General features: G+C 40.7%; 6 protein-coding genes and 1 long non-coding RNA gene across 16 annotated transcripts; 3 read left to right on the forward strand and 4 right to left on the reverse strand.

The window, feature by feature from the left end:
* Nucleotides 1–4,826: 4,826 nt before the first annotated feature.
* Nucleotides 4,827–13,351, reverse strand: LOC139773073 (endoplasmic reticulum junction formation protein lunapark-A-like). The gene is given in 13 exon segments (XM_071707297.1): nt 4,827–5,072; nt 5,396–5,554; nt 5,660–5,755; nt 5,971–6,090; nt 6,474–6,762; nt 9,395–9,494; nt 9,613–9,795; nt 9,883–10,044; nt 10,167–10,404; nt 10,784–10,970; nt 11,721–11,908; nt 11,987–12,028; nt 12,923–13,351. Coding segments are annotated over 13 exon segments (1,806 nt in total). The 5' UTR covers nt 12,950–13,351; the 3' UTR covers nt 4,827–5,057.
* A 1,685-nt stretch (nt 13,352–15,036) lies between these two features.
* On the reverse strand, nt 15,037–15,557 carry LOC139773074 (uncharacterized). The gene is made up of 2 exons (XR_011718254.1): nt 15,405–15,557; nt 15,037–15,337 (listed from the first exon to the last, which is right to left on the reverse strand). It is a non-coding gene; the product is annotated as an uncharacterized lncRNA (long non-coding RNA).
* An 89-nt stretch (nt 15,558–15,646) lies between these two features.
* Nucleotides 15,647–22,870, forward strand: Pfrx (6-phosphofructo-2-kinase/fructose-2,6-biphosphatase). Its single transcript, XM_071707287.1, has 7 exons — nt 15,647–16,023; nt 18,249–18,676; nt 18,957–19,328; nt 19,686–19,787; nt 19,859–20,093; nt 20,551–20,678; nt 21,848–22,870. The coding sequence occupies exons 1-7, from the start codon at nt 15,840–15,842 to the stop codon at nt 21,902–21,904; spliced, it is 1,506 nt and encodes a 501-aa protein (XP_071563388.1). The 5' UTR covers nt 15,647–15,839; the 3' UTR covers nt 21,905–22,870.
* Nucleotides 22,871–23,540: 670 nt separating this feature from the next.
* Gas41 (YEATS domain-containing protein 4 Gas41) lies at nt 23,541–25,117 on the forward strand. Its single transcript, XM_071707295.1, has 4 exons — nt 23,541–23,754; nt 24,104–24,385; nt 24,479–24,659; nt 24,739–25,117. The coding sequence occupies exons 1-4, from the start codon at nt 23,707–23,709 to the stop codon at nt 24,909–24,911; spliced, it is 684 nt and encodes a 227-aa protein (XP_071563396.1). The 5' UTR covers nt 23,541–23,706; the 3' UTR covers nt 24,912–25,117.
* Nucleotides 25,118–25,567: 450 nt separating this feature from the next.
* LOC139773069 (solute carrier family 25 member 35) lies at nt 25,568–29,903 on the forward strand. 7 transcript variants are annotated; one of them, XM_071707294.1, is made up of 5 exons: nt 25,568–25,874; nt 27,312–27,693; nt 28,151–28,369; nt 28,893–29,007; nt 29,568–29,903. In XM_071707294.1, exons 2-5 carry the CDS (start codon nt 27,376–27,378, stop codon nt 29,768–29,770), a joined length of 855 nt encoding a protein of 284 aa, XP_071563395.1. In that variant the 5' UTR covers nt 25,568–25,874; nt 27,312–27,375; the 3' UTR covers nt 29,771–29,903. The 7 variants fall into 7 exon arrangements, with proteins under 7 accessions (XP_071563395.1, XP_071563390.1, XP_071563389.1 ...); XM_071707289.1 differs by lacking the exon at nt 25,568–25,874 and adding an exon at nt 25,882–26,018; XM_071707288.1 differs by lacking the exon at nt 25,568–25,874 and adding an exon at nt 26,040–26,548.
* LOC139773067 (solute carrier family 2, facilitated glucose transporter member 1) lies at nt 28,019–38,474 on the reverse strand. 4 transcript variants are annotated; one of them, XM_071707283.1, is made up of 10 exons: nt 38,314–38,426; nt 37,933–38,058; nt 35,207–37,836; nt 34,751–34,821; nt 32,223–32,354; nt 31,870–32,143; nt 31,386–31,676; nt 30,856–31,262; nt 30,452–30,723; nt 28,019–30,367 (listed from the first exon to the last, which is right to left on the reverse strand). In XM_071707283.1, the coding sequence occupies exons 3-10, from the start codon at nt 35,214–35,216 to the stop codon at nt 30,268–30,270; spliced, it is 1,557 nt and encodes a 518-aa protein (XP_071563384.1). In that variant the 5' UTR covers nt 35,217–37,836; nt 37,933–38,058; nt 38,314–38,426; the 3' UTR covers nt 28,019–30,267. The 4 variants fall into 4 exon arrangements, with proteins under 4 accessions (XP_071563384.1, XP_071563385.1, XP_071563386.1 ...); XM_071707284.1 differs by having other exon boundaries at nt 35,207–35,591; nt 36,089–38,058; XM_071707285.1 differs by lacking the exons at nt 35,207–37,836; nt 37,933–38,058 and adding an exon at nt 33,177–33,356 and having other exon boundaries at nt 38,314–38,329.
* A 375-nt stretch (nt 38,475–38,849) lies between these two features.
* On the reverse strand, nt 38,850–56,124 carry LOC139773072 (probable chitinase 10). Its single transcript, XM_071707296.1, has 23 exons — nt 56,058–56,124; nt 53,897–54,210; nt 52,865–53,121; nt 52,738–52,788; nt 51,986–52,608; nt 51,728–51,913; nt 51,333–51,477; nt 50,871–51,221; nt 50,156–50,646; nt 49,865–50,093; nt 49,581–49,769; nt 49,083–49,410; nt 48,652–48,881; nt 47,523–47,917; nt 46,523–47,287; nt 44,719–46,248; nt 44,447–44,632; nt 43,932–44,220; nt 43,391–43,749; nt 42,864–43,297; nt 42,115–42,604; nt 41,902–42,027; nt 38,850–41,632 (listed from the first exon to the last, which is right to left on the reverse strand). Exons 2-23 carry the CDS (start codon nt 54,202–54,204, stop codon nt 41,474–41,476), a joined length of 8,121 nt encoding a protein of 2,706 aa, XP_071563397.1. The 5' UTR covers nt 54,205–54,210; nt 56,058–56,124; the 3' UTR covers nt 38,850–41,473.
* Nucleotides 56,125–60,566: the final 4,442 nt, after the last annotated feature.

Consider the following 60,566-nt stretch of genomic DNA (forward strand, 5'->3'; position numbering starts at 1 on the left):
ACCGTGCGATGCAATTTACGATTAACGCAACATTTTTCGCGACGCGGTCGCCGCGCGCGAATTCACCGACCGATCGTCTTCATCACCGTAACACGCGCCCGAGATAAGAGGGAAGGCATTATATCTTCTTCACGGACATCGGCGAGGCTGCACTTTCGGTATAATTTTGTCATTAAACCTCCTCCCTGCCTTCTCGCTCTTTGCGCACCCCCTTCCCTTCCCTGCGCTCGCTGAAAAGTCGAAGGTAGGGAAGGTGATATGTATAAGGACGGATAATAATTTTTTACTGCATGAAGCAGTGAAAAGTTTTAATTTTTGAAGAATCTTAACGAGATTTATGACTAAACAAAGAGACAACCAAGGAAATCTCTCTTTTTCTTACTTTATATGATAATGTGATACATAAAGTAGATAAGATATCAATATTGTGTTTTTAATGCGTTATAATAATTGTTTAATTACGTCCACTATGTCCGCGTTTTGAATTTTATGTGCATGCATTTTTGTGAATTGAAAATTTAGTGAATACACAAATTATATAGGGACCGTTACGCGTCCAAAATTTTTACATCATTCTCAACAATCTCAACGAAATCACAGCTCCAGATTTTAATCTTGAGTCATTCTCGGAGTATTATCTAGAACTCTTCAAAAAAATTGACAAATACATTTCGCGAAAACAAGATTATTCCTTGACGGCTTGAGAGCTGAAGCTTAAGTCTCATTAAAATCTCCGTGTAGATCCACCCCTGATGTGGCGTAGAGACGAAAGACGAGAAGCTGGCCGGGCGCGCAGGAGAAGAACGAGGACCGCGGATCCGGCGATGATAATGATTCCGACGATGATAGACGGCTCGTTATTACTATACGCGTTCGCGCGAGGGTAGGGAGGGGGACAGGCGGCCGGCGGCCGGCGAGTTCGTGTTTTAGAGCTGGGAGCGATTGGTCGACGCCATTACTCACACCGTTTGCGCCTGCCACATGGTCCGATAGGTCTCTTCTCATTCTTGCCTTCTTCTCTCCTTCCCACCTCCCTTTTCCTCTCTCCATCTCCGCACTCTCGCTTCTGTCTCCACTTCTCCTTTCAACCCTTTCGCCGTCTCTCTCCATGTCTTCCTTTTTCTCTCTCCCGCGTTTGCTCCCCCTTTCCCTCCGGTTACCTTCTTCTCTTCGGCTTTCGCTCCTTCTCACACGATCTTCCCGATCGCTTCCTCCGTCCTCTTCTCCTTGTTCCTCACCCCTTTTTCCCCTCCGGTTCTGACTTTCAAGCGCGAGATCTGACGGCTGTATCGTACCTCCTTAGGGCGCGTATTTTATTTGGCGCGCCCTTCAATTACCTCGTACGCAATTCGAATGAAGAAGAACAATTGCTATATTAGATGCTCGCCGGGTGGGTGTGTTAATACATTTTACTCGTGGCGCGCGATCGCAGCCGCTTGATTCAACGATTTATTATTTTCTTCGAGGCATACGTGGAGAGACGCAAGCCTGCACCGCGCCGATGGGCGCATGTGTTGTTCCTCCATTCGTGAGAAATCGGTTTGTCAAAGTCAAAATTTACAATAAAGATTTTTTATTTGACCTAACTGGCCATCTTTATTAATTATAATCGTCACAACGTTCGATTGGTTTTGGTCAATTATAATCGTCACGATTTTAACCATTGATTTTGATTCTCCTCAATCGACGTAACTTTTGATCAAAAGGATTAAAAAGGATATGCTAATAAGTATTCTTTTTAAAATCACTGTAAAGAATTTACTGTGAAAAATATCACTGGTCGAAACGTCGTAACGATTATAATTATAATAAAGATGGCCAGTTAGAGAGATCGAATAAAAAATCTTTATTGTTAATTATTTACCGACGAAATAAAAGTTTCTGATTTGGTTTAATGTCAAAATTTATCTATTTACATCTGTCTATGAATAAAAAAAATTGTATAAAAAAATCACAAACAAGTAGCACGCAAGTAAGGAATAAATTGCGACGTGCTCGAATTTCCGCAATTTCGAATCACGTAATTTCCTTTTGGACGAAAATGAAAAACCGAGAAGTGGTGACACTCCCGCGAGTACCAGTCCAAAAATTACGTAATCGCGAAACTTTCTTCTCTCGACAAGAAATGAGACCCGAGGAAATTAGTCGTTAATTGCACGATCCAGTTTGAAGAGAGTTAAGGTCAAAGGCAGAACGCAAATCGATTGGCAAGTTTGGCCTCGATATCATGCGTGCGACTGATAGGCATCAATCGCGAATGTCTTTCTTCGCCTCGTCGGTCGGCTCCATCGTCGTCGCCGACATTCGTGAGGCATGATACGACATGACAGTCGGTTTGTGCGCGACGTTATGAAGATGTCCCCGACGTCCTGTGAAACGACGACGACGACGACGACGACGATGGTGGCGGAGCATTCACGAATATTTCTACCCTCGTCCGTGTATGTGCACGCGCGCGTATGCGTGCACATCGACGTTACACGCATTATCTGATGGCACCGACATACGTCTTCGCTGTCAACTGATCGTTAAGGGAGCAATCAGAGTCGCTCGGATATATCGGCCAGGTTGGCCCTCTTCTCGTCTTTCTTCTCCTGCCTCCTGTTTTCTTCTCTTTCTCGTTGTCTCCCTTACGCCGCTTGCGCACGAATGCGCTAAGATGATCGATAGCTGTTGTCAATGCCTCGATATCGACAGCATTATTCAATAAGCGACATTTCTTGGTATCCTACTTAAGAAAAAAACATCTCGTAAGATAATGAATTATTAATAAGTTGAGTTGTATGATCTACACTATAATTTTCTCATTGCCTCTCACCCTCTCCTCCCGTCCACTCCTAAAGAAATATATGTATAAAAAATTAATTGTAATTAATCGTAATACTACACTGTTAAATATTACTACAATGTTAAATAAAAGATAATATTTAAACCAATATCTTATGTTAAATAACATTTTGTTATTTTTAACCACCATACGAGTCGAAATTGATTATTTTAACACAAAAGAGTATTATTTTAACTCCATTTTAGTTAAATTAACGACATGTTGAGTAGGAGCAGTGGCGACTTATAGGAATGATTAAAAATGACTCAAATTGAGCTGATATAATTTGACACTACGAATTTAATAGCGTATCGATATTGGGATACGTGGAAGTCGAATAAAGGGAACGGACAAAATTCAAAACGAGGTCAGCGACCAACTTGCAAGCTGCGAATCTCGCGGATCGGCAAAACTTTCAGTTATATTCAATATGTCTCAATGATTTTGGGATTTGAGGATTTCAATGATTTTCCGATACGATACCCAACGCGACCCCTCCGCGGTACGTACGTAGGGCTTATACATTCCCCAGGTGATCTCCCGGGCAGCCGCGCTCTCCTTTATTACGTGACAATATTGCGAACGCTTCTTGCGGGCAATAATGCGCCTTAAGATCCGTGCCAGATGTCACCGGCGCGCGGATAGCGGGTCATATACGAGACCGAAATCTCAAATATTAGCGCGAAATCGTAGATGGGAAAGCGCACATCCTCTACGTGGCAATATCGCGCTGCTCATCGTCCGCACATCGTTCTCCTCGCGCTCGCTCTTTCATCTTCTGGGATATTCGACGACGACACGTGCGCGAAACGGCTTATAAAACTTCTCGTGGAACGTCGTGGCGTCACGTTGCGGCGAGGGATCGCCCCAACCGCGGTTTTTTATTCATAGTTAGCGATATATATATATATATATATATCCGTAGGATACATTTTCTGATTCGATATCTGTGATTCCTAAACTTCAACAGATATTTGTAAAGTAACCGGAAACACGCAGAGTAACAAAGAAAGTTTCGTTCCTTTAAAAAAATCTATATTATACATGCGATCTCTTGTTCCGAAAATTTAATAAAGAGAATACTAGAGCGTATTATAAATATTTCTTAAGTGAATTAAAGAAAAATGTCCGAATAATGTAAAATAACGGTATAGAGATCTAAGTAAAATTACAATATTAAGGTAAAAATTCGGTATCAATAATTTTAATTAAAATATACTCATTTTAATAAATATATTTATCATACTTCTTCTAAATATGTTCATTTTTTAATCACTTTACATGTGCCATACGTGGAAAATAGCACGATGGCAATTTCTCAAGTAGAGATCCTGTAATAAGAGACTGGTCATAAGACCAGTTTTATCAAAATCGTGTGAGAGAAAAGGATATATATTCATATCGTTTTCTCTTTCTCTTTTATATCTCTTCCTCTTTCTGTTCTCTTGCTTTTGACAAAACTGGCAGACCAATCAAAACTGTCTTATAGCCAGTCTCTTATTATAGGGTCTCTATTCTCAACCACCGACGAGGTACTGTTAAAGCCATCTCGTGTCAGTTTCGTATACCAATTCGCACAGAATTATATAAATGTGAGAAAATCTTCATAAATTTCTTAAATATTTCGTATAAACAATACGCATATCGTATTGATTCAATTAATCCTGCAATTAAAATTATTAAATAGGATTGATTTTATCATCAGTTATTTTTATATTCTTATCATCTTTTAATATATCGATTATCGATATGCTGTTCTATGATTGAATTTCAGAGAGTCAGTTGAATACCGACGGATGATTATCCATTGTATTGTATAAATTATCCACCGTATTTTTTAACCATAGATGGTCAACCAACTCTTTTTTTCTTTTTTCCATCTTATAAATATCATCTGTTTGTAATTGCAGTTGTCGAAGCTTTTCACGACTAAGAAAACTCAAAAATACCAATATCGATTTAATACGCTTTTTAAATACGCAATAAAAAACCAAAAATATATAGTGATCTTAATGTATTTACCTTTTCTTTTACACGAATTTTGTATATACATGTGGATTCAATTTTTCGAGACAATTACAGATTATCCAGCTCCTGTCACAATGTATCGTAGGGCTTGTTCTTTCAATTCACTGAAATAAAAAAAACGACGCTTTCTGGTACATATAATGAAATTATGATCTCGGAACGCCAGCTATCACGTAGCACATCCTACTTCTAAGCAGCTCTATCACATTGTCAATTCCTGAAATAAAAATATATCCAGATTAATCAACAACTCCTACATCTGTCGAGTATAGTTTACTGATGGAAAATGAGTCAGCCTGCCAAGATGTATTCAACATAATTTTTATTCTGATAGTAAAAATATAAGCGAAACCCTTGAAACGATCATCATGTAGTTATGTAAAAATACTTAAATGTGTATAGTCGCGGACAGAAAGGTTGTCCGAAAGGTTGTCCGACTTTGAGCCGTATTCATAGTATGAATACGGGTGTATAAGTCGGACAACCTTTCTGTCCACGAGTGTACAGTATGAATGTACGAATATATATTTTGAAACTCACCATGATAGCATTGACGATGTCATTTTGATTATTCTTAAGAGCTTTAATAGCTTTCCCTCGCGATACGTTAGCTTGACACATGACCAAATCAACGTCTTTCTCCTCCACGCCAGTCTCATCTACCTCTTCTTCTGATTCTTCTTGTATAGGAGCAACAACCTAGCATAACAAAGTAAAAAAAGTAACGATAAATGATATTACACAATAATATTTCAGTTCCAAATGGACATATTTTGTTCTATAACTACAAATATATAATCTTACCGTAGTGCTACCGCCAGCTTCAGTAGCTGGTATAACTGGTGGCTCCTTGAACTTCTCAGCCGCTGCTACCTGAGCTTGTTGACTGAGATCTTCAATCTATATAGAAAATTATTAATACATTTAAAACATTAAAAATATATATTTAATAATTTAAATTTATGTAACAAATAAAAATTGTTGAATGTCAGTCTGCCAAGGTTTTGTCAACATTCGATTTCTGTTATAATTAGCGAAACCTGGTAAATCATCATAGGAGTTCAACAAATATGCAATATTTATTGTTAGACTACAGTCATAGTTACATTTCTTACCTTTGCTTCGCCAAATACTATATATGTGTCCGAAGCTGGATTCTTCAAAACGTCCGGCTTGTTTATAACGAATAGAATGTTCTTTGATTTACGAATGGTCACTCTGTTGACTCCTTGAACCTGTAAGCAGACAAAATTGGCTTGAATATAAAATAAAAGGTGATATGTGGCTCAACACAATAGACTTAGGGCCACTTCGATCAAACTCCAATTAACTTCATTATTGATTAGCTCATTGGAAATGACCAATCGCATTTGTTCATTAAGCAGATTGACAAATGCGATTGGTCATTTCTAGTGGACTAATTAACGATTAAATTAATCAGAGCTTGATCAAAGTGGCACTTATAATCAGCAAATCTTAAATTTGATCCCATATATGTCCCAGTTTAGAAAAGGTAAAAAGTTAAAAGTTTGGACTGAAAGATTACGAGATTGCAACCCATTTCGAGGACAACAAAATGAATTTATTAGAATATTAAAATATTCAATAGTTCATATACCGGCTTCAATCCTAACTTGCTCATGAGCTTCCTGGCCTTCTTTTCACCGCGGCTCTGCTTGGCCTTGGACACCATATCAATGGGAAGTCCAGTGACCGTTGTGCCGGGAAAACCGACGGTACCGGGAGTGCCAGCATCTTCCAATTCCGGAATGGTATCGTCTGAGTCGGAGTCAGTTGCGGAGCCGATACCCACCAGCTCCACCTTGGTAGGCTCCGAGCTCGCCGCCTTGTCAAGCTCCGTCAATTCCGGCATGTTTACTGGCCTGCAAAAGACGCATTATTAAGTACTTTAGATTATTACCCTCTTTGTAGAGAAACGAAATCATCGCCAACGTCGAAATGGAATAACATTAGGGAACTACCACGTGCTGGAGTCGATAGATCGACTCCACCCAAGGTGAAGCCTAAAGCACGTTTAGATGATCATTCTCAACAAGGCGGTCAGGTTCGCGCAAAATGTAATACACATTCGACGTTTCGCAATAAAGCGTCAGATCGTCGTGTGATCGGCGCGACCGCGACCGCGACTATCATCGTACGTGAATGGACATGGCGTCCGCCAGAGCAGCCCGAGAAACGGCTCACCAAGGACGATTCGTTTCGACTTTTCGTGACTTTTACCTAATAGCGTGATTCGTTACGGCGCACGGTAAACACGGATACCACGTCTCGTCAGCGTTAAATCGTAATTAGAACGTTCCGTCAGGACGTTTCACGTCATTATGCGCAGGCACGGGTGAAAATTGGCGGAAACGAGGCTCTCGTCGGGGGCCCGACACGCTCGCGTCGATATCAATGACGATAAGGTGTATCACGCAATACTATTAACGCGGACATCGCGGCCGATGTCCGATCTCGCGATATACGCGCGTCCCTCGACGAATTAAACAGCGATGCCGGAAAAATCGGTAGATTTACCTCAAACGATTATGGTCCGCCGACGAATGGGCACTATTATTTTTTTATCGCGTAAGTTAAGGCCAATTTACACGTGGATCTTTGCGCGCGCGCGCGCCCACGCGAGCGCAGCCTGATGTTTTTGAGAACGTCGGCGTCGGGCGTCGCCGAGGATCTCGAGGATCGAGGATCTTGTGAGAACCGTACCGAATTTTTCACGCGTGCGCAGTAACGAATATAATGCAATGACGCGTTGCAAAACGCGGGAGTTTCAACGGGTGGACAAGAGATCAGGGTCAGGCTAATTAAAATTGTATATATAAGTGAATAAATTAATGTGGCGATCGTGGCGCAGAGCTAGAGACATGCGTTGCTCTAATAAATCGAAGATCCGCTTTCAAATCCGACCAGAAATCGTTGATTTTTATTCGATCGCCACTTCTCGATAGGGGGTAGCAAACCCTATCATTGCCATGAGCATTTCTCCATAGAAAACCAATCGAAATCGGCGTTAAATTATAAATCCTTTATATCCGACACTCAGATATATGCAGAGGGATTTGCGATACTCGAAATTAAGCAAAAACGAAATAAATTAATATTAATAGCACTTGAATGGAATAAAAAATTGTTATTACGTCTAATATTACTGGCAGGATGTAACAACTACGTAGATAAGGCGAGGAAAGAAAACTAGTTGAATTCTGTCTAAAATTTGTATTATATCAAGAATTTTGCAAATCGCTCAAGTAGCTCTTCTACATACAAATTTATCACACTAAAATGACAGTACAATTCCTTATTGAGGAAGCAAAAAAGTACAATATAATGAGAAACAATCACACATTCATAGTTTTTACAATTCACAGTTACATTAAGGTCGAATACGAGCCGATATACATTAATCATGAGTTTCATTAGCTTATCTAGAATCACAGTAGAGTGTAATCATAAGTAACACAATATAGAGCGCATTCTCAGATTTCCTGTTTATCATGATACTATTTAATCTAGAAGCTATCAACGTGTTAAATAATTTTTCATGCAAAAAGGCAATACCTGTTGTAAAATGCATATTTTTTCTTTGTTCCTTCTTTTCAAAAAACCATATGTTCACATAACAAAACTCATGTTTCACAATAGCCTTATATCTAAACTATTTGTTAAATAATTAATACGCGAGAACGCAAAGTTCGTTTTTCGTTCAGTAAAGCAACGTATGCAACTATTGCAGTATTCAGATAAAAGGCATGATTGGTTGAGCTTAAAATATACGAAGAAAAGATCAACGTAGCTTCTCAAAAAAATTTGTAGCCTAAATGAATAATGATCTGCAGATAAGATAGGCAGTCTTATAAAAAATACATTATTAATTGATATGCAACACGAACTTTTCGCATGCAATGTTCAAGTATTTTGTTGCATTTGATTAAATTGTGCCTCAAAAACTACGTAAAAATGAAACGTAATTTCATATAAATATTGTGGCGTATAAATATTTCTATGAAATCTACGAGATATTTAAAAGAAATTAGACTAATGATTTTCTTGCTTTTATTTCAGCCTTTTTGCATTCGGTAACAACCTTAATGCCAGGCAAATCAAGATTTGGAATGATAGTAATCGTTTATAATCATAAGTATAGAATCCTCATACGTTTTCCACAAATTGTCTTGCAACTGCTATATAATCAAAACTTAGATAAGAAAAGTCTATAGGTTTCTTGTAGGTTACGTATATTACCAACAATCATATATTTGTTATTTTTAAATTATAGCAACGATTTCTATTAATAGCAATGTTTCAATTGACAATTACATCTATGATCTAAAAAGATATTTTACACTTCTAGCTCTCATTATGTGTTAAGAAAAAGTCAAGATACTTTATAATTTACGTTTCCGCGCGCGCGCGCGCGTTTGTGTGCTTACTTCTTTATTTTTATCAAACTTACTTGAAATTCTGATTTATAAATATCCTTTTTCGCCTTCAGGCTATTTATTCAAAAAGTTATGCTACGACTGTACTTTATCAGATTCATTCTCATCTAATAACTCCTTAGTTTCTGATTCAGGAGTGTCAGATGTTTCGCCTGGTCTTTCAACCACTTCAATATCTGAATCTAAAGAATAAAAAATTGCACAAATATACTTTTATTATTTATGCTACAAACTAAAAACATTGGCAGTAATTAAAATAAAATTACTAGAGAAATCGATATAAATGAAGAAAAATCGTACCTGTATCTGATTGTGTGCATGTTTCCAACTCAGTAAGTTTTATTGTCTCTTCGTCTGTATTAGGAGGTAAATTAACTTCGGGTGTGTTCGAAGCTGTAGCGGAGTTATCAAACTCTAATTTTGGAGCAAAAGGCTTTTGCTTTCTTGCAGGATTCCAGAAACCGCAGTAACAACATCTGAAAGCTGCACAAAAAATATATATATTAGGTAATATTGTCTGTTTAAATATATTTTGGGGGAAACTCTTTAAAAGACAAGCATCTTACTCACCAAAATATTCAAACTCTTCTTTCAGAGCCATTCCATTGTGCGACTCGCATTGTCGACAAATTAAAGCATAGCGATTTGAAGGACCATCACCTACTAAATAATCAACCAAACGATCGATCACTGTTCTTTGATGCGGCAATACAGGTCGTGGTAATGGTGATCCTAGTCATATATGCGATCGTCAATTATTTCTATATGACTAATGAACTTATATGCAATATACCATAGAATATGTATAAGTACAATATTTTTGTAAATCATTACAGTATTATATATTTACTTACGAAAACCTATGGCTGCAGGATTAATTATTCTAGACTGGAAAGGAGTATTTGAAGGTTGATTAATCGGTCTAATGATAGGTGTAGGTTGACCAGAAGCAGATGCACCAATCTGCATATTTTGTGGGTGATTTTGAGTCGGTATAATTCTTCTTCTTAACTCACTAGGCAGAGGAGATATTATAGCCTGTGGCGTAGGACGCCGAGGTGTTTCAGATGGTGCTGACACTCTTTGGGTAATCTAGAAACAGAATCATTAATTTTGTATGTTCATTTTATATCATATATCTTCAAAAAAATATATTTTTTAATATAGCTTGTAATTTATTTCCTCAAAATTAAATTGCATATATGTGTTATGTATATTTTACTCTTATTATACTTTCGAACATATTCATAAGTATTACGAATTCTGAAGCCGACAAACCTTTGGAGTTAACTGTAAAGAAAGAAATAAAACCTAATAAGTATAAAATCAAACTTAGAAGAAAAAATAAGTACAACATAAGATAACACAAATTATATATTTTTAGCTTTAAGCTTTGTTCATTTGACATTATTATGTTCGAAATATTTAACTGACATTTAAATAATAATAAGAACAACATTAGTTTACTCACAGGTGACATGGTTAATTCATCTGGTGCAAATTTTAATAATATCTCTTTAGCTTTCTTGTACGTCTCCGTTTCAGTAACTTCGTTTAATATCTTCTTTTTCTCTGCTATAATCGTAGACAATTTTTCTCGATTATGAGTAATTTTACGATTGTAATACCATGAAACCATTTTCTTTGTTAAAAGTATTCTGAAAGAGAAATATGTATATTTGATTACATTTTTTATCCAAAAAGTTTATGTGCTGCAATGTAAGAAATAATGGGCCAACAATATGAGTAAAAGAAGGTGTTATATTAATTTATTCTCAAATAGTAAGGAAATCGTGTAAACGTTTCGACTATACTAACAATAAATCTTCTTCAGTACATAAAGTGATAAGTTAAAGGAGTGCATAAGTTAATGACTTTAAGTTAAAATTACTACGAAACTTACATACTTCAAGAATTTAAAATAAAACAAATATAAAAACATTAGGTCAATAAGAAGCTATGATAAAGGATAGAAACACTAAGCGATAAAAACACAAAATTTCTATCTTTTGGCATAGCCTCTTATTGGCCTCATGTTCACATATGTATGTTTTATTTAAAATTTTTAATATAATATAAGTTTTGTACGTAAATTTCGTGGTAATTTTAACTTAATTTTATTGTTAACTTATTTATTCCGTTATGGCTATCTTTTAATTTCAATCTTATTCTTTAGAATCACTTTATCTGAAGAAGACTTACAATTAGTATAGTCGAAATATTTACATAATTTCTCCTTATACTATTTCAGAATAAATTATAAATCAATATAACACCTTTTTGCTCATATTGTTGGCCCATCAATTTCTTTACATTGCATGCACTGCATACAACAAGCTTAATTTTTTCCATTATTTCCATATGTTATACAACTATAATCAGAAAGTGGCTCGTACTTGTGTACTTACAAAATCGGGAAAAACAGTAACGGTGTTATATAAAAGAGCTGATCGTACAACGAAGCTGGGAAGAAGCAAAAGTAAAAGATGAATGCTATCATAATATAAAGGATAACTCCATAGATGATGATGGTTCCAACTATCTTCTTGTGTCTCTGCTCCGTAGTCTGCCCATACTGTTGGATGTCTTTGATTTGCTGTTAAAACAGAAAGTTATGTAATGCCATTTTATAATATCTACCGCAATGTGGTACAACGAACAAAATAATACTTACTGCATCTAGACTCTCCAAAATTTCAATGGTCGTCTTCTTTTTCTGGAAATCATAAATTTTACATTATAACGCGTGTACTCATAAATACATGTCTTTATTAAAGAGATGTTTAGTAAATCACGATAACGGCAGAAATTATCTTAAAAAAATAAAAATAAAATTGGGATAAATTTTTCTGTAATATTTGATAAAATACTAAACTAAGCATGAATAAAATTGGGGGAATAAAACTTGTAAAATATATTTCCTTCATATTCTATATTTATAGAGCAGGCTTTGTACAGACTCCAGTATGACTGCAGACGAGGAAATAAATTACACAGCTAGCTGACCAAATATGTAGTAAAAAAAATAATTCGATTTCAGTTTACGAAGCAACACATATCGCGCATCGTTCGCGCATCCGTAATATAATTCCTTCGGTGACGCGTCTAAATTAGAACAAAGTTCGTCATTGAATGTTAATTTGGGTCTTTCACAATATCCTGCGGAATAAATTTATCGGCCGTTTTTGTTTACTCATGACAATGGTGGGCACCTGAGGCGAGAAATCGCCTCACACGACGAACCCAAGGTTACATACACACAATATATACGTATACGTACACATGACTTTATAAAAAAGATACCAGAAAAAGATAATACAATTATATACGATTATACGGCTACGTGCATCTCGTTTAGAAAAAAAGAACCCAAAGTTATTGTTTCGCGCCAAGGTTATAACCGTCTATACACGATTCCGGGTCTGTCGTCATCCAAACGGATTCACGGCTATAAATAGGTGATAGAATGACATTTGGAAATATTGCTTGGCGATCGTTCGGCGAACGGATAGATAAGTGCGGGGGGACGCTGGCGTACGTTGGCCACGTTAACCTCAACGGAAGCGTCAGAAGGATACCTCGACACGCTCGGCCGCTCTCGGGTACTCACCTGAAATCTGGACAGTATTATTCCCATATTAACGACAGTTTACGACGAAGACGGAGACTACGCGAAGAAGAGCCTAATGTTGATGTCGATCGCGGATGCGTGTCGCATCGAAACCGACATAAAAGCGCCGCCTCCCAATCGTTTTAAAATAGCCCTCGTCCTACCCCTCAGCACTCAGCAGGCCGGTTGTGCCGCGCCGCTCGATATACGATCCAAATTTAAATCCCCGTCGCGCCTCGTGTTCCTTCCGATATTTATAGTCCGATTCGTCTACGTCTAGGGGATTGTCCGGCGCGTCGTCGCCCGTCGAACGACGGTTATCATGTTCGGCGCGGCGGAAAAAGATGAAGGAAGAAATACGAGGTCCGCTCCAGCTGTCAGCCCGTTGCCCGTCAACACAACGTGTTCGCGCTCTAATCTCCCGGACCGGACGGCACGCACAAACAGACAACAGACGCGATCGCGCTCCGCTCCGCGCACTCGTTCGCGACTCGGCGCTGCTCGGCGTTGCTCGGCGCTGCTCGGCGCAGCCGGCAGCCGGGACGGAACTCACGGAACACGGAACTGACGGAACTGGGCGTTCGGAAACTCACGAAGCGGGTGCACAGCGGAGCAGCCGTCAAATAGAATCCTACTTGTTTTTAAAATGTCGTATTTCTGACTCAATTCTGAGACGATTTTTCCTTTTCCGAAATTTTTTCCGAAGCTTAGTTTTTGAATTATGAAAAGAAATAGTTATAACTTGTCAGTTGGATGTAGTCGTGGTCAAAAAGGTTTTCCAACTTTTTGCGATAAGTTTCGGAACTCTATCATGTGAGAGATGATAGCCCCTGCTCAGTGCTCACGGGCTTGCGCAGTGACGCATTATTAGAGCAGGGGGTCAATCATGTATTAATGTGGAACGTGGAAAGTGAAAACTTTTATGACTATCTCTTTCAATTTAAGGGTCGACAGGAGTAACACTACCGACCTCTGTCGGGTTGCTTAGCTGCGAGTCCGTATTTTATTTATTATAAATTTTTTAAGAGCCAAAATGGAAAATCCGGCTATGTACCGGGTTGCGAAAAGCTGCTTAGAAACGGTTTTTCCCAAATTTTAGCCAAATTAATTAACGAATCTCATTAAACTTATGCTCGTTTTAATAAGTAAGATCAGCCGCAACCCGGTACATAGCCGGATTTTCCATTTTGGCTCTTAAAAAATTTATAATAAATAAAATACGGACTCGCAGCTAAGCAACCCGACAGAGGTCGGTAGTGTTACTCCTGTCGACCCTTAACATCAATAGAAAGAGAGATTTTTCATTTTTCACGTTTCCACCCTAGGGGAAAAGATTTATGATTGACCCCCAGAATAGCAGATGAATCATGTATACGAGGTGTTAATAATTTAATAAATAAGTGCCTGACAAATAGACATCATACACCTGGTGTATTGACTATCATTGACTAAAAGCTTTTAATCATCTTATATGTATGTCTCTAGTTACCATCCCCTTGTAATATTCATTCATATTATATTTTTAATTGTGATAAAATTATATTTCAATTAATTTCTTTTTTATAGATAATGCCTATTTACCTTCTTATGGATGTATTAATATTTTACATTTTTTTATAGCATTGCTCACTAATCAATCATTTTACTTACCGTTCTCTGCTCACATTCCTTCCCGTGCCCTATAGTCTGTGTATTGTATAGAACACAGGGGGAAATAGGAGAAAGAAAGGAGAAGGATATTCAACAATGCAAAGGAAATCTTCTTTGAAATCTTCTTTCGGTAATTTTCCTTTAATCCATCCTCGAGCCCGGCTATTTTGCCCTTTTAGTTGAACTAATAATACGATTAATTCAGGTACTATTAACAATATATATGCATATAAGTACTATTCCGTTAATGTAAACAAATTATTAATTTTTTGTTATTCAATGCAGGAAGAGGAAATTATATGATTGAAAACTGTTGCTATACACAGTGTCACACTACACTGCATTCTTGAATTGATCTCAGGAGATGCTTCAGGAAGTACATTTTGCTTGAATCTGGATGATCGTACGACAGATCATGGAGACTTGGACTCGAGTTCAACATAAAATATAACAAATTTTTCGGGTTTGTTTTTTATATATATATTATAGAGCAGTAGCAGATTCTTGTGTTTCTTATCTTTGCTCCATTTCTTCCTCTCCAGTGTCTACATTATATATTATTTCATTCTAAATGCAAAGAGCGTAACAATGCAGCTTATAAAAACGTATCTCTAACTACGACTTGGACAGAGCGACCAGGAACGTCATTCCAACCGGCACGTGAATGTGTGTGAATGCGAATGGCGACCGGCTGTGACAATTCACATTGCACGTCGCAGTAGCCTGAGTCTGCACGTGACGTGTATATGTACATACCTGTTTGGGCTAGAAATTTTTGAAAGTTTCTATGGAAACAAATCATATATCTGATTATCTTTCTCAGTTTTCTCACTTGGATTTGGATATTGGCCACATAGGCTCCCTGCATTGTGAACAAGGTTGCCTAGTAACAGACCCTTCTATCCCTTTTATCAGGGAGGAATCCTCAAGACACCTCAAGAAGAGGGCTGTGACAATCCGGAAATGTGAATCACGCGCGCGTGCGCGCGCGCGCAAGAGAAAGAGAGAGACAGAATGCGAAATGCGACAGCTCCGATTATCGCAGACCTAACTCACCTAACCCGGCCCGGAGCTGGCTGAGGTTCTCTCCCTGCCACCGCGCCGCTCTGATAGGTGACGTATGATACCCGACGGCGGCGGCGGCGGCGGCCGTCTCCCGAGTCCCGACCGTCCGTCGTTCGTGCTCGTTCTTGGTCGGTCAGTACCAGTCAGTACGCGTAGTCGGTACGGTGCGCGTGGTTCTCGGGGTTGGCTCGCGCGCGCATGAATGCACGCAAACCGTTTCCACGGTTCGCTCTCCGTCACTCTCCCCATCTCGCGTCGTCACCCTCCTTCGCGGCGAGACGGATCAGCTCTGCATAGTATGACTGACTCCCAAATCGAGATGAATTACACGGATTACACCCCGCCGACGTCGGACACCATCCAGACGAAGCCGTTCCCGATACGAGGTAATATTTTGAGAGTCCTCTCCTGCTCTCTCTCTTTCTCTCTTTCTCTCGCGCACGTACGACATATACCCCAACTATATATCTCTCTGTCTCTCCCTCCCTCCCTCTCCTCTCGCCCTTCGTCACCCCTCCCCCACGCACTCGTAAGATCGAACACGTGCGAGGAACGTGAGCTCGCGGTTGCGATTCGGAGGAAGTTCAAGGTCTCCGATCTCGCGGTCAATGTACCGGGTGTCTTCTCCCCCGTATATGCGATCGACCACACCGGTTTGCCGTCTCGGTGATCGGCGCGATTCCCCCCCGCCCCCCGCCCCCCGTCGGCGGAAAGCGCAAGAGCGGAAAACGCGATTGGGAAAACGTGCGCGTTCAACCCGCTCGAGGAGAAAGCACGCGGTTTGATTTTCTAGTTCAAGAATTGACTGTGTATTTTTTTTAGGAACGACAGAAGATGAAATCCTATTTGTTTACCTGATATCTTTATCTCCAATGTAAAGACGATAAAAGAATTTAACGATCGTCGCGTCTACTTGAGATCTTTTTAACTACATTGTTTTGTGTATCTTTCTAATTATCCTGCGTTATTATGCAGCTTTTTTCTCGTCGTAGCGACTTATTTGAACAGGAAAGGAAACAATGAGATAAAAGAAGAAATATTTATCTCTTCTTGTGTTCGTTCCTATCATTTTTTATCTTTTTCTGGTCTTAAGAATTAAAAAAAGATAAAAAAAATAAGCATCGATAAAACATTATTGTCTTCCCGAAGGAAAATTTTGACAAGCGGAACGTATACTTGACGCATGTGGCATATCGCGTTGGGACTGCAAGATTAAAATCATCGATTTTTATTCCACTAACAACCTTGAGCAACTCAACCCGAGGAACTCAACGCCAAAAAGCGAAAAGAATCTCTCTTTTCCGAGTGTGCTGACGGAACTGGCTACGTTTCATTTTTTTCGCGCGCGCGAGGACAAATAATTTGATACGGCGATATGCATATTATCGCCTTTCAAGGAAGCAGGCTCGTTAGATAAATATCGTTCCGAAGAAGAGATAACGCGCCAAGCGCATCAAATATATCCGAGGAAAAAAGGATAATGTCAATCAAGATATTAAAAAAAATTATAATAATTCTGTATGTATCCGCGTATGAAAAAGCGATTATAATATATCTTCAACTCCAAGTCGATAAGACTGGCCACTTGAGATTATTATGACTCATTTTGACTGAAGATACGCAAATGCAAAACCGGGCACGCACTACAGACTTTACTCTTCAGGCAGGCAGGCTTACTTATCGACGGATTATGATTAACAACAGCGATACGATTGATTATAATAATAATTATATTTTATAAAGAGTTAAAAGGACCTCGGGTAAATTCCCTAAAGTATCTTATCTTTCTTCAAATATATGTATCTCAGACATACCTTGACTCTCAAGTGTATCTGTATGTTATATTATATCTTGATATCTCAGACATTCTTTAGAGAAATTCGAGATTTGCGATTAGAATGATAGAACTGCGCGCGTATTATACATTCTACTTATCGCGCAAGAGGTGTCAGATTTAGACGAAAAACAATTTTCCAAGTGTCTCGTATTGGTATATGATTAGACCTAGTTTCGTAAGAGAGTTAAAAGACGTCGCACATTTAAGACATCTTGTATTACTTACAAGATGATGTAACGACGAAGGTCTTATATAAAATTTGACATGTTTTTTAAATATTATATATATATATATATATATATATATATATATATATATATATATATATATATGTGTATATATGTATATATGTATATGACACAAATTTTATGTGTTATAATTTTAATTGCGCGCGCGCGCGCGCGCGTGTGTGTGTGTGTGTGTGTGTGTGTGTGTGTGTGTGTGTACATACATGCATAAAACTGTAAACCACAGTTCTAGCGAAATTACAGCTGATAATATATTAATTGCGAAATCAGAACGAACATCTGTCGCGCGGAAACGGAATTTAGCATATCTCGATACTGTAATATTGAAGCGGATTTTCGGTTATCGTATAACTGGCGTTGAAATCAATATGACATAACATATTCAATTCAAACAGATGAAACAGAAATAACTCGGTCAGTTAAGGGATTAACGATCTCTCATATATTTAATTTCCTGGAATTTATTTCTCGTCCAATATCAATTTCTATTAGATACGTAATTTTCATATTTTCATCTTCTCCATAGGTGAACGTGCGAATTTCGTGAACAAGCCTCATGTGATTGCGATGGTCGGACTGCCGGCTCGCGGCAAGACCTACATATCCAAGAAGCTGTGCCGATATCTCAATTGGATCGGCATCAACACGAAGGTCTTCAACCTGGGCGAGTACAGGCGGCACGCCACCACGGCCTATCAGTGCCACGAGTTCTTCCGTCCCGACAACATAAAGGCCATGGCGATACGCACGCAGTGCGCAAAGGACGCCCTGAACGACGTCTGCCAGTGGCTGGAGAGCGGCGACGGCGAGGTGGCCGTCTTCGACGCCACCAACTCGACGGTCGAGAGACGCCAGCTCATACACGACATCGTCGTATGCAAGATGGGCTTCAAGCTCTTCTTCGTCGAGTCGGTGTGCAATGATCCGGAGATCGTCGAGCAGAATATTATGGAAGTATGTACTTGAGAAACAGAAGGTAGCCAGCTGGACAATGTTATACTTTACACTACATATATGAGAATAATTAATTAATATCAACTCTCTCCAGTTTAACTTTTGCGATTAATAAGATTAATATTGTAAAAATGGTTTTGAAGAATGTCGAGCAGAATATTATGGAAGTACCGGTTTGTTACTACGTCACAGTCTTTCGTATATTAACAATTAATGATTTATATTAATAAATATAGGATTCACAAATTATATGTTCCATAAGGATGATTTCTATTGCAAGGTAAAAGTCAGCAGTCCGGATTACGCGAATATGAAGAAGGAGGATGTGCTCGCGGATTTCATGCTGCGAATCGAGCACTATCAGGAGAAATATCAGCCGTTGGACGAGGAGCGCGAAAGCGACCTGTCGTTCATGAAAATATACAACACCGGCGAGAAGGTGCTGGTCCATAAGCACGAAGGCCATATACAAAGTAGAATAGTTTACTATCTTATGAACATTCATATTGTGCCACGCACGATTTACTTGACTAGACACGGTGAGAGCCTGATGAACATCGATGGCAGGATAGGCGGCGATTCGGACTTGAGCGAGCGGGGACATGAATATGCCAAGGCATTAGCAGACTATATCAGTAATCAGAACATACAGGTAGCTTTCCTTGACCTTTTCAACATATAATTTATCGATTTAATTATTATATGCTTTTACATATACAATATATATATCTCGCAATAAAAATTGTTATTTAATTTTGATTCTGATCATTATAGTTCCGTTTTTTAATAATATGAAGATAAATAGATACGACCATTTAAGAAAATTATAATTGAGGATAAATACTACATATTCAAAGATTAAAATGTGCATACTTTACATGAATTATGTAAAGCGTTGTTGTTCTCCGCATGTTACTTTGATCGCGATCACTTGACTCTTGAAGCAATCTCATCCCGTGTTATGTTAAACAGACAGTGTTATGTTAAACGATATTGTATCTGCATATAGGGTTTGAGAGTTTGGACTAGCTGGCTGAAGAGAACCATTCAGAGCGCGGCTGACGTAAAGGCACCGCAGGAAAGGTGGAAGGCTCTCAACGAAATTGACGCCGTAAGTTAAAGCGTTGGATAGACTAGCTAATTAATCAATTTCTCATCTTTGCCTCTCTTTGTGAATCACAGGGTATTTGTGAAGAGATGACTTATGAAGAAATCGCCTCGAAATATCCTACGGACTTTGCCGCGAGAGATCAAAACAAATTCTCGTATCGTTATCCAAGAGGGGAGAGTTACGAAGATCTCGTTGCACGACTGGAGCCCGTGATAATGGAGCTGGAACGTCAGGGTAACGTTTTAGTCGTCAGTCATCAAGCGGTCATACGGTGTTTACTCGCGTACTTCTTGGACAAAAATGCAGGTCAGTATATATCTCATAATTTATTTTGATTTATTATTATTTAATATCTCATAGAATATTGAAATATGTTCTCGATTACTTGCATGTGCAAATAAAATGATTCGAGTCGTCAGTGCTCGATACGTAACACGCCTGAGCACGTGATGACGCCCAAGAATGGAGAGATTGGAGTATCGAGACGCTAAGCGCAACTTTTAACCTTCGACGTATTAAAATGTATCGAGAAAATAAATGATAAATGGTCGTGCACGCAAAAACGGATTATAGTGACGTAATTGTCTGCTCGATCGTTTGGCGGAGTAGCTATTCTTATTCAGTATTCTCTTTGTGTAAATTCTTCTTTAATACGACCATTAACACGCAGAAACAAATATCTCTCTCCGAGCTGTCCGCTTTTTTATTTCTATATGGTTGGCCCAAATTGTTCCTATTTCAGATCAAGGTCTTCCTATTTCAGATGAATTGCCGTACTTAGAAGTACCTTTGCATACCATTGTGAAATTAACACCGGTCGCCTACGGCTGCAAGATGGAAAAGATTCGCCTGCCGATAGACGCCGTGGACACTCATCGGCCGAAACCAAAGGTAGAAATTATCATAATAAAGTCGTAACAACTGTGTTTTCCTCCCTCGAGCGTGCTTTATTTGCTGAGAATGGAGATGGCGAGAGCAAGTACCTTCCTGCTTGCTTGCTAATTTTCCGACACCGAAACTCTACACCGATAAAATATTTAATTCCTGTGCGTCGCTTATGTTTTAATGTTCCCAGAGTACCTGACACTGTTAGCTATAGTGGAAAAACGAATTATTTTCTTGTATCTAATCAAAACCTCATCCTAAAATCATTTGCATCCGTCAAAAAACAAACCACTTTTATGAACTTTCATACAAATTTCGTCGCATGCATTTTTCCTATGGATCTGGGACACAAACGTGTTACCTGTGTGCTTTACTATAAATTTTATATGTTTACGTTATATAAAATCATGTTATATAACGTCACATAATGTTAGCCTTATTTGAATTGTTAAAATATTGTTGTTTTTACAATCATATTCTTGCTGGGCAATTATTAATCTGTATTTATATTTATATGTGCTATTTTTTCAGAAAGTATAAGTATAAGCATCGATATTGCGAAATTGTTATGGTACTAAACACTAATATGTATTCATATATTAAGCTTATTCACAGCGATGACAACAGTTTTTAGAATTTATATTTATTAATGTAATGGTTGTCGATAATTATGTAGAAAATTAAACATATATTCCGATCGATTAGGAAAAGTAACGAATTCAGTTACGATAGAATTAAATAATATATTTTTGAAGATTGTATCTTTTAGTTAAAAAACTTATGAGATTAATTATATTCGGGCAATATATCTATAGAGGATTAACAGAATGCAAGTGTAGACGACATACGTAAATGGATTGTATCCCCTTACACAAGGCAAATTATACTTATACATGTGCAATATTATATATTCTTGCGTAAGATAACGATAGCACCGCGAGGGCAAAGTTATCCATTAAAGGCTCAAAGGTCGGAGCTGTAGCATAGCAGCTGATCTCAATTGTTTCAATGCTAATAAAGTCTCTTTGTGGCAAATCTGGTAGAGCATGTATCCTCGATAGAGAAACATATCCTTCTCAGTCTGCGTTTATCATGTAGATTGCTCTTTTTCTCTCCGCAGCGCACGTATTTCGGTAAACGCTAAAATGCCCGTTGTGGAACTTTTCAATTTTCAGATCCCGGGATATCTAGACGAGCAATTCCGAGGGAAGGGGAAGCTACTACGCACGTGATAACAACGAATTTCGTAAAGCACGACGCAGCTATTCCCTACCATTGATATACCGAGACACTGAAGCAGCATAGATTCGGCAGCTGGCTGCCGCCCGCCCCTTCTCGCGTACGTGAATCAGCGCGCATCCGAGCCCTTTTCTTCCTACACGTGTCAAAAAGCGAGCTAGAGACGAAGCGCGATCGACGGTGTGCCCTATGAAAAAAGCCCATAGGGCACGAGTGGAAGATCCTCCACGACGACGCAGGTTCCGTGCGACGATCGCATACACGCTGCGGCGCGTGTGTTTTGTGATTTTTATATTTTTTGATTGGGGTCTAGGTAGGTAGCGAGAAGAACATATGTGATACAGGGATGATCGTCGACGAGAAGAGCCTGATGAACGTGTGTATAACGCGTCTTTTAGACGACAAGATTGATTTTTCTAGACAAGCGTATGGACTCGCGCGTGTGTCCTCCGACCAGTGCGCGCCTTGAAGTATTTGCTTCTTGCCGGAGAAAAGTATATATCCTGACAGACAATACTTACACGATGTTTACATGTGGTTCCACAACAGAATCCTATGTATCCCTTTCTCGTTCGGCAGATACTTCGAAGCGCTCTCTCGCGAATTTGAAAGCAGATTTTTCTTCTCTCTTTTTTTTTACATCCATATTTCAAACATTATCTTGAAAATTGTCGGATGCTTCTTAGAGACTTCCAGGAGGCGGATCCAAGTATCGTAAAATTGTGACGTTGATAATAATACACTCGACTACGTAAAGGTATTCGAGACATAGTACAATACCTTAGATTGTGCGATAAATACTTCCGATTCAAGCTAACGAACACATTACAATTCAGTCCGTTGTCTAACATATACGTTGCGATCTTGTATATATTAAGTAGCTGAATTACGGATTTCGATTATGGATATGTATCTCGATCGATGAGAAACATATATAATAAATAACACATGCAATTTTATGAGTTCACCTACTGATTTAGATATTCCTGTTTGACGAGTTATGTAGGAGAGATTTATTCTGCGAACTGCATTATTTATTCAGAACACGAATGAGTTTTTATTCGGTATACATGACGAATATTAATGCAAGATATTAATCAGGATGTAAGAAGCATCTTTAATATTTTTCTACAGAATGCAGGAGGGAAAATAAAAGGTAAGCGTGTTTATAAAAATTATACAAAAAGTTATACAGGATATATTTCTGGCGAAGAAGCGAAGATGTATAGAATAAAATTTTATTTTTAATTACTAAGAGATATTGGTTTTCTCACAAAAATTTATTCTACATTTTCTAATATATCCCGATGAACGATGTATTGAATTTATATTTAAAGTACGCGGTGATGCGCCGCCATATTGATTTCTAGTATTTCCGGCGTCCGTTACGTAGCGCTGAAAAATTGCAGTAAATTCGTCTGTTTCTTTTAGCTGGGCTGAACTGGTGCAATAAGTTAGAGTGAGACAAGTATATTATAGGTCTGTTCTTTGCAGCTGAACTGGCTGCACTAGTTCAGAGTTTATCTTTTTTACACCACATTGGAAGGAAAAGGATGAACTCTGAACTAGTGCAGCCAGTTCAGCTGTAAAGAACAGACCATATTTCACTCTACCTTACTGCACTAGTGTGCACCAGTTCAGCCAGTGCAGCTAAAAGAAACAGACTTAATATTTTTATAATTTACATGAGAAAAAACTTGGAAGCATAGTTGAAAAAGAGAATGTTGTTTGAATAATTTTTCAGAATCGCGACTTTATTAAAGATATGTGATTTTTCAAGCTTATCACGTACGTAATGGCATCTACGAACGAGTTTGGTCCAGATTCTGGTGGTAGAGTGAAGGTAACCTAAAAAATAATAATGAACAACTGTATTGATAGGTTTGTTTTTTATTGCTGCATTGGACCGCGCTATAACTTCCCTTTTCGCTTTCGCTAAATTTCAAAAATATACCCATTTCACTTAAAGTACAGAAAATGTATACTAGTTCAGTTAAATAAAAAACATACATAATATCGATTACATAACTTACAATATTTTGGCGCCATAAGATTTGCATGATAAAAATTGACAACCAATGTTCATTAAATAACTTAACACGAACATCTCGGTACGGCTTTGTGCCCTGTTTTTATTCGTTTAATTTTTAAAAGTTGACATGTTACTTTATTGAATGGTTTGCTCGTGACAGGGAGTTACCATAATCAAGCCTATAGTTTACGGAAATGTAGCACGTTACTTTGGCAAGAAGAGGGAGGAGGATGGACACACGCATCAATGGACCGTGTACGTCAAGCCGTACCACAACGAGGATATGTCCACCTACGTGAAGAAGGTGCATTTCAAGTTGCACGAGAGTTACAACAATCCTAATCGTATTGTGACGAAGCCGCCGTACGAGTTGACGGAAACGGGCTGGGGAGAATTCGAGATAGTCATTAAGATCTACTTTCACGATCCGAACGAACGTCCCGTAAGTGAACGAGTTCACCTTTAAGAGATAGAAAGATACTTGCCGAATCCAAGTGTTATTTTATCAGCCGTAAAGAAAGTGAATTAATTTCAGGTAACAATATATCACATACTGAAATTGTTTCAATCGACGCCTGAGATACAGTTGGGGAAGAAAAGTCTAGTGTCCGAATTTTACGAGGAGATAGTTTTTCAAGATCCAACCGCGTTGATGCAACATCTACTAAGTTCCAGTAGACCTATAACGCTCGGGGTTTGGCGACACAATACAGACTGTTCGTATAATTGCGCTGTAATTGTCTCGTCTTGGATTAATTCGATGATAATTTAACAAATTTATATCTATTCCTGCAGTTGAGGCATTGAAGGAATCTACGATGAAGGACATCATGGAGGCACGCAACAAGATAAGACTCGAAGTGATAGATTTGAAAGAGAAATTGACCCTGGCGAAAGAGACTATCGCAAAATTCAAGGAGGAGATCGCAAAGATTTCCAAAGCTGGTGGAAGTTTATCCGTCGCCTAGTAATTACATTATTTCAAGATGGATATCGAAGAAATCGACTATTTGTTGGCTTGGGCTAACGAATATAGGACCTGTTTCCATGTATAAAGTGTACATAATTTCGTAATTATAACTAAATTTTATTCCAATTAATTTTAAGAATTTTTATTACATTGTATATCTAACGTGATTACCGTTAAGAAAATAAAATTTCCTCTATTCTGCAACGTGGACGGCGTTTAGGTATTAGTTATAAGCACTCACAATAAAGTTTATCTCTAATTTAAAATGCTTTATGTAGCTTTTTTTAGTTCAAGAAGGCTATATTGGGATATATGCAAAAGAAATCTATCGTCCTGAAATGAAAAAAATTGTGTCGAGACTCTTCGTTGTTTGATAGCAGTGATTTTGATGGATCGGTAAGATGTTTCTATTCGATTAAGCCTATGACGATAAGATGGTAATATGTTCTATTAAAATTGATGATAACGTAACCCGATTTCTCAACTCGCGAAAACAAAGTATTAAAATAATCATCAAAAGCGCGACTAATACCAAGTATAGCAATTCTCTAGAAAAAGAAACTCTAGAATTACTAGAAAAGATAAAAACAGGGTAAAGGTCAGCATATGCGAAGAACGGGATCCATTTAGAATAGAAATACGTTCTTTGTGTCTGTGTCGAAAGTGTTTCAGATAAAGTTCCTGAAACTTTTGTAACATAAATGGTTGTAATACAAATTGCAAGATAAACGATTTATATTATATTAGATAGTCTATTAAGGATAGTCTGTTACTTTGTTCGAGAGAACGAGGTTTTTGAAATGTTTTGAGATATTAGAAATTCATATATCCCCTAAGCTAAAAGTTGCAGCATGCAATACAGTCCGATAATTAAGTAGCTGTTATCGCGGGTGTAAACGCTGTCGACGCGGGAGATGTGATGTAAACATACGTCAGGATTGCTACATACACGTATACGAACGTAAGTACGCACGCGACGCCGCCGGCGCAGCGCTCCGATATAAACCGCTGTTGCTCCCCGGCGGGATCGGAGCAGCTTGAAAAAAATCAGCTCTCTCTCTTTATCTCTTCCCATCCGAGAGATGAGCGCGGTCGCCGAGAAAACGTGAGCATTGTGTTACGGGTTTTCATTCATCGCGTCGGATCGTCGCGCACCGTCCCGTTTCATCGTCCTCGTTCATCGACTATTCTTGACCCAATCTCGCCTAGTTGTGTGCCGCTTTAGCCGGCGGCGCGTGATTCACGAGTGTTACGTAACAATCGACCGGCCAGTCACTCTGACGCGGCTACGCGAAGTGCGAGGTGTTTAAAGAGTCACTTTTCTTTCCTGCTTTCGATTTGTGTTGGAACTCACGTTCTCTCAATGAAGACAAGAGACTTTTCAAGGGTCCTCGAGTCCTAAGCTCCGATTCAAAATGAATTAAAATAAGATCTTTAAGTCTTTCGGAGTTTGTTTTGATGAATTTGAAGACTGACAAATGCACGATGGTCTTCTACTTTTTCATTAATAAAATATCTGACGAAAAAGTTTATGAAAAGTGACTCTCTAAGTGGGACACCCTATATAGCGCGTTTATGCTCGATAACTTCCGGGGACGCGAGTGATATGGTGAATCAAAAGGAATTCGTAGTTCAGTTTGTAAAATTGATAATCGAAATCACTTTACTAAATCAATGAATTAAGAATAATCGATAGTGACTTTTTGTTAAAAAGAGTAATATTAAGAATTTCCCAATTTAAAGATTCTTATTTAATTATTCTTTATATATAATATATATTAAATTTAATTTTATAATTTATGTAATATAGGAAGACAAATCTTTTAATACTTTTCATACGAATCTTATTTTACTATTGCACGTGACGACTATTTATTTACAAATACAAACGCTATACTATTTGCGCAAATATTGATAAAAATTGATAAAATTAAAATAGAAAATATTAGATCGATTGAAAGATTTATTTTCTTTCCCTTTCCTTTTGCACTAACGAACAGAGTAACGAATAAACTGTCCAACATTCGTAGATTAGGATAAGGAAGGAAAAGAAGATAATTTTAAATACATATCGCGTTTTCGACCTATCTCTAAACGTTCCAACATTTACGTAGATTAGAATAAGGAAAGAAAAGAAGATAATTTTTCAGTGTATCCGACAATATTATCGCGTTTGATTTTCGACTATTTCTAAATAAACTTTCCAACATTCATAAATTAGGATAAGGAAAGGAAGATAAGATAATTTTTCAGTGTATCCGACAATATTATCGCGTTTGATTTTCGACTATTTCTAAATAAACTTTCCAACATTCGTAAATTAGGATTAGGAAAGGAAATAAGAAAATTTTTTTTTACTTTCGACTATCTCTAACTCCTCAACTTCTATTTTCCTCAGACCGGGCGTGGAGTTCGCGATCGGCGCCCTGGCGGCGGTGGGCGCCGGCTTCTTCACGAACCCCATGGACGTGGTGAAGGTGCGGCTGCAGTTACAGGGTGAGCTGGAGGCCCGGGGCTCGTACACGAAGATCTACAAGAACACCCTGCACGCCGCGTATCTCATAGCCAAGCACGAGGGCGTGCTGGCCCTGCAGGCGGGGCTCGTGCCCGCGCTCGCCTTCCAGGTGGTGCTCAACGGCATCCGCCTGGGCGTGTACAAGTCCGCCCAGAGGTACGAGCTGATCGTCGACAAGCGAGGCAACACCGATATCCTGCGGACCACCCTGGTGTCCGGCACGGCCGGCTGCCTCGGCGCCGTCCTCGGCAGTCCGTTGTACCTGGTAATCATCTACTCGATCGCCCTTGAGTCTCTTTATTCATCAAGATATATACACTATAACTCCAAATTGATTCTTCCGTTGACTGTTCCTTCTCTCTAATACATACAAAATTGTACACATATATGCTCCACCTGTTACAATAAGGACTTTTAAAATTTTCAAGATTTAATGGCATCTGCCCGTTCGAGAACTTGAAGGATACTTTACATCAGATTTGCCACGAAGTGATCTTGAATAAAATTAATTACGAAATAGATTTACAAGAAACGGAATAAAATAAAATAAAAGTATAGTTGCTCGCAACTAGTGAACACGTACAAATATCTCTGGCCAAAAGTTGATTTAATAAAGGTATAAGATATAAATATATTTGCCTAGAAATGTAGGTAATAAGTTTCGGGTCGGCGCGCTACACTTCGCACGTGGATTAATCGGATCGTATGTACAATTATTCCAGGTCAAGACGCAGTTACAGGCGCAATCCGCGAAATCCATCGCCGTAGGCTACCAGCACAATCACTCGGGTTCGTGGGACGCCTTCAGGTTCCTGTGGATGGAGGGTGGCGTCACGGCTCTATATCGAGGATGGAACGCCAACATGCCGCGCGTATTCGTTGGCTCGGCGACGCAGCTGACTACCTTCGGATTAGCGTCGGACTGGCTGCGCTCGTTAAATGTAAATAACACTTGATCATCTCCACGCTCGTTTCCAGATACCTCCCTCCTCGCATTGAGGTCTCGAGTTTCCTTTGCTCTCGTCGAAGCCAGCAATTTTCCAAAGGAATTTGGCCGGCGAGCAACCAAAGGAATGCCGGTCACGCGCGCCATGACTTTAAAATATAAAAGAAATCTTATCTTAATCTCCCTTTGGTGAGAAAATTTCTTATATTTTCTTAGAAATTTTCTAAGAATTTCTCATGTCTTAGATTGTCTTGTGAAAAGATGTGTTGGATACAGGAAAAATCTAAAATATTTCATTATTGAGATATTTCATTTTATCTGATGTGAGTTGTTCTGAAAAACGTCCCAATTTGTATAAAAAAATCTAAGACATTTTTCCACCAAGGCTGCAATTTAGATTTCCTAAATCGAGGAATCGTGTATGAAAGCGCCGATCGGTAGTCCGGTAGACCTCAGTGCGAGATTCGAGGATCACTCGTCGCTGTACGGCGCAACGGAGCGTTCTTAATTTCTTTCAGATATTTCCAGATCGCCCGATACTGCTGACCTTCTTGGCCTCCGTGATCGGAGGTAGTTGCGTAGCCATCACCATGCAGCCGTTCGACGTCCTGGCCACGCGATTGTACAATCAACGTAAGTATACTGCGCAAGAAATTGCGTAGTATCTGCTACGTTAAATGCGCGATTTATTAAAGGCCACGATTGTGTCGTGTGTTAACTTACAACAATGAACGACATTTGCACAAAATTGAAATTTTGTATAAACTCTCGTCGAAGAGAGTCGGATTCGTTCGGCAAAATGTAGAACGTACTCATTCTTATCTGATAAAATATCACTTCCTGTCGCGTTCGCTCGACTCAGAATCGCATCTCACGGTAATATATTAACTTGGCATACGCGACTATAAATACAATGCGACGTAATGCGCAACTATAAATACGATCCTAACGCGCGTGACTATAAATATGCTTTGCGTAAAGGACTCGTCATAAAGTTTCTTGACCGTAATGTGAAACGCTCGATTAGAGAGAACATTTGGAAAATCGAGGAATTGGTGTATCGCCCTTAACGCCAGACCGTTTAATAGCGTCGCAAATTTCGTAAAGAAAGCGAACTTTATGCGTTTTTATTGCTGTCTTTGAAAGTCATCAGCTTGTATTAAATGTGTGATTTTAAACGTATGCAAATGCAGAGACAGACGCCAACGGAAAAGGTACCCTGTACAAAGGACTCGGGGACGCGCTCATCAAGATATTCCGTACTGAGGGTCTGACCGGCCTGTACAAAGGAACGTTCCCAACGTGGTTGAGGATAGCGCCGCATACGGTTCTGTGCCTGGTATTTTACGAGCAGCTAGATCAACTATACAGCAATTTTAGAACACGACCCAATTGATGCTAGTTGCAAATTTGTATAAATTATATGTATTTACTCTAGGTATATATGTGCGCAGCGAAAATTTTGTAAGATTTTTCAAGAACGTTGAACATTAAATATTGCAACTCTTCGAATAAATTGATGTTACGTATTGGCAGTGATCATTCGATTGCGTATAGAAATTTTATAATTACGGACGTACGTTAAAGATATTGTATAAAATGTAAAAATCCTAGTGCTACTTTAATCATCTTCGCGTGTACGAGATACCATTCTACGCCATTGCTTTCGATATTTACGGGATGGAATATATACAAATAGACGATAGTGTATAAAACTCGCTCGCATGGTGTACCTGAATCTCGCTCGAATAAATTACTCGTGCATTCGATCGTATGAAACCGGTTGTGAGCAACGCGCGAAATGTCACTCGCGTACGAGTGTAACAACAATTTGTTGATTTTGTTAAAAAACCGTATAAAAAGTACTTAATCGAGTTACGTTAAGCAATTGATCTACGCAGAGAGTGTTGCATTCGGTCTTGACTTGAAACCTTGAGTCATGGCTGCCGCTATATCCGTCGTACTTCGACCTCGCGTTTCAGGCAAGTAGATTCTGTAACAAATAACAACAGTTTCACGTTACGCTGCGAACAGAGTATCGCGCGTTGACTAACAACAATAAAACTGTGTTACGTACTGATTGATCTGCACCAAGATCAGTATGGCCCCAGCGAAGATTAGGAAGACGTACGAGCCGATCGCAGCCTGTAACAAGGGGAACATCATCCCGACGAGGAAGTTCCCTCCCCAATTGAACACGCTACCTAACGACATAGCGGCAGGTCTAGGACCGACGTCGAATAGCTCGGAGCCGATGAAAAACGGTATAGGACCGAGACCGATGCCGTAAAATATAACGTACGCTAGCACCGAGACAGTGCAAAGCCATGGCATGAACGAGGCTTTGTGCTGTAAAGATTAATTTTAACATTATTTATTCTATATATATATAAAATCCATCATCTACATATATTACTGAAATTGTAACATGATAAAATCGTAAAATTTTAATATACAATGCTACTACAACTGTTTACTTACGAGTAGTGCGATAGAGATGCGCAGGACGATAAGGCATCCTATGCATAAGTAACAGCTCAGGAAGAATACTTTTCTTCTGCTGAATAACGACATTATCGGCACGGAGATAACTGCCATCCCGATGTTTGCGACACCAGTGCCTAGGGTCGCATATTGAGCACCGGTAATTCCCAGGCCAGCCCCGAGAAATATCGTGTTCGAATAGTAAAAAACTGCGTTAATGCCACTGAGTTGCTGACCAAATTGCATGAGGCACACCAAGAATAGAGGTAGTCTCACGGTCGGCTCTCTCAACACGCGCTTAATGCTCCACGTCTCGCTTGTCGATCTCACCGCTAGTTCCTCTTGCAAGCCAGCGATCTCGTTTTGCAGGAGCATTATGTCCATGTTGCGCAAACGACTAAGTTCTAAAAAGAATCAGAATTCAAGATATAAAAGTAATGAAGACAAACACGAGCTAAAACGTAGATTGTGAAACGAATAAAAAACTTATACACTCGGATGGTCGTTCGTAAAACAACTGTACGCACCTTTAAGAGCCTTTCCCTGTTCCCCTCTAATTATGTACAGATACTTTGGACTTTCTGGCAAAGTGATAGTCAATAATAATGCGATGAGGCATAGCGGTGAGAAAGATGCTAACATTATGTGCCAGGATTCGGGAGTGCCCAGGACAGTGTTGAGCCCGGCGATCTGGCCCATCAGCACGCCGCAGGTGATTCCCAATTGACACAAAACTCCGACGGCACCTCTCAATTTTAAAGGCGCTATTTCTGTCATGTACATCGGGAGCAAAGCAGTAGCTAGACCGCCGGAAAGTCCTACGAATATTCCGAAACATTATATATCACGCAGATTCAAAAACCAAATTGAAGAAAGAAATTGAAGGCTCGTACTTGCCTTCAGCTAAAATTATGCCTGTCGCTATAATTATGTGCTTTCACATTAATTATAAATGTCCAATTAGGACCGGTGAAAGATGAAAGGTTAAATCTTAACGATTCCTTGACTCACCAACGATCACTCGGCCAATTAGAAAAAGCTCGACCGAGTTCATGGTTCGTACGAGCAAGAACAGAACAGCTCCTACGATCCCGCAAATATTTCCAACGCTCAGCGCGCCTTTCCGTCCGAATCTGTCGCTCAGCCAACTGGCAATTAAAGATCCAGACACACCTCCGATAAGAAAGACCGATACTATAGCGGACCAGAGTATCTGGAGCTCATGGCTGGACAACTGTACGTTATATTTTTCCCTGATACTATCATTGCAGAACGATTGCATAAGCTGTAAGCCGAATATACGACAGTATAGTTTCAGATAACACTGTGTGCTCGACGGAATCGCATATTGGTCTACTACGAACATGAGCAGGATTGTTCATGACGCCTATGTTATATCCTGCTGGTAATGCTGATCCCAGGCAGCAAGTGGCACCGCCCAGTACCAGCAACGGTGTCCATCCACCGGGATCGGCATCGTGTGCATTGTTACACTCCTATAAAAGAAATTACACGGGTCAGAAATTATGTCATACCATATGAAAAGCGTTTCTCTTAATCTTCTCCTTTTAAGTGAAAGGTGAATGGTTTATTACGCACAACAAACATTTATTCTGCGTAACAGGAGCGATACATTGCAGCTCAAAAAATTTCTCTGTTAATTTTTACGGATAGCACAACTTGCGGATTATTAATATTTACGAGCTACCGTTATTCTCTGTTAAGCAGTATAGTCACGTAAAGATTGCAAATAATGTGTTTAATGCAAATACAAATTGCAACGTAATCTATAAACGTTACTTGCAGTTTCTGATGGCACGAATCTTATTATGGCGATGTATGGAAGATGAATTCTGATAATTTCATATCATGACCCAGAATCCTCAGATATCGTCCGCTTTGCGTAACAATTAATAATAAAGATCGTTTAACACATTGTGATATCGCGGGTTATAATTACGATTGGATTATATCAACGTAATTAATCCTACCGAATCTCTAATGAATATTTCCAACTAAATTTTCATCTTCTTTACTGATCTTGCAGAAAAAGAGAGAAAAAAAGAAGTAAGTTCCGATTTTCGCGAATAAGCGGACACGTCGATATCTTTTAAGGTAGCATACGGGCTTCACCAATCTCTTAAAATACAAAATTTACGATATGTAAAATCAGAAGACCATACCGCTCACGTAACTAAGCATCGTAAGCAATATGTAGTGTGTTCTGCACCCTCGTAGACCAATCAGTGATAACATGGAAAAGCCAGGACGGAATGATGGAACAAAACTCAACAAAACCACACACACCATGGGCATACCTGTAAACTGTTTAGATAGCCAACCATGCATTATTATGAATTTGTCATAGAACCCGAATATACCCTCCGACCGTTTGTCTTAAGGGCATACACACGCGCACACATGCTCTACCCTTCTGTCAAAGAATCAAATTTTGGCTACAATATCCATATCTGTGATGTATTCCGGCTCTGATAATTCTATAAATATAGATAGATATTTCCTCAGTTTAATATACCACATTATAAAGTAACATGCATCACTATATAAATCGTGAGAGTGTCACATTAGCAAAGCGATCATTTATTTATTAGCGATACTTTAATATTCATAATCTCAGCACTTTCTTTGAAAACTTCGCTTGTATCGACTACACTACTTTGACATATAATTCTGTTTATTACAAGGAGATACACAGAGAGCATATTCAACTTTGTTCTCAAATCAATTAAACTGTAATAGATTAAAGTAGAAGAAATTTTAAATTATCTAGGGAAAATATATATATTAAAATATATTAAATTATTGTATAATTTATAATTATAGTTATATATAATTTAAAAAAAAGCATATTACCAAGATTATAATATTAAAAATTAGTAATCCATAGAAAAGTATCCATAGAAAAACCAGAGAGTCACATTACCTTTAAATGATAGTATATTGCGGGGGATTAAAAAAGCAAATAAACTAGCTGGTTTGGAAGAAGTGAAAATGGCGTGACGTGATAATTGAGACATGCGTCACTTCGATTGAATTAACAAAATCAGAATTGAATGAAATGATCGCCAATATAATCATTCGAGTACACTTGTACGTTGTATCTTTTTGTTTTTATTCTGATAATAATAATAATAATAATAATAATAATAATAATAATAATAATAATAATAATAATCTACTGCATCGACATTAACTGTCTGTATAATAATTTGAGTTTGTTGTTCACTACGTGATGTAAAAAGAAATAAATCACACGATACAAATTGACTGCCATTGAGTACCTGGCGCAAAAGTTTTCGTGAAATACATACTTTTCTTGCATACGAGGCGCTAATCTCTTTAAACGCTCGTTATATATATATGCGATAATTATTCTGATAACGTTTTCTGCGAAAGCCTGTACCACTCGCAAAGGATATACAGGCAGCGGCATAGCTCTATCGAATTATTAACAACTACTTTCATAAAGATACGCGGAATAATATTAACCCTTTGATGTCCTGCGTCGAGCTGGATTCAATTTATTATGCTTCGCGGTAGTCTACCGCATAGTATTTCCATACATCCGAATCGGATGCAAAATTATAATGAGCAAATTGTACTTTCGAGATTTTCATAAATCCCTCTAGATAATAAAAATTTTTTTATTTTTATTAGGTCCGCCAATTAAACGAGACACTTGATCCTCGCTCATTTACAATAAATAAATTCGGACCGCAAAGAGTTAAAGAGTACCTAATTAGCGATAACAGCAAAAATAAAACTTTTATCTTCGAATAAGGGCCGAGAGATAATAATCGGCTGCGTCACTATAGAAAAAATTCAAACACGACAGCAAACTGCGACAAGGCGGAGGGTAAGGGTGACTTACGGACTTCCGCGGTTCTCCGGCCAACGATTTCACCCTCGACACATCGATGCACAGCGCGGACACGTCGGTCTCTGCAAGCATAAGGAAAAGGATTGCAATGTACACCCCTAATAAACACCCCTTCGAGTGCTCTGTCATCCGGAGGACGCGAAGCGTCCAAGATCGCGCGGATAAATGCATCGGATGTGCAAAACGTCTTGCTAGGGAACGAGACGGCGACGACGATGCGTGTCGCATTTATCGCTGGCACGCGCTACTCCCGCGTGGAAGATCGATGAAAACTATGAAAAGACGCGCGCGGGAGGGTGGACAGCACTGCGACGTCGCATCCCCCGGAGATTCGCTCGCTTAATTTTCGTCTCCCTCGTCCGTTTTCTTCGCCGTAGATCCGCGCTCGAACGTGGACCAGCGTTCTCGATCGCCAAGGATAAGGGTTTGAGTGGGGGGTGAGCTTACCTATCGTCATGCCGCGCGACACGTGTCGCGGACGCTGCAGCGCGGTGATGACCGCAGTGGACAGAGACGTCCCGACGTCCCGACGGCCGCCGTCGCACTGTCGCAGCGTACGTCAGATCAGGTTAGGGTTGGCAGCGCCGTGCGCCGTATCGTTCAACCCTTCCGTTCGTTAGGGGTGGTAATCGCACGGTCCGATCCTATATATTCAAAATCGTTCCACGTCCGATTTTAACTTTGGATCCTTGTGGGTAGTTTTAAGTCGATGGAACGATCGTACAGCGTCACGAGATCGTACTTTGAAACGATTTTGAAGATTGGATTACGAGGTAACTTCGATCAAACTCCGTTTAACTCAGTTGGTCGTTTAAATTATCAATATTGTGTACTATTAACATAGATAGAATTATTAACTTTTTGTTTAACCAGGGCGCCTGATTTTTTTTATGTTTTTATATCACCCGGGGTGATTTTTTTATACCCTGATTAAAATAAGTCATTGTTATTAATTACATATTTTTGATTTTCTTATAATTTATTAATATTTAAGCATAATATGTGTTATATAGATTTACTCAACATTTTTTTTCTGAAAAAAGTAAGGAGAGACCAAAAAATATTTAAAAACCGAAAGAAGCACATTAAAATTACTCTGAGAGAGAGACGTGAGAGATTTATTCTTTCAACACTGGGGTGTAAAAATCACTCCAGGCGCCCGTTTTTGGGTTAACATGCAGAAATAAATACCGCTCAAAACCTGATCCTCACAGCCGTGTTATGTGCTAATACTTAAAATAAGATAGGTGTGTATTTATAATACGCATCGAAGAGAAAGAAAAAGGATGATGAAAAAAAAATATGAAGTACTCGTTACGAGGAACGAACCCTAGTCCGCCGCTTTGATTCTCGCGCAAATTTCGAATCCCGGTCAGGAGATTAACTTCGCTAGGATACATCCCCAGACGTGAATGTGTCCGTTCCGTCTTCTCCTTTTCTTCCGCGAGTCCTCGAGCGAGAGACGAGGCGACGTGCAATGTGCAAAGTCGAGCGATATAAAGGGTGTCCGGAGTCGAAAGCTCGAGTTTCTTTCTCAGGCCATTATTCCTCGCGTCTATTCGACGCGAAATTTATGAAAGGGGAAGAATAATCGAGAAGCACTTTACCCTTTGTGAAATCTGAATTTCGAAAAAGTATTCTTTAAACGTCATTCTCTCTGAAAGAAATCTCTGAAGCACTCTTCTAAATAAATTTATCTTTTTTCCCTTTTTCTCGGCAGCGCTTTCCACATCTCCCCCCTCGCAGTTTCCTGCATTTTTTCTTTGAAATTCTAATCACGTGTCTGCTCGCAATGTAAACGCAAACAGCGCGATTGACAAAAAATTTATTTATATATACGAAAGATGCAGCTGAAAAGAAATATATTTAATCTGTTTTAAGATCAATCTTATTTTCCCGGATACCCTGTACGTCACACTTTTACGTTTTCACGCGGCTACGTGAGCGTGTATCGTTGGCGTGTTCCAACAAAGCGTGACTTGCGAGTCTATGGAATTCTTGTCGATTCATAATTAACGCTCAACTGCGAGTAAATGCGACATTATGAAACACAAGGCGAAGTTGTTCAGTTACATCGCCGTGATTGCATCTTAATTAATTACACACCTCCTGAACTCTTTGCACGTCTCTCCTTCGAGACTTTTAGAATCTGAAAACGTGGATTTGTCCCTGCAATGACAAAAGATGGACCTATATATGTCCAAGATTTATATTTTCTTCTTCTTTAAGTGAATGTTTACCTTTGCTTCTTCTTTGCTTCTTCTTCTTCTTCTTCTTTAGGTAAATTTTCAACTAGCGGGATTGCAGTCCCACGTTATTTAATGTCTACGTTTTGACTACAGTCTCTGCCTAGCTGCATCTTAATTTCATCTCTCGTATCTTTTTCTCTTACAGTTTACTTTTGCCTCTCATCTCTTTCTCTCTTATAGTTAAACTTTTTTTCTCGTTTCTTTCCGCCGCCAGGCCCGGCAGACAAATACTTATCCTGAGAAATTATGGAGAGACTCCGATGAAGAAGGAAAAGAAGAGGAAGGAATGTGGCGACTCTGCTTCGAAGAAGGAGGTAAAACAATATTTAATAATGACTAATACAGCGGAGTTCGCTCTTTGGGTCACCTATTTACATCCGCCTCTTCTCGCTGTCATACGAAAGCTTCGTCTAGACCGAGAAACATTGTCGTCGACACGCGGATGTCGCCTACATTCCTAAGTTGCTTGCAATATTTGTCGACAACAATGTGTGTGACAGTATTCGACAAATGTATCCTACAATTTCTTGGATTCAAAATTGAATTTTGTCGAATGCACTGTCGCGGCAACACGTGTTTTCGACAACGTTCCGTTCGGTCTGGATTGGTCTGGACGAGGCTGAAGAAACCGGAGAGCTGGGTACGGTAAGGAGAGCTGCGCTCGGTTTTCGCGTCGAAAATTCGCGGTGCGAAAATAGAACGTCCTCGCACGTGGCGCGCGAGACACGCGATTGTGACGCGCGTTCGCGGCCACGAGTTTGCGTTTGCGCTGCATATCACATTGATATGCGCGAGCGTGACAAGCGTAGCGTACTCTCACATGATGCGCTAAGGTTCAAAGAATACAACATATGTAGTGTCGATCCTTAAACAAGCCGACGTAAAAATAGCAACGGAGCTCGACAAAACGCATGTGCTTATTACCCGTAGCCAATGATATTAATGTCTTCCTTCCTTCTTTTTAAGTAAAGCTGTCCATCGGAGTTGATTCTTGCGGCGTAATTAATTATTCAAATTCCGACTACTGCATCGTCGCAAACATAGTTCGTTCTAACAATAAGTAGAAACTAAATAGAATCTGGTTTCGATCCAAGAGACAATCTTATAATAATTTTAGTATATATATAAAATACAAGAATTGTTAATATTGTATTCCTATTATCGGTTTAGAACACACGGTATATATTTTATGCAATTTGTAACAGTCTCAGAATGTATTTCCAAGGGATTTTTTGAATTCTGGTTCTCCACGCGATTCCGTTCAGTTCCTTGCCGCATTTTCTTATTTTCAACGTCGGGACATACCTTGATTCTCGTCCGTTGTGTCTTTCATTGTCCGGCGCGCGAGCAAAGTTCGCTGCAGTCGCGAAGAGAGTCTTTTAAGAGCACACAACCGCCGTCGACGTGGACTGCGGTCCGACTAACCGCGACCGCGGTTCTTTCGGCCACCGTTACCGCTAATACCGCTGTCACGGTCGCCAGCTGCATACACTGGCTGACGATAGCGAACGGACAGCCAATACCGCTATCCCGTTTGGTTTAAGCAACGTGCGAAGGCAACGTGCATAGAACTGGCATAGAAATAGGCGCACGTGTATAGAAACAGGGGACTCGCCCCAAGAAATCTAAATGTATCATTCATGTCAGAATTAGAGCCTTAATGGGATTTTAATTGAGATAACATACACAAAAATATCGATCAACATGTATCTAAAGCTTCTTAAACGAATTATCGAATATTTATAAACGACAGCGATATTTTTTATTGAGGAAATATCGATACCGAGTTAGAATCTTAAGTGGGAGGAATTTATTAATTAAAATTATTATGCAAAACAGAATGCGAGGGTAACGTTATATTTTGCTGTCAATTGTAAAATCGCATACAGGAATTCAAGATGTCGCAATAGGAGGCGCAAATAAATTCGTTTACCTCGTCAGTTAAGTCGCAGTCACTAAAAATTATATGCTATATTTGATGCAACGCTCGCGTATATCGTGATGCGAGAATGTGTTGTAAACGCTCTTACCCGCCTCGTAATTTATTGCGTGTCAGGCTCTGTTTTCACAGCTACTTAACGATAATTGTCCGCACGTGTTAATATAAAATTTACCTTCTCGCTCGAGGACTCGCGGAAAGCGATTAATTGCAATCGAAGCGATAGATTTTTTTCTTTTCTTTTATTTCTATACGGATAAAATATTCCGCGCATTTCTGAACGCAATCTTAGAATTAGAATGTGAAAAACAGATTTCATCGGGAACTCATTAAGATAATTTACGAGGCGATCGAGATCTATCGTAGATCTGTCTTGATCGAGTCTTCGTGGAAAATATTCGCCGTAGAAAGAGTCAGTTGTGCGAAAATGTGACATTATAATTAGAAATGACATCTTGCAATTTCCTTTGACTTTATCGTTTAATACGGCATATTGATAAATACTACGCGACGCAGCATATTCATTTTTTTTACGATAATCGATAATTTGACGCAATTCTATGGCAAACTTGAAGCATGAATTTTTCGTGCTTTTTCGTTCGACTTGTTCCACTTCACGATCTCGGATTATAACCGGTTTATGCAGCTATTCCGGAGCTTCTCTCCGTTTCTTTTTTAAGGGAGCACACCTACCTGGAAGCGTTAAGAAAACATGTATTTCTGGGATTATTTTATGGAAAAAATTGCAAACTTTATTCGATGAATATTTTCTTATTTTAAAAAATACATTTTTTTTAAGAAATAGTAAGAATTGTTTGACTACAAAATAATAAAGAATATAAAAGATATATGTAGTCAATCTTCCGTTTTTTAGAAGCGTTTTGCGGTGACCACTGCTGTTGACTACATCTTTTATATTCTTCATTAAATTTTGATAAAAAAAATTCTTACTATTTCTTAAAAAATGTATTTTTTTTAAATAAGAAAACATTTATCAAAGAAAATTTACAATTTCTTCTAAAAACATCTCAGAAATGCATGTTTTCTTAACACTTCCAGGTAAGGGCGTGCCCCCTTAATCACTTATCTTATGATTACGGCGAATATTATTTATAAGTCTCGGACATTCGCAAGAACCAATTCGACCAGTATACAATCGTATTCATGTATGATTTGTTGATTGAGTGACATGTTTATAAACAGCGGTCACTTGTAATTTGTTTCCTTTAGTTTCTTTATTAATCCTCGTTATATTCCGCAGGAAATCACTTCGTCAGTCGTATTCTTGATAAATGCACTATCGTGGCAGGGCGCGATATAATCGTAATTACAAAACACTTATGCTAAAACGAGAATTCTAATCTTCGCAAGTGACGTGAAAATACATACGTCAGAACGAAACGATCTTCGAAATTATGAACATCTCGCGTGACCTTTCTCTTTCGTTTTTTCCTCTCTGCTCCTCCACAAAGCCACAGTATAAGTGACAAAGCTCTCATTCACGTCATCCGGAAGAGTTTCACAATATATTGTCGCGTTATTAACACTAGAACAACCAAACTCCGTCAAAGTGACAGATTTCAAATTTCTTATTTTAAATTATCGAAATTATTAAGGTGCTTTTGTTGGAATTTATGTTGACTTTTGTTGAGATAAAAAGATCCCGAGTAGAAATTGTATCAGGCATGCCTGATGTCAGACGAGGTTCGAATGAGGTCCTCATTCGGACCTCGTCTGAACCTCGTCTGACATCAGGCTGCCTGATAAAATTTCTACTCGGGATGTTGATATATGCCAATTTTTTCCCCATCAATCACTCTAATTTCGAATTTCTACATAGGATATCTACATATATCAAAATAACGCTGATTGTTCTAGTGTTGAGGCACTCGTACGCCTTATAACATAACGCATTAATATAATACGTAATATCTTATCTACTGCGAGAGATTTTTGCGCGACTCGCGGGGGAATCTTATATAATCGCTTGAAAATTTCCACGTTAATCCAGCGAGCAGCTGAACTAATTCGTTTGCTTTATCCATGTAATGATGGAATATATGTAGAATGGAGTCTAACATCGTAGATATTACCTGCATTGCGATAATAGAGTCTCTTCGCATGAAAGTAAGAACTGGATCGTCGATAAGGTGAGAGGACCCCATTCATTGCATTCGTATATTATTTTTACAAAAAGTGTTTGTCGCAAATGCGACTTTTCTGTTCGTATTGAGCAATTTACCTGATTTAACGATATATTTAATATTAACCCTTTATTCGGCAGAAGAATCAGAGATGTGCTCAGGCGCAAATGTAAAAATAGCTGACTCTTATATGTCGCGTTTCGAACTGAGAAAAGAAGTCGTATATTCGGTGAGAACAAGCATTGATAAGACTTCAATCGCGATAACAAATACGTGATAAGAAATGATACTCGACGTTGCCGAATAAAGAGCGTTCGCGAGCGATAAAAAGTCCCTCGAGGCACGCGTTATCGCCCTTTTACGTTATCGCGATTTCCGCGGCTCAAGTACAGTCCGTCGCGTTACCCTGATCTCTTCGGAGTCCGCGATTCAGGGCTGTCAAGAGTGGATACTTTCCGCATCCGCACAGGCCCTTGAAGTCGTCCAGGTCCATGGACCAGATCATTCCGCCGCCAAGATTCAGCTTCCTTATTAACTCGGCCTGACAGCGGGACAGATGATTTAATAAACGAGATAAGTTGATAGAAATAAATAAGTGAGCGTATTTAAGCAAATGAATACAGCGTTATCGAGCGCTTCGAGATTGCAAAACACTGCACTGGATTCTTACTTGATGACCGTTACGAGTATACAATCGCGTCTATTTAATGAATCACGTGTTTGCATGAGCCGCTCGTGAAACGGATGATGCATCGTAAACATATATATCTGAAGATGTAACACGTGAACCTCATGCTATGTCGCACATACCTTTCTCGTTACGTCGGATACGTCGTCGTAGCTGACCCACTGATCGTGTTTCGACGCGTACGGACCCACGCGACCCTTCGGATCCTTCGTCACGGACCAGCCGTCGTTCTTCACATTATCGCATATCTGCGTAACGTCATCAAAGAGTGAAAGATCTAACAGTGTCCTAATATTGTCGTGATTCAATTTATACAGCGTTGCTCTGACTCTTACCTCGTGATAAGCTAGGAAACCGGCTGATTTCGTGAACTTGCCGGGTTCTCCGGGTCCAGCGGCCTTCGCGTGGAAGCCCGGCTGCGAAGGCCCGACCTGATTCTGCGAGTTTTCGGACAAGGTGAAGCTCGAGCCGTAGGCGGGTATACCTAGGACGATCATCTCGGCTGGCACGCCCTTATTGATCCAGTACGTCACGGAGAAGTTCGCGTTCAGGAACGGGCTGATGTCGTCGGGGTGACGATAGAGCGGCGCGACGTGGCCGGTTTCACTTCCCCAGCCAGTGTGATAGTCGTACGCCACTACGGCGATCCAATCCACGTGCCGCGCTAATAGCGGGATGCGGGTGTAGCCCCGGTCGACGACGATCTTGCTCGCCGAGACCGCGATGGATAACAGGAGTCCTCGAGATGTGAACGCCTCGCTGAGATCTTCGAGAAGTCCTATGAAGTTTTCGCTGTCCTGCTGAGGACCGCGGCTACAATCGCCCCTGTCCGAGATATTTGGTTTTTAATTAATTTCTATAATTAGCGTCCCTAGCCTAGTACTTGGGATCTACTGATAAACAGCAAATTTTACTAAAGAAGAACTACATGTGTATTTGAAAAATATTTTCTTCTTGCTAAACTTTTCCTCTAAATCGAAACTAAAATGTCTTCTTTGAATGTTCCGAAGTATCTTTAATATTTCATGTTGAAAGAATTGTTATAATTACACTGAGAAGAAGAGAGAAGATATTTCGGTTTACCTGCCAGCATACCGGAAACTCCCAATCAAGATCCAGACCATCGAATCCGTACTGCTCGATGATTCTTATGACATATCCGACAAAATTTCTTCTATTCGACCGCGGGCTGCCGGCCAATCTGCTGTACTTGTCGTCCTTTGAGTCGTTCCATCCACCTAGACCGAGCAACACCTTAACGCCGTTTCTTCTTCTAACTTCCGCCGCTTTGTTGAGAAAACTTCTATAGACGTCGACTGAGTCATCGATGTTTAAGAGAAATGTCTCCGCGTCTAGCGTAGCGAAGGCATATACGATGTGGGTGCAAAGCTGCCCGTCGATGTCTTCGGGGGTGAAGCTGCCGAAGCTTGCCCGCCTCCAAGCCCAATTCGTATAGTAACAAATCACCTTTTTTTCTTTTATATTCTTTGCGAGTCTAAATCTCGGCGATAGGCTGCTCTAAGAAAGCGACAGAATAAATCTCGCGGTTTTTTTTAAAAGCACTTTACATTTGTATTAAAATGATCAAAGTCTATTCATCGCGATACGTACTTGACGTTGAGTAGTATTGCACTTGGTGTTCTCCGGCCAGTCGCATCGGTTTTCGTTCCAGTAGAGTCCAGGTGGACAGGACTGTTCCGAGATCTTGCCGAAGTTGCACAGATAATACTTGGTGCAGTCGTTTTTGTGCGGTATGAATAAATGTCCTCCGCAATCTTCCGCGGGTAGTGGACTGGCTTCGATCTCGATGGTATCGTCAATATCTGATTCAGTCGTCGTTGTTGTCGGGGTTGTTGCTGGTGGGATGTATATTGGTCTTGATGATGTAGTGGATTCGTATATTGGACGTTCTGTGGTAGTTGTGGATTCGATGTCGGTTTGGCTGACGTCGATTACAACCGCTCCTGTACCTAATAATCATAAGAAGTAGTATTAAAATGTTATAAAAAAATCATACGTAAAAAATACTATTTCAATATAATCAATAGTTATACTTTTTTTATATAATAGACTCCAAACTTTATATTTTTCTATATATTGTATATGTCGTTGAGATATTTTTCTATTTTGAAAATGATATTAACAGATTTACCTTCTGTAATGGGACACAGCGGGCCCTTCGGATAATTCCTCAAAACTCGATTCATTGTTCTCAATAGCGGACTAGGCTCGCAGCCGCATCTGTTTTTGAAGTCGTCCAGATCTAAGGCCCAAACCATACCACCGCCGAGACCAAGTTTCTTGATCAGTTCTGCCTTCAGTTTGATTTGTTGAGCGTCGTCGAAGCTCACCCACTGATCACCTTTGTATGCGTAAGGTCCGATTCTTCTCTCTTTATCCTGAACAACTGTCCATCCCTTCTTTAACGTTCTTTCACATATCTGTCATAAAAGCAAAAGAATAAATATTTATTTACTCCTAGAACAAATATTATATATCTATATCTTTTAGGATATTAAAAATTAGTAAATTTTTATTTGCAGCTATTAGTTAATGCAGAATTAATATTTTCTTATATGCATTTTATTAGAAACTTATTTGATGATTTTTTTAAATATTTATTTAGACTTTTATTTTTTAATATTTCTTTTTTGGACATGAATTTACCTCGTAATATGACAAGAAGCCTCTTGCTCTGGTCGCCTCTCCAGCCTCGCCGCCGCCATAGGTTGGCGCGTTTAATCCGTGTACATTTCTCTCCGCAAGTGAAAATGATTGGCCGTACAATGGGGCGCCCATGACCAACTTTTTCGGATTTGCACCTTTCTCTATCCAATAATGGATCGAAAAGTTCTAGTGACAAAGAACTAAGTATTTTTAAAATTTCCGATATTATTAGTATAATTCCCATGCTAAATAATTCTCGAAGTAAAGCTTACGGCATTAAATGTCGGTTCCCAGTCATTTGGTAAAGAATACAGCGGTGCTACGTGGCCAGTCTTTTTATCCCATTGACCATGGAAGTCGTACGTCATCACGGATATCCAGTCCAGGTATTTGGCCAGGATGGGAACGTCGTATCCCGCGTCGATCACCCTCTTGCTTGGCGATACGGCCGCGGAGAGAAGTAATCCTCGAGGCTTGAACTCGTTGCTCAGTTCCTTCACCAGTTCAGCGAAGCTTTGCTTGTCAGACTCCGGGCCCTTGTTGCAGTCCACTTGCCAGCATACCGGATATTCCCAATCGAGATCGAGACCCTCGAAACCATACTTCTCGATGAAGACGAGAACTTGCGTGATAAATCTTCGCCTAGCCGACGGCGAGTTTACCAGTCTACTGTATTTGTCGCCGGCCGAATCGTTCCAGCCTCCCAGTGCCATCAGCACCTTCAGACCCTTTGCCTTGAACGCCGCCACCCTTTCGTAAAACTTGTTGTCTATATCGGCCCAGGGATCGTGGGATTTCATCATTAAGCTGCTACCGTCAAGCACGGAGAATCCGTAAAGCACATGGGTACAGAGATCGGAATCTATATCTTCTGGTACGAATCTGCCACCCTCTTGCCGATACCAGGCCCAGTTAGTGAAATAGCAGATGACTTTGAACTCGCCGGAACTGTCGTGTAAAACGCGATCCACTGTCGTAGTCGTCTGTATCGCTTGCGTGGGCTTGACGGTCCACGTCGTCATCGTTGGCGGGGGTGGCTTCGATTCTACGGGCTTCAGAGGCCTGTCGTGCTCCTTCGGCGGTTCCGCCAGCACCCGCTGAATCGTGTGCATCAGTGGATGTGGTCCGTTGTCGCATCGTCCGCGGAAATCGTCCAAATCCAGAGCCCATACCATACCACCGCCCAAACCCATATCGCGCACGAACTGCGCCTTCCGCCTGATCATCTCCGAGTCGTCAAAACTAACCCATTGGCTGCCCTTGTAAGCGTACGGACCCATTCTGCCCTCCGGATCCTGCACAACCGTCCATCCACGATTGCGTACTCGATCGCAGATTTCGTAGTAAGACAGAAAACCGGCAGCTCGGGTGAACTCTCCGGCGTTCCCGGCGCTGGCCGGAGAATTCAGACCAGTTCCAGCTCTGGGATCGTGGATTGAGAAGGACTGTCCGTACAACGGCATCCCCATGACAATGCTCCTGGGTGGCGCACCCTTCGAGATCCAATAGTTGATCGAATAGTTAGCGTTGAAGTAGTAGAACTCATCGTCCGGATGATAATATAAAGGCGCAACATGACCGGTACGTTTGTCCCATTGTCCATGATAGTCGTACGCCATGACGGCGATCCAGTCCAAATACTTGGCCAACGCCGGGACGTCGTAGCCCTTGTCAATCACCTTCTTGCTCGGCGAGACCGCTGCCGAGAGAAGCAATCCTTTTGGCTTGAATTCAGCGCTTAATTCCCGCAATATAGCTGCAAAGCTCTCTTTATCCGAATCTGGACCCTTGTTGCAATTTACCTGTTGCCAAAATTTGAAAAGAATTGTTAATAACTGAAAATAATTATAAATAATTTGCAGATTATATACAAAAAGTACGAAAAACAGAACTTCAAATAAAGATATAAAATACTATCTAAATTTTATATTTAAATCTTAAAATATTATTCAAAATATTTCCAGAGAGACGAGAGAGATACAATAAAGAAAAAAAAAACACGAAAAAAAGGACGATGATGAATAAAAACTCGAACGCTTGTATTAATATTATTAAATAAAAAAAAATTGCGCTCACCTGCCAGCAAACAGGATACTCCCAATCCAAGTCCAATCCGTCAAAGCCGTATTTTTCGATAAACTGAATGGCATGATTGATGAATTTCTTCCTAGCGGATGGATTATTCACCAATCGGCTGTACTTGTCGCCGGCGGAGTCGTTCCATCCGCCCAGCGCGAGGAGCACCTTAAGACCCCGCTTTTTATACGCTACCACCCGCTCGTAAAAACGATTGTCATAGTCCGCCCAGGAGTCGTGCGCCTTAATCACCAGCTCGGAATAATCTAGCACTGCGAAGCCGTACACGATATGCGTGCATAGAGTGTGATCGATGTGTTCCGGCAAGTAACGGCCGATTCCACGACGGTACCAGGCCCAATTTGTGAAGTAGCACACAACCTTGTAGTAGCCGGATAACGGGGATACCTTGTCGGGGTCTATAATCGCCGGGGGCAAAGTCGACGTAGGTCGACTCGTGGTTGACGTGGTCGATGCCTTTTCCGTAGTAAATACCGGTGCCTTTTCCGTAGTAAATGCCGGGTGAGTGATCGGTTTCTGTGAGATTGATGGCCGAGAGGATGCCGTCGTTGTTGCCGACTGCGTGGTAAATTCCTTGTCGCCATCGTCCGTGCACTTCGCCCGAGACGGCCAATCGCAGATACGAGTCTCGCTGTTGAAGTGCAAGCCCGGCGCGCAGCTGAACACTTCCTGGCGGCCCCAAAGGCACGCCTGGTAGCTCGTGCAGTCGCCCGGTACGCCGCTGTAGCTGCCGGGGATGCATGCCTGAAGTAATCGCGATAATGATACCTGATATCAATATCAATTATCGAACTGTCATGCGATAAACGGATGAATTAAAATGATGAATATTGCCGGATATATCACGGAGAAGATATGATGCATCAGACTAAAAACGTTTACGTTAATAATCGCATATATTAACGTGCGAGTGATTACTGGCGTTCAACACTATTGTACGTCTATTTATTTAATTTATGTATATATTTATATTACTTACGGGTGGGACGGTGTCTTTTTCCATGAGCAGGGCATTCTTATGGGGTTTATCGGCGCATGGATTCTTAAAGGCCCAGTCGCACATGTTCTTCTCGGTATTCCAATTTAGGCCTGGACCGCACTGCTGCGAGACGAGATCACCGTTCACGCAGACGAGAAAGCTCGTGCATGAATCCGGATAGGGATAATATTGTCCATGTTCGCATGGTGTTTGCGGTTTTTGCGTCGATCCCATAATAACGATAGGTTTCGACGTAGTGAGTTTCGTGGTCGCCATCGTCGTCGTCGTCGTCGTTGTTGTCGTCCTCGTTGTCGTTGGCCTGGTAACTTTGGCGGTTGTAGTGGACGGTCTCTTCGTTGAGCTCCATGAAGGACTGCTTGTCGTCGAGGTCGAACCTGAAAAAGAGACAAAAGTTCATAAAACGCACGTTGTATTTTGTAAAAATCAAGCGTTAAGATAAATTAAATTGACACCTCGGTAAGAGATTTTATACGTTCCTTGCGCGACGCAGTTTAGAAGAAGAAGACTTAGTATCATATAGAGATGCTGAAATAGTAAGACCATGGTTTTCGCAGACGCAACGTGAGAGAACGACGCGCAAACAAGTCAGCGTTGCTTGTACCCTTGCCAATGCAAGCGATCTTCTTCGCTTTGCAACGGACAGCAAAGGGGGAGGATGCAAGAATGCTCCTTGGCCGGAGGCGACAGTATTTAAATGGAGAAGATATGCGATACGCGACAATATTTGCATACGCACGACGACTCGCAAACAGGTTTGCGTTCACATTTATCCACGTGCTCGCTTATCGAAATAATTTTTATAGTTTATTAAAGAGTCAATGTCATTTCGATGATAATTTTCCCGTTAATGTTAACGGGTTAATGCCATCAACTCCACAAAGATGTAAAGATTCATATTTTGCCATCGATCGTCGCGTGCGATCTCGTATCAAATGGCCAATCTGCGCGCCGATTATTACTCGTTGTTGCCTCGTCCGATCGTTTCGAGTCATGTAATCACTGTTTCTTTGGCAAATAGAAGGAGAAAAAGACAGAGAGAGAGAGAGAGAAAAAAAGACAGGCTGATCAACAATTAATGTATCCGGTTGATAAGAATAGGTAGTCTTACCAGTTTCTGCTTGACATTTTGCCGCAGATGGCCAATCGCACAGTTGTCGTTTCCCGTCCCAGTGTAATCCTGGCGCGCACTGTTCGCGCTTCAACTCACCACGGACACATCTGTAATAATGTCCGCAGTTCGCGGGATCGCTATAATACTCGCCGCTGGTGCAGCTCGTTCCCGGCGTGGCGTTAATCGGTTTCCGCGTCGTGGTAACTGTCGGCCGCGTAGTCGGTGCACTGTTAAGAATAATTTTTTCAATAGTGAAGGAAGAATTAATAAAAGTTTAAGCTAATTAGATATAACTAAATAAGATGACTATATATTTGCATACAGTAATATATTAAAGATTTTGGTTCATTTCTCGGACTCTCCCGGTTTAACAAAGAAAAGATTGAAAGATAGAGCAATCGTGATTTGTTTTTAAGATTTTTATTTACCTCGATGTAGTCGTGCTGCTAGGCGCTATACTCGGTTTTTGAGTCCCGTTAGGCTTTGTTACGTTCTCCGGTATTTTGCTGGGCTTCTGGCTGGTCCAGGTCCACGTGGGCCATGTGGTCCTGGTTGTTTGCTGGGTCGTGGTGCTGGGTCTGCTCGGTCTCTCTGTCCACGTGGGCCACGTGGTAGCTTTAGTGGACGTTGTCATTGGCGTGGTAGGGTGTGGATTGCCCTCCGCGGCGTCGCTGTGAGTAGTTAGGGTCGGTGCTTGGGGTGTCACCGGCTGCGGTGGACGTTGGCAATTATCCGAGATGGACGCCGACAAGCGACCTATCAATCGGAATAATTATATCAAAACTATTCGAGGTAATATCAAATATAATCTTAAGAAAATAACAATATGTGTAATAATGAACATGTTATAGCGAATAATAATAATAACTTAAAATAATATATAGACAGTATTAACATAATACTAACAAAAATAATATAACACGCACCTAGCGCACGATTTATGGTTTTCAGCAGAGGATACGACTCCAAGCAGCAGAGATTCTGAAAATCGTCTAGATCAACGGTCCACATTGTGGCACCTCCATAGCCATTTCCCATGATGTATTTGCCTTTAGCATAAACACTCTCTCGATCTTCGAAACCTATCCATTGATCCTCGAAGTGAGCGCTCGGTCCTGAAATTTTATAGATTTAATGCAGAATGTATAAATATGTATATTTTTCCAATGTAATATAATATCTCTGAGATACGTCGTGCATAGTAACTTACCAACTCCTACTTTCCAATTGCGCCGCTTGATCCTCTCGCAAATCTCATAATACGCCAACATTCCAGGCTGCTTGGTGAACTCTCCTGGCTTACCGGGACCGGTCGTGGGGTCACCCAGATCGGCTTGGCTCGCCGTCGAAAGTCGGTAGGACTGCCCGTATAGCGGAATACCGACTAGAAGCTTGGATTTCTCAGCACCGAGACCGACGAGATAGTTCATAGTAAAGTTCTGTAATATTTCCGAACGTGTTATGTCACGCGATTTGCGGCTTTCGCGCGATTCAAACTTACGACGTTGTAATAGGGTTTGCTGTCGCCTGGTGACCCGAACAAGGGCGCTATGTGTGCCAGCTTGGATTCCCACGATCCATGATAGTCGTACGTCATTACCGACATGAAGTCGACGGCCTGCGAGATCTCGCGTACCTCGTACGCCTTGTCGATGACCTCTTTGTATCCCGACAGAGCAACGGCCAGTAGAAGAGGCGGCTCCTGCTTGTTGAACTCCTCCCTCAGCTCTTGCACCAGCTTAGTGAAGTTTGGCTTGTCGGAATCTGGGCCCTTCTTGCAGTCGCTCTGCCAGCACTTAGGATAGCTCCACTCGAGCGATAGACCATCGAAATTGTGCATCTTCAGAAAGTTCACCGTGGCGACGACAAATTTACGACGGGCGACGCCGCTGCTGATCAATCGAGAGTACTTATCGCCGGAACTGTCGGTCCAACCGCCTAGAGCCAGTAGTATTCTCGACCCTTTGATGGAGGTCACTCGCTGGTACAGATCTGGAACGAGTTATTCAGATTCAGAGAATCATTCGGTCGAATCTCTTAAAGATTCAGAGTAACATGAAAAGTGAGCCCACAGCTTGCAAAATCTACTTTATGACGTTATTGTATCCAAAAGTGGAAGCTTGTAAATTGCAAACTTATTATTAATCCAGTCCCGCTCCGAATCCTTCAAATATCTCGGCAATCGAAATTAGAATGAATTAGATTGTCATGCTCACTATTTTCGATGTCGGCCCAAGGATCAAACGGCTGAACCAACAGCGTCTCGGGGTTCAATCCGGCAAAGGCGTAGACAATGTCGGTACAGAGACCCGAGTCCAGATGTTCCGGCACGAATTTGCCGTCTCCTTTGCGATACAGCGCCCAGGATGTCATGTAACACGCTACTCGCGGACCGGTCTGCTGCAACTTCTTTTTCGGCGACGTTGTCGATGTACCTTGACCGACAATTTTATCGAAAACATTAAGCTTGCAGATCTGTGGGGACCCCGCTAGGGTGGCCGCCACGCAGCGTCCCTTTATCGGGTCAAAGAACCGATTATGCCCGCAATGACCATGATGCAGCACTCCTAAAGAAAAAAAAACGCATTAATGAAAAAATGCATGAATTCCGTGATCACTGAATGGCGTATAAATTCGACTTTTACGATTTTTGATTAATTTGATGCCATAAGCATTACCTTTGACGCAGGAATAAAACGCGGAACAATTTTCCGTGTCCCTGGTGAGACCATCCTTCGGACATTTCTTGGCCGGAGCATCCTCGTAATGTCCCAAGGATCGTACTGCGGCGTTTAACATCGGCCAAGGATTTCCGCAGATACCCTACGGAATTTAAATTGCAACATTTATATGTATATTAAATATGATACGTTAAAATAACGTGGATGAAAGAAAATAACACCTGTTTTATTGCTGTTTAATGATAAAAACACGTATAACAGAGAGAGATAAGATTGAAATCGTTCTTTTATAAATTTACTAATTTTGATATAAATTTCTTCTTTTATCATGGTACCGAAATTTATGAAAATTTTAACGACACCTAATGAGACTCCAAAAATAAATTAATTACCTGAAAATCATCTAAATCCAGCGACCATAACGAAACCCCGCCGAGTCCCATCGCCCGGACAAACGCCGTTTTAATTTTAACCGATACAGGGTCGTCGTAGCCGATCCACTGATCGCCGCGCTTCACATACGGTCCTTCCTCATCTCTGCCAGAGATCCACAAACCTGTTTCCAATTTCTCACACACCTACAAAGAACGATTGTCCCTTAATTAATTCACACGAACATTCTAGGTTCTAAAAGTTAATATGGAACTCACCTCATAATAAGCTAATTTTCCGTCTCGCCATTCAGTGTAAGCACCCTTTTTGCCAGGTTTCTGAATAGGCGCGCCGACATCGGTGAGATTATCGAACTTGAGAGTGTATCCCTGACCAAAGACTGGAATAGCAAGAAGGATCTTCGACCGTTGCTCGGCGCCGACTTGCTCGACCCATTTGCTCGCGTTTTGCACGATAAAACTCAAGGGTCCCGGATGGAGGACGGGGTGATCCGTTCTCTCGCAAGAGGGACAAACCAGAACGTCCCGCCAACTTTTTAGGATTATCAGATCAACGATCGATACGAGTTCTGGATCCACGGGTTCCTCCGGTTTCAACGCCACCGCGAGAGTGTATCCTTTTCTGGCTAATGGGGCGCCGATTAGCTTCAGCATAATCTTGAATTGTGGCCAGTCCTGGGCGGCGGTTGGCCAATCGAGTTCGATACCGTCGAAGCGGTATTCCTCGAGGAATTTGAGAATAGATTCCCGCAACGGGAAGTTAGCCGAGAGATTGGCATTTCGTTGAATAACTAGGCTGTGATGTGGACTCGGATGGATGGATATTAGCACGCGCAGCGCTGGATCCTTCAAGCGAAGTCCCGTGGCAGCGTTGTATCCGCCTAGCAGAATAATAGAAGTTGATATTGATTCTTAAATAATCTATTATCTCTAAAATATTTTGTATCTCTATTAAATAATATTTTTGTATATTTTTATTTGATAATTTTGACGAAAACTATACGCGGTACCTTTAATTCGGTCATACTCTGGATTGTTGGGTACGACGGAGTTTTTTCTATCTATAACAGATAATAAAATAATAAAATTAACAATTTAAATATAAAAATAACTTATATAACTATGAATATTATTTACCGATGGTAGCTGTGGAGTATATCAGATGGGTGCACTTGTAATCTGGCACATTTTGCGGATATAAAGAGAACGGTTCTGCTCTATGAACGGCTTCAGAGTTGAAGCGGCAGACAATTTTGGGCTCGATGATCTGCTGCGTCCTTCGCAAGGTCGGCGGTGCTACAGGTTCGATCCAGATTGACTCGTGATCCGGACCGACACCGAAAAAAGGCGCTTCGCGATGCTCCACTGCATCTCTCAAGGGCAATCTGGTCTCGCTATGAATATGAGCAATTATATACTTGTACTATTACATATATTAAATCTAATATTAAGTCTATAAACTTTACAAGCACAATGCAACATATATATTACATCTATATACATATATTATTAAGTCTATATACAATATGTTAAGTCTAACCTATATTATTAAGTGCTACTTTTATTAAATCGTGAAAAATAAAAGAGCGATTAAACAATATTTGCATTGAAAATAAAAATAAAATTATAAACAGCACACTTTAATTAAGGCCCGGGCACACAGAAAAACTTAAGCAGTAAGGAAATCAACAGTTTGGATTCGCTACCGCTTACGTTATGTCTTAAGTTCCTGACTGTGATTGGCTGATTTGCTTACTGCTTAAACTTTTCTATGTCCCCGGGCCTTTATAAAGAATATAAAGCTTCAATTCTCAATCAGAAATTTTTCAATTTTTGAACATACCGCATCTCTTAATAAAAATCTGGAAAAAAAACTCAAATAGATCAAGAAAATAATTTCAACAAATTTAAATGTAGATATTATTGAAAAATAATTTTCAAGATTTATTTAAAATTATTTGGAAGAAGGAAATATATTATTATCTTGTAATCAAAGATTGGTACTGGAGGGAATATATCAAAAAGAAAATACCGCAATCTCACGGATTTCCTTACGCAAGAGCTAAAAGACTAATATGTAAATCGCGACTGTGATTTTTTTACGAAAAGGAGTGTGAACGTCGGAGCATCAGAGAGCTTTAGCCGTTTAAATGCATTGTGAATAGTCACCTCTCGAAGTCGTTTCGGAATGTTGGATTCAATTTAGCGTCCAGCACGTTGTCCGGCAACGATTCGACCGCGTCGCGCAAGGGATACCTATGCGAGCCGAACTCATCGTAATCTAAATCATTTGACAGGCGACCGGAGGTCGGCGAGCTTTCGACGGCGTCCCTCCGGAACGAGGGATGGAGCCCGTGCTGTTGCCGATGGTGGTCCGACGGTGGCGGGGGAGGCAGGATCTCTCGGACCGGTACTCGATTCGAGGGAACGGCCGACGATAAACTAACCAGCCAAGTCAAGATAATCCAAGCCGCCATAGCTCGCTGAAATGACAAATCGCATTGACAGTTTTTTTTCACGTCCCTTCGAGAACCTGCTTGTGGAGAGAGCATCCTTTCTGCGTTGCTCGAATTAAAATGCGCTGTTTTTACGCGGTTTCTAAAGGCCGTAGCCGGTTTACCGGAGTGCTGAGACTGCCGAGTATACTACTCGGCTAGAACGTAGGAGGCTGCGGTACACTTCGACGTCGGAATGCATTTCAAGCTGGAGTACGCATTGGTTTGTTTACCTGCGCCTTCAAGATATCCCGATCTCTCGTTCGTTCCAAGACAAGCACGAAAAATCGTGACACGAAAAAGAGTCGGCCTTGAAGGCGCAAAGACTCTTGTCCGCTCGTATCGTCTTTTTGTTTTTCTCGCGCGCGTGCCTTATTTATTGTTCGATTTCCAGTTCTAGGCCCGTCAATAGCCGGTAATTACTTATGTGGCACGCAACGAATTTAATAACGAGACTACCGACCCGATTTAGAATATTTATGAGGCACAGAATGAATGTTAACTTCTACCTGTACTTTCTTCAGAATAAATATATTTTAAGTATGTTCATATATTTATAGGATGTCGTCGGCGTCGTCGTGTTATATGAAAAAAATTATCGCAAAACAGCCGAAAAATGTAAGCAAATAGCTGAGCGTCACAGATTAAAATCGGTGATTCATATGTAATCCCGTTAAAACAGCTTATGGATGTACCCCGTAATAAAAAAGATTTGTTAGCTTAACGGCACAATATCGCTTAGAGTTATAGCCACACGGTGTGCATAAAATCCTGTTAACAATTTTTAATTTAAAAAACGTTTTTTAAATGTTATCTTGACAATACGGCATACTATTAACTATCGTTCAGCATATATTCATATTCATTAGTCGTATGTTTAGAACAAGATAATTTTTATCGATATATTTTACTATCTGGAGAAACGGCTTTTCCGAAAATTTTTACTTTTGGCGCTTTCAGCATCTGCCAGTATGCAGGTACTCTATTGTGACTTTAAGAAACGAAATTGGAGAATTTACATCATCTAAGTTATCCGAGAACAAAAACTCGATGGCACTCGTGTCGTCTATTAAAAATGCGGATCTCGTCGGAGGAAGAGACGATATGAATGATGAGGTATCGCGCGAGGTTTCATTGCACTTTTGCAAACAGCTGCCGACGCGAATTCTTTCTGTCCGTCATTAATCCTTTAGACACAAACGTCTTAAAAAAATGATCAAATAAGCACGATGGAAACGTTAATAAATTTTCTTTTAAAGTATTATCTCTCACTGAAAATGCAACGAAGCGTTAAAATAAACTTTTTATACTTTTGTTATAAATACAAAGTGGCATCGCGGTTAATTTACAGATTCTTGCTAAAAAAAATTAGATTGTTAATAGAAATAATACGTTAAATTTACTGCTATTTTCCTCGTGTGCATTCAGTTAATGAGGATACGATTGCTTCATTGAAGCATGTAAATGACTCATCCAGTGATTAGCGACTTCGCTGTTATATCGAACGCATTCCTTGCAACCATCTCTTTTCCTCTTGGAGGTCAAAACAATTTATTTCGTGTAATCTTAACGTAGCGTAAAGAAATTTTGATTTTTGAAGTAAATAAAGATAAAATTTAATTTAGATTTTGCAGCTGACGACGAATATCCATCACGTCATTAAAAGTGTCAATGTGAATTCTTCAAACGAAATCTTCAACGAAGATATTATAAGAGTCTGATATCGCAAAATGTAACATATTTCACAATGTCTTATGACCTCTTACACCATCCGGATCGCAGTTTCCAGTCTCGAGTTCGGAAAACCGGGAAATTTTTTCGCGCGATCGACGTACGTTATTAAACGGACCTTCCTGATTCCTCTTCCGCGGCACCGATGCTTATAAACTGTCACTGACAGGACTCGATGAAGCACTTGTCTGAGGTGGCGCGCGATCTGACCATGCGGGAGCGGGGTCCCGCCGGGGGTCTCCTCGAGAGGTGCGCGTGATGAATTTTAAAAGACACCACCGAGAGCGGCGGGGAGGGCCAACAATCTGGTATTCCGGGCGCGCGAGGACGTCCATATATACCTACTCCTCCATCCAAGAGGGCCCCGCCATCCTGCCTGCTAAAGCCCCCGCTCTGCGGCGACCTTGACCACGAGAAGAGCATGACTTCTCGTCCGCGCGTAAACGCCCCGGGTTCCGCGCGAAATCTCATTAGATTTAGATCGCTACTTCCCCTCAGAAAGGTTCGCCAATGACCGAGCGATGAACGCCAGGCGTGTATGCGAAGACTCTAGTCGAAGAAGTCTGAGTGCTATCCTGATATAATTAAATTGCCACCGTTTCTAAACCATTCTATTAGCACTTCTATTATCGGCGAACACGAAGGAAACTCCCTTTCGTTTGTGGCTGATGCTGTCGCGAATAATCTCTGAATAAACTGCAATGCACGATAAGTACTGCTTCAAATGAGTATGCATTTCTTCTCTGTACGCGTTCGTTCCAATAGTTGACGTTGCTCGTATAAGGGTTAAGTTATTGTTTTCTTTTCTTTTAAAGGGAAGTCTTTCTTTCAGTTATTTTATAGCTCGAAAATTACAGACATTCCCGCCAAGTAAGAATCGCTTTCAGACTGGTCAAGAAATCTTTAGAAAAACAACCGGTTCTTTTAAGATCCTATGTATGCGATTCCTTAACTTCACGACGAGACCTTCAAACTTCGCTCGCGGTTATTAACGGGTCATACGGCGGTTATTGTATTGGAACAAATATAGAACGGAGAGACGGAACATTATAGGTGTATGTGTATACATTAGAAAGGGTTCTCGCCATTAGATAACGGTGTCGCGAATTTTTAATCATTTGGGCGAGAAGTCGTCGTCATTATGTAGTTTCTTGCGACATCTTAACGGTACATTTTTTAAAAATACAGTGATTAGTTTTGCAACTACATGTTTTAACTACAATCAAAACTACAGATAAAAATAAAGGCTTATTCGTTAAAAATTCGCACCATCGTGCCGGAAACGGCACGAAATTTAACACCAGATGACGGAAGCTGACGACGAGAGAAGCTGCAACGGAGAAGAAATGTTGGAAACAGAGAATCAGTGTCCTTGGTGGTCGACGTTGATGCCGAACCCCCGCCGAAACGGATCATCAGCCGTCGCATACCACAAGAAATATGTTATTGTTCCTCAACTGTGTACTTAGCGAATATCGTCATGAGGCGGTTTACCAAGCGATCCATTAGTCAGCGATATCTTCTGATCTTCAAGTAGCAATTTGCCCCCGCGAACGGCGGTTCGGGGAGTTCAAGGGATTCAGGATGAGCGATATGAATTATACCACCGGGGAAGACGTCTCGCGCTGCTCAATTTCATACTTCACAGCTGGGTATAGGAAAGTCGGGGAGTCCGACGTTTGCGATAATGGCACGGGTCTTGGACGTCTTCCAAAAATAAGGCACCCTACCTGAGGGAGTGGCAGCGATTCGCCTTGAACTTACGGGTTTGGTCGAGTTATCGACTTGTTTTTTTCCTTGCCTGGAAAGTTTAAAAGTGCGCCGCGAGTGAAAGGGATAGAATTTGTCTTAGAATAGCTACGGGCCCCGCAGGATCGTTATCTACCTACGTATAGTACGTATCCTCATCCTGGCGCGTCCTCGTCCTTGCGCGTTCTTATCGTGTTACGCTTTCTGGTACGCGGCGCGTCTTACACTGTAATTCGCGAAAAATATGAAGCATTTGTTAGCTTCTAATTAGGCGAGTTCAATGCGCGCTGCATAATTGGTTGCATACTGAACCCTTGATCTTGAAAATCAAGCGACTACATATGAGAGAGCGAGAGTTCGGCGCGCAATTAATTATGCACTATCCGTTGAATCACAATCCATTGAATCCGTTAGATCGTAATTTATTGGATCCAATCTGCCGCAATGTTTTGGATCGAACCTGCTAGCATACCGCTGATCTTGCTTACAGGGGAGAATTTGGCAGGTAGGTATCTATCTTTCAGTGGTATCGGGTACCGGTGCAGGCGCGAGTTATTTTTCTTCTTTCATGGCACTGGAGATCTCTAAATACGTGCGCGGAGGCGAACGCCCGGTGACCGACACGGTAAAGAGAAACGTTTGTCAGGAGAACAAAGATCCCGGGGGTCCGGGGAGTTGGACGGGTATTCAAATTCGAGCGTATAGCGGTCCCCGGCCGGTTAATTGCATTACCTGTGCGCCTCTGTATAGGTGTGCTTGAACGCACGCACGACGTTCGATTCGACGCCCGAGCCCGCCTCGAGCATTATTAGCAGGCCGGATTATTAAAGGTGTGAGGACGCGCGGCGCTTAAACGTTGCGTCGAGTTCAATGCCATCTCTAGCGACAGACGAAGAGACGAAGAAAAAGGCGAAGGGAGAGCGAGAGAGAAGGAGTTAATACCGTAGAAATATAAATTTTATGTCTCACAGGCCCCCACGCGAGAAAAGAAAATAAAAAATGAAATATATGAATCCATAATGGTCGATCGTTAATGGGCGAGCAAGATGAAGTATCATCGATGCGGAGTCGACTTAGTCGGGACTCAAACGACCTCCTCTTTTTCATCCCGTTCTCTCTTTCTCTTTCTCTCTCTTCCTAATTCAAATGTCCATAATTATACTGTCGTAAAGTACTAAAGTAATTGCTGTATCATATCACGAGTAGTGTACCTCACGATTAAGGGCTGCGCCGATAAATCAACGGCGGATTGCCTACCAATTGGCGGTCCAAACGATCGCTCGGTTCCCGTAGGAGCCCTTCCTTCGAGAGAAAAAAAAAGAAGATGATAAAAAGCGTTTTATGAATTCATAGCTGTTTATTTCTTCGGAGTGAACGCTCGCATAACTATCGATTAACATCAAGGCGAAATAACTTCTTTCGCACACGTACGCATCGCTCATACTCTTTATAAATGGAGAAGCTCACGGATAAGTTCACAGATCTTTTTTTTTTTTTTTTCGGAAGAAAGAATAGGACGAAACCGAGAGTTGCGCAGTTGCTGAAAGTGTCGTTATTTATCGCCGCAGGTTCGTGGACCAATAACGCGTTATTTCATAATAATCGGCCCATCAGCCATTAGTGCATCTCGCGGCAGAGGCGCAAGCACGGCTATCTCGATGGCTTTTTCGCGATAGATAAATCGCTACACAGGAACGCTATTAACACTCGCGGCGAACAAATTGATCCTCTCGCGGCGATAGAATGACTATCTCCATCTCTCTTTCGCTACTTGAGAACACCGCGACAGGGATCCGTAAGTATATACGTCATATTTCGCGCACACATCTGCGAGAGACGTCTCTCTGACACGCGTTAAAGTCACGAAACGGCTTCTGTGGAGGCGAATGTGAGTCAAACGGGTTTCCGAAGACGAAGACGAGGAGCGTGACCGTGGCGGGTGCGAAACGTCGCGTAAATCAAACGTCGTGTGAAAGAACGAAGATGTATTACGAAACAGATGACGATTTGGCGATAATTGGACAATCCGTGCTACTAAAATCACAAGTAAACCGAATTAGTGGCGCGACGCGCGTCTCCCTGGCAAACATTGCGAAATCTCGGAGTCAACTTTCGACGATTCCACAAATAATAATAATAATAGTAATAATCTTGTCGAGAGTGCGACAGATAAATAAATTAAAGAAAATTAAAGAAAAATTAGCCGCGTTTGGCACAAAAGATTTCTCTGTGAGAACGAATGCGAACGAACGAAATTGCAAAAAATCAACAAGACGAGGCGATTTTGAAATCGGGGAGGCGACCGGAAAAGAACTTTTTTTTTCTTTTTACGCGCGCCTTACGCTCGTTGATCTCGTTGTTTCCAATCTCATCGAACTCTTACCGATCATCGTTTCAACTTGGCGCGGATCGCGAATGGTCGCTCAGACATCCAGGCTCTCCATTATGGAGAAAATGTCACGGAGGCGTCGAAAGTGGCTAATCCGTTCGCCGTTGATCGACACGCCTTCGCCGTGAGTCTTCGAAGGGTCTTAACGTAGAATCAAGGCCACGCCACCGGTCCCAGGCCGCTTTTACGGCCGCTGGTTGAGTGACCTTTCTGCGCCCATCCCAGGGAACAGTCGAAGATTTCGACGCTGCTGCTGGTCCGTCCTTCTTCCTCCTCGCTTTGCTCTCTTTTCTATTTTGTCTCTCCCTCGCGAGTTTCTTGCAAGACGAAAAAGAAAACGAACGACAGGGTGTATCGATTCATTTTGAAGGTAGTGGCAATCATAAAGAGATTGTAGTCGAATCAAAGGAGAAAGTTATTAATAGACTAAGGGAAATGATTGCTATTGCAACCCTATAATAGAAATATTACTATT

The sequence above is a fragment of the Temnothorax nylanderi genome, unplaced genomic scaffold, assembly GCF_030848795.1.
Source record: "Temnothorax nylanderi isolate EJ_2023f unplaced genomic scaffold, tnyl_v1.0 TNYL_tig0057_pilon, whole genome shotgun sequence".
Classification (NCBI taxonomy): domain Eukaryota; kingdom Metazoa; phylum Arthropoda; class Insecta; order Hymenoptera; family Formicidae; genus Temnothorax; species Temnothorax nylanderi.

What these genes read in the sequence shown, in the direction of transcription:
- Pfrx (XM_071707287.1), top strand. Translation starts at nt 15,840, where the DNA reads ATGCACGCAAACCGTTTCCACGGTTCGCTCTCCGTCACTCTCCCCATC. An exon ending in GAAGCCGTTCCCGATACGAG is followed by an intron (nt 16,024 to 18,248) that starts GTAATATTTTGA and finishes TCTTCTCCATAG; the next exon opens with GTGAACGTGCGAATTTCGTG. An exon ending in TCGAGCAGAATATTATGGAA is followed by an intron (nt 18,677 to 18,956) that starts GTATGTACTTGA and finishes TTCTATTGCAAG; the next exon opens with GTAAAAGTCAGCAGTCCGGA.
- Gas41 (XM_071707295.1), top strand. Translation starts at nt 23,707, where the DNA reads ATGGCATCTACGAACGAGTTTGGTCCAGATTCTGGTGGTAGAGTGAAG. An exon ending in ACGATCCGAACGAACGTCCC is followed by an intron (nt 24,386 to 24,478) that starts GTAAGTGAACGA and finishes AATTAATTTCAG; the next exon opens with GTAACAATATATCACATACT. An exon ending in TTGGCGACACAATACAGACT is followed by an intron (nt 24,660 to 24,738) that starts GTTCGTATAATT and finishes CTATTCCTGCAG; the next exon opens with TTGAGGCATTGAAGGAATCT.
- LOC139773069 (XM_071707288.1), top strand. Translation starts at nt 26,445, where the DNA reads ATGAAAAGTGACTCTCTAAGTGGGACACCCTATATAGCGCGTTTATGC. An exon ending in CAAAAGGAATTCGTAGTTCA is followed by an intron (nt 26,549 to 27,311) that starts GTTTGTAAAATT and finishes TATTTTCCTCAG; the next exon opens with ACCGGGCGTGGAGTTCGCGA. An exon ending in TCGGCAGTCCGTTGTACCTG is followed by an intron (nt 27,694 to 28,150) that starts GTAATCATCTAC and finishes CAATTATTCCAG; the next exon opens with GTCAAGACGCAGTTACAGGC.
- LOC139773067 (XM_071707282.1), bottom strand. Translation starts at nt 38,341, where the DNA reads ATGAAAGACACAACGGACGAGAATCAAG. An exon ending in ACAGGGAAAGGCTCTTAAAG is followed by an intron (nt 31,263 to 31,385) that starts GTGCGTACAGTT and finishes GATTCTTTTTAG; the next exon opens with AACTTAGTCGTTTGCGCAAC. An exon ending in ATCTTGGTGCAGATCAATCA is followed by an intron (nt 30,368 to 30,451) that starts GTACGTAACACA and finishes TATTTGTTACAG; the next exon opens with AATCTACTTGCCTGAAACGC.
- LOC139773072 (XM_071707296.1), bottom strand. Translation starts at nt 54,204, where the DNA reads ATGGCGGCTTGGATTATCTTGACTTGGCTGGTTAGTTTATCGTCGGCC. An exon ending in TGGATTTAGATGATTTTCAG is followed by an intron (nt 51,478 to 51,727) that starts GTAATTAATTTA and finishes TAAATTCCGTAG; the next exon opens with GGTATCTGCGGAAATCCTTG. An exon ending in AAAAAGACACCGTCCCACCC is followed by an intron (nt 47,288 to 47,522) that starts GTAAGTAATATA and finishes CGATTACTTCAG; the next exon opens with GCATGCATCCCCGGCAGCTA.